At 42.1% G+C, this 64,348-nt stretch overlaps 1 protein-coding gene across 3 annotated transcripts; it reads left to right on the forward strand.

Moving 5' to 3' along the window:
- Window positions 1-24,919: 24,919 nt before the first annotated feature.
- On the forward strand, window positions 24,920-56,010 carry EED (embryonic ectoderm development). Of its 3 annotated transcripts, XM_077808018.1 has the most exons (13): window positions 24,920-25,049; window positions 33,384-33,536; window positions 40,439-40,531; window positions 41,496-41,561; window positions 42,317-42,442; window positions 42,563-42,644; window positions 47,686-47,777; window positions 51,254-51,387; window positions 52,833-52,938; window positions 54,093-54,251; window positions 54,684-54,757; window positions 54,998-55,141; window positions 55,678-56,010. In XM_077808018.1, the coding sequence occupies exons 1-13, from the start codon at window positions 24,930-24,932 to the stop codon at window positions 55,802-55,804; spliced, it is 1,476 nt and encodes a 491-aa protein (XP_077664144.1). In that variant the 5' UTR covers window positions 24,920-24,929; the 3' UTR covers window positions 55,805-56,010. The 3 variants fall into 3 exon arrangements, with proteins under 3 accessions (XP_077664144.1, XP_077664147.1, XP_077664148.1); XM_077808021.1 differs by lacking the exon at window positions 54,998-55,141; XM_077808022.1 differs by lacking the exons at window positions 54,093-54,251; window positions 54,998-55,141 and having other exon boundaries at window positions 52,833-52,965; window positions 54,660-54,757.
- The last annotated feature ends 8,338 nt before the right edge of the window (window positions 56,011-64,348 follow it).

Genomic DNA, 64,348 nt, shown 5'->3' on the forward strand with positions numbered 1-64,348 from the left:
TCCAGGGAGAAGGCCCTGGGGGCCTTGCTCTATCAAGGGGCAGGGAAAGATTGGAAGCTAGCCCAGAAGGGACTGAAAACTGAGCCCAGAGACAAGGCTAAAGACATTACCAAGGGCACTGTGACAAGCCCTGTTGGACCTTTCACCCTGGAAGAGGTTGGTATGTTTGTGCGTTCAGGCATATAGACAATGTGTGACTTAGCCGGAGGCCTGAGCCCCTGAAGACCCGCCTTACAAGATTAACTGCAGACAGGGAGCACTGCAAGCAGAGAGAGAGAGAGTGCGGGTCCGCGCACATCCGACAGAGGCACTCATGAGGTGTGAGTGACATCACACAGACCAACAGGCAAAAAGTGCTATTAATCATGAACAGGGTGACCTAGGTGTCCCCTTAAGCAAAGTGGAATTTAAACAACTACTCAGAAATGAGCTAAAGAGGGAATGGCAAGAACTGTAGGCAAATGAAACGAAGGAGAAAAAATTCAGAGAAATATGCCCTACAGTTGACAATGTTGATATATTCCAAGGATCTGAGTAGAAGAGTGAAGTGTTTCTATTTAGAATTCTAACAGGGCATTTTGTATTAAATAGTAATTTATTTCTAATTAACATGCACAAAGATGGATTATGCATAATATGTAAGGTCCAAGAAACAATAGATCATATTATTTGGGTCTGTAATGGAGTGAAAGGAGGTGTTTATATAGAAAACGAAGAGGTCACAAAATTTTCCTTGCAGCGTCTATCAAGAATACAAGGAAAATGGGGTCCAATTCTTTAAGAATGCAGGAAAGGTGCAAAATTCTAAATCATGGAAGAGATGCAAAGTACAGTGCGTGGCTGTCGGCGAGGTGCGATAATGGTCCCTGAAATGAAAGTGTCATTTTTTGCACAGTTCTAGAAACACTGCAACATGCCTAAGACTACAGTTTTTATTGTTTAAGTTAATTTCAACACCTTAATGTGATGTTTATTGGTCAAATCTACCAAATGAAAGTGTACTAAAATATTTGTATTGGTTTTGCATGGCCGACTATTTTTTCCCAGACATAATTAAGCTGTTTAGGATGTGGCAAAAATGACTAATACTAATATTTTGCAGTATACTAACATGAAATATTTTCATATTGCATATTCTTAATTGTCAAAATATCTCATTAGTGATTATAATCATTTTGTATATTTTGAATTGAAATTTGCTGACCAGATCAGGCTCATGCTGGTTGTGCACCCGCAGCAGTAGATTGCATGCCTCTGGTTTGTATTGCATAGTGGGTAGCTATAAATGTATGTGAATTCCTAACATAATGCTTCTCCATCTGTATGCTTTTGTACATACAATGTAGCATCTAGTCTGCATGTAGAAGAGTTTATTTTGTAATTGTCTTGGTACTCAGCACTAGCCTTTGAAATATTCTAGAAACTAGCTTTTAAATTCAGTGACATTTATGCACGGGTCAGCATTGGTGTTAGAGATTACAATACACAGTTTCATATTGGGCTTCAGTCAAAGTGCTCATTGAACAAAAATGGCAATTTTGATACCAATATACAGATCTAATTTATATCTAATTTAGCACAAGCCTGTATATTTGTACAAAATGAAGAATGGTGGTGATGGTAAAGCTAACAATATACTTGGGGAATTTTAACTTTACAGGGAAGTTATATTATATGAAGACGTGGAGGACACAAGGTCCTTACAGCTTACATCAAAGAGACAAGGACTCTCCACAAACTCTGAAAAATATGTTATTTGTTAAAAAAAATCAAAAGAATGAAAAACTATCAAAAGCAACCAGTCCTGGACAGAATTCTGTGATGCTGGCAGCAGAAGCCAGGAGACATGAATTGTACTGGCGGCTACTGGATGAGTTTTCTTATTTAGACGATGTGCCACCAATACTCTATCACAAAGTTGCTTTCAGAAATACACAAGCAAGTTGAATTTGGCACATGTCCAAATCATACTGAACCCAGGAAAGAAAACAGACTCTGAATCTGATCAGAGAATATCATAGCCACAAGAGAAAGCACAGCAGCACGTCCTCCAGTGATTGATCCTGCTGCACTGTTTGCTTGAGAAAAACGCAAGGAAGACAAGAAACTTCATAAAATAGAAACATCAGAGAGAGAAACCAATCTAAGGGAGGCAGCTTTTCAAAAAGGGGTAGGTGACATGTTGCACAGAATATCTGTGAAAGACTTGATTGCCAAGTCTCACTCACCATGCCTCTCTTCCTACTTGAGTAAAATCAATTTTAAAGCAAAACCATCTAGTTACATTGCAACAATAGAGTCACCTTATGACATTACATTTTGTCAGGGGACTCGAGAGAGTCAATGATACAAGGGTCATTTCCTATCCAAGCTGCTACAAAAATATACAATCCGACTTCCCTTGGATGTAGAAACTGCAAGCTATTCCAGTAGCAAATTACAGGCAAAATTAGAAAAACGCTATCAGTCTGCAATTTAATTCCATGCACGGTATGGACAAGGCAGTTCCACGCATTTGATAAATTGGCTGCTGAGTTCTTGAGACAGGTCTTAGAAGGATTTGACAAAGCTAATTCTGTAGTCAAAGACTCTGACAGATATAACAACAGTAACTCTATGAACCAAACTACAGAAACAGAACTCTGGACAGGATTTAAGGTTGGATGCAAGAAATACCAAATGATTGGTGGATTCCCTGTGTCTCCAGGAGAAAAGTTTCTAAATGTGGCATCTAACAAGTAGTCACTTGTAAAATTCCTCTGTGAATATATGGTTCAAAATGCAGCTGAGAGTGTAGTAACACACCCAACACAAACATTCCTCCTTGCTGGAGGCTCTTCCAGTGGTGAAGTAGCAAGTTAATTACCAGTAGAGGTGTTGAAGAAGCCCAAGACTTAGTACTCTAGAGAACTGGACACAAGGATGCTTCTGCATGCTGTATGTACCCATATGATTTTTGGGTCTCTTGGCGTCAAAGGAACCCTAGAAATAACACCTAGTGCAGATGTTTTGATGTTCACTACTTTCCAAAATAAACACATAGATAACGTGGATTGAAACAGTCAGCATTACCAACACAACTGACAAATGGCATTTTATACCTGTGCATACAATCTGTGATACAGTCACTCCTGACTTCTGCAACATACTCCCTGCTGTGTGCTCACATCATTAACAGGATGTGGCTCTGAGTCATCCCTATATGGTATGGGGGCGGGGGGGGGGGATGCTTAATGTTGTCAAAAGAAAGGGATCTTACTGCTTCAGAGATCTTGCCAAAGTGGGACAGAATGATGACCACGCCACAATTTCTGCAGCAAGAAAGTTGGTAGAAGGGCTGTATTACCCGGGCGAGAAAGAAAAGAAGACCCAGAGAGACCTGAATTGCTGGTGCATCAATCTAGCCATCCAACAGGACAAGTCACTGTGGCATACTCCCATCATCTGAGGACAGTTTTGAAGAGCATGTCAAAAGAACATTTTGGCAAACAAAGATTTGGATGTCTTTGCACATAGGTAAATGAGATATTGGATCAGCAATGCAACATGGACGATGAACTACTTCCTGTATTCTTCAAGGGCCTAATGGCATCTAAGCTTCTACAAGACCTTATTTGTGCCTGTATTGGTAGGGGTCATTGCACAACCAACTGTGTCTGCAGTCAGAGCAATCTTCCTGGCACAGAAGTGTGTATGTGCCAGGCAAGGAAGACTATGGTAAACAATGTACTCTTGACAGAGATCATAATGGTGAACATTGGCAAGATGATGATAATGATGTTGGCTAGAAATGTCACTCATGCTATGACATTTCAATGATGTACAAATTTATTAAGATTTTGTTTTACCCTGTAAACTTTTGTTGTGATGCTTTGAGGTCACAAAACATTAATTTTATGTCTTGAAATAATACACAGTCATTAAATTAACAGAAATGAATGCAAATATTTTAAGGTGGCCATTGTAACATGGTGATGGTGTCATTGTTTATCCCCGTTTCTATGCCAACGGTATCACTTTGACAGTGCCACATCACTTTATCTTAAAGCAGACATAATACGCTTTCAAATGATGTATGAAGTGCCTGTGTGTTGAGAGGGTACATTAAATAGACCATATTGGTGCTGTCTGCTGCTTGCTTAAGGTAGACACATTGGCTTTGAAGCTCACTTCTGAGTGAGGGTGTATGTGAGTAGGGTGTGGGGTGGCAAAGGTAGCGTTAAGCCACCTTTGCAGTCTCCATATTCTGAGGCAGCTGGCAACCTTTGGGCTGCTCTAATTTACACTCTGCTTCTCCTGGTCAGCTCCCTGAAATTTCCTCCTTCTCCCTGTTCAACCCTGACAAGCTGAGGACTAGAAGCAAAGCTAGCGCAGAGCCAATATGATAGTTTTGTGCTACTTCAAAATAGGCTCCCTGCACAGGGGATACACTCAACTTGTTATTTCCACCCCCTTTATGTTGGCAAAGTGGCATAAAGGGACCTTAAGTGTAACCGAGACTCAAGTCCATTATTTTTAAAAGATGAGAAAGATCTTAACGCTAAAGACTTTGGAATGCAAAAAGAGGTAACAGCTTTACAAGGATTTTCTCGATCAGAGGAATGGCTTGAGAACAGAAAAGCTAGATGCCATTCATCATGTTACAAGGTTTCACATTCAATTTAAAGAGACTTCTCCAGTAACTACTTACTAATAAATTGAAATATGCTCTGAGTGAAAAATCCAATTATTTTAAACAGTTGATCAGCCTGGGGTGTGAAACCATTTTTCAGGTATATGATTCCAGCACCACACAGCTAAAGAAATTCAGGGTGTAACAGAATTAACAAGTCTGTACCTATCTTAACATTTTTCTAAATTATCAATTGCTGTGGTATCTAAGCACTGTACACTACATGGTATTTTGGCATTGCAAGTAGTTTCTGAAGATGCTGCCAAAACCCTCATCAGTGGCTGTTTCAATGGAAAATATTTAAGGCTGGGTCTGTATTATCTTTTCCAGGGAGTGCCCTATATGATAGAAATGCCTATTTAAGGAGATTACCTATATTCAGGGAGAGACCAGGGAGTGAGTGGGCTGCCAGGGACACAGAGTGATAGAGGCTTTTGAGTGGATGATCCTGGCCTCCGGCTTATCTCCCAGGGCCCATGCAAGGGCCAGGGGGATCTGCAGAGTTTGTGGATGAGCCCTGTGGCCTCTGTGGGAATGACATGGAGGGAACCCTCGTGCGGTATGTACATGTTTCTATGCCCAGTATACATATACGGAAACTGAGTTACAGAGAGGCATTATCTGAACATTTGTGTTTACCTACCTGTCCTTTAAGAGTCTTTGGCTGCTCACCTGAACTGTCATTGCCTTCTTGAGAAGATACCCTGGCACTCTCTCGGTCACTCCAATGTGGCCAGATTCTGATCGCCATTGCATGACTGTAAGGCCTCATCTATACGAGAAAGTTGTATCAGTTATATTGTCATAGTTATACAGTAGATTAGAACCTCAGAGTTACAAACACCGGAGTTACAAACTGATCAGTCAACCACACGCCTCATTTGGAACCAGAAGTACAGCAGCTGAGACCAAAAAAAAAAAAAAAAAGCAAATGCAATACAGTACTGTGTTAAGTGTAAACTACTCCAAAAATAAAGGGAAAGTTTAGAAAAAAGGTTTGACTGGGTAAGGAAACTGTTTCTGTGTTTGTTTCATTTCAATTAAGATGGTTAAAAGCAGCATTTTTCTTCTGCATAGTAAAGTTTCAAAGCTCTTTAAGACAATGTTCAGTTGTAAAGTTTTGAAAGAATGGCCATAATGTTTTGTTCAGAGTTACGAACAGTTCAGAGTTATGAACAACCTCCATTCCTGAGGTGTTCGTAACTCTGAGGTTCTACTGTACTGATATGGTCATACCAGTATAAACACCTCAGGTAGACACTCTTATGCCGGAATAAGAGCATCTTTTTTTGGTATAGCTTAAACTCCTTCTCAAGCAGCATAAGCTACCCTGGCATAACAAAACCCCAGAGAGCTCTGGTGCAAGAACAGGTAAGGGGCTCCTTCCCAAATCCAAAATCCACCTTCTCTAATTCCCCTGCAGCCCCAATCCAGGCCCTCTGTCCCCCTAGCTCCTGCCTAGGTCCCAGAAGCCACTCAATCTGCTAGGTAGTACTTCTTTGTGCTGTCCCGCAGGCCCCTCAAATTTGACCCAGTGAAGTCCAAGACAGGAGAGCAGTGAAATGGCAAATATTGTGGGCATTGTTGGTGAGTTTGATGAAAACCATGAATCATGGGTAATGTACCTTGAATGGTTGGAACAATTTATAGCTTGCAACTCCATTCCAGACAGACAAAGAGTTTCAACTTGCTGACAGCGATGGGTCTGAAGCTATATAGATTGCTGTGTGACTTTTGTCTCCAACTGTGCCCGGAACTGCAATTACTGCAGCAATGCAGGAAAATTTTTCTCTGATGCCATCGACGTTGGCAGAATGATATTGGTTCCATCAGTGACACCAGGGAAGTGGAGAGTCAGTAGCATGGTTTGTTGCTGCTTTTAGGAAGTTGTGACGTTCCCCTCTGCTGTTATATGGATTGGTGATCTGCTAGGTCACTCCAATCCTTGACTCTGGGAGCCAGCCTTACCTTGCTCCGCTGTGAGAACCCTCACTCCTGGGCTGTTCACACACAGCCTCTGGCATGTAAGCTGCTTGGATTCTGCAGCTGAATGATGCTAGCCAATCTCTCCGGTCCCAGACACAACCCTAGGAACCTCCATCTTGCAGTGTCCAGTTATGCCCGCTGGACACTGCAAGCTTATATGAGTTTGTCAATTTAACAAAGAAATTGATATGTACCAGGCTTGTTATCCCCAGGGGAATCTCTGACATGCTTCAAACCAAATGCACTGCTTCAAGTGGAATAAACAAACAGATTTATTAACTATAAAGATATATTTTAAGTGGTTATAAGTTAAAACATAACAAGTCAGAGTGGTTACTAAAATAAAATAAAAGCACGCAGTCCAAACTCTCCACCCCATAAGACTGGGCAGCAATTAGATTAAGCAGTTTTTCTCACCCCACTGGATATTGCAGTCCTTAATATACAGATTTGTTCCCTAAACCTGGGCCAATCTCCTGTGTTGGAGTCTTGGTTTCTTCTCAAGGTCTTGGTTGCTTGCAGCATGGGTGGGAGCGGGAGAAGGGGCCAGTATGTGTCCACTCCGTCTGTTTTACACCCTCAGTCCATGTGCTTGGGGAGCACAAGTCCAGGCATGTCTGGGGGGCATTGCTGAGTCTCTCCAAGCAAGGTTAAGCAATTCCCCTGGTGTGCACTCAAGCAGGTGAGTCATTGAATTGTAGCGCCCTTGCTGGACAATGGCTGGCTGTTGATGCGTTGTTTGACACCCTGCCCGGGCATTGGTTACTTTCCTTGCTGTTGCCTCTGTGGAGCTAATATCTGGCTGATTCCGCAGTTTACAGCATGCTTTGGTGACCACCATACAACACAATTCTCATAACTTCATATGCATTAATGATACACATATATGGATAGATAAATGTCTTTCAGCAGATCATAACCTTTCCCCTGATATCTTACAAGGCATGCTGTATATGTAAGATCACGATTATATGAAAATGAGGAATATGCGGGTTACAGTATGCTCCCCCAGGGTATAGAATGTCACAGAAGTTGTCACAGCATGTCAGTTTGGACAGACACCAAGTGATGCCCTGCATGACCAGTGCATCTCTGGATTATGCAATGACAAGATTGAGAAAATATTACTGACTGAATCAGCGCTTACTTTCAAGAAGGCTGTTGAAATAGCAGTTATCATGGAAAGATTCTCTGGAATTTAGCGTGAGCCAAGCAGTCCACCTCCTGAATCAATGAGACAGAGGACCACAGGAACAGAAGGAAGTTCTGTGTGGCGTTGTGCACAAACTACGCACGGTGAGAAGGATTGCTGGGCACTCAGGTCATTTGCAGAAAGTACCAGAAGAAAGGACAAATTGCCGTGACCTGTCACACAGTTCAATGACAAGCAACATAGAGTAATCCTCCATCCAAGAAGACACCTATGAAGACTGAACCTAAGAAAGGATGGTGTCAGGGCACAGCTGGCCCCCTTCCTGGCTGGCATGCAACCGAGCAAGCTCAGCTGAGCCCAATGAGCCCCCTTCAAACAGCTGCACGTCCCGATTGGTCAGGGAAGCCCGTGGTCTGCTACTTGAGTCTTGAACAGCAGCAGTACCTCAGCTACTTAATGCGTACCATTCCTGTAGCTGCACTTACCATGCTTCCACTTCCACCTCCTACTTCAGTCTTTGCTTCAAGTCCTGCTCCTGTCCTCTTCCTGCTCCAGCCCAGCCTCCCTGTCTCGGTTTCTGGCTCCTGGCTCTGACTCTTGGCTATGTCCTGACTATGACTCCAGCTTACCCTTTGGCTTAGACTTCGACTTCTGACTCCTGGATCTGACCCCCTGGCTATGTCTCTGTCTATTATTCTGGTTTACCCTTCATCTTAGGCTTAGGCTTCTGACTCAGGTTCTTACCTTCAGCTTGTCCCCTTGATCGTGACATTGGCTTTGGCCTGGGACTGGTGCCTGATCCCTGGACCTTTGCTTGACATTACCCAAACTCCCACTACGGCCACCAGACTGGATCCTGCTCCATCCATGAGATAGGCAGTCTGTGCCTCAGCAGCTTGCTGTTTTAGCAGCCCACAAGACACCAGACATAGGGAGGGCATGGGCTTAAAGACATGGAAATCCCTTTTGGAATAACCACAGCAGGAGCCCTGCTCACCCTTTTGGTAGGGGTGTTACAGGGTCTGCAGGCTCAGGTTGCCATGCTTTGAGAGCAGAATGCAGTCTTGCAGGCCCTCAAAATGCACGCTTAGGCAGCTGCATTACAGCACTGGAATGCTTCCCTCCAGGCCCACGTGCAAACCCAGGGGGTGGCTACATGGACCCTGATGCTCACACCTACTGTCCACAAGACCAAGGTTCCCTTACTGGACAAGTTCACTGGAGACTGTGCCAAATTCTGGATTTTTTTTAAAATCCATGTCACCCGCTGTTTGTACTGCAACTGCTGTTATACCTAATGAACCAGTCAGAGCACTAGTGAGATCCAGTTCAGCCCTGCAAGGAGAAGCAAGAACAGCCAGGGGTAACCCAACTGAATCTGTGGGTTGGGTCTCAATACAGTTTCCTCAAAAAGAACAGGAGTACTTGTGGCACCTTAGAGACTAACAAATTTATTTGAGCATAAGCTTTCGTGAGCTACAGCTCACTTCATCGGCATGCTCACGAAAGCTTATGCTCTAATAAATTTGTTAGTCTTTAAGGTGCCACAAGTACTCCTGTTCTTTTTGTGGATACAGACTAACGTGCTACTCTGAAACCTGTCAATACAGTTTCCTGTAATTTTTACAGGTTAGGTGGACACTATTGGTCTGCAGCCTATATGTTAAGGTATCTGTAAAGTCCTTGGTCCTGAAAAGGGAAATATCTATATTTTATATAGAAGTGGGTTATAATTAAGGGGATAGGGAAGTATGCTACTTGCCTGAAAGGCTGCTGCCTTACTCTTATTATTCTGAGAAGTGAGCTTAGAATTAAATAAGTAGAGCAGTTGTATATATGTGAATATATATATATATATTGTTGAGACACAAGGCATGGCGCTGTGCCCTGACTTGTAGAGCACCTATCAGATCTAGCCTAGCCCTGCAGGGAAAAGATAGAGCTGCCAGGAGTAACCTAGACTGAATGTGTGGGTTGGGTCTTAACACAATTTCCTGTAACTTTACAGAAATCAGTGAGAATGAGACTGGGGGTGGGGGACTTACCATAAGGGAGGAAATGCAGACTGGAGGCCAAATGTCTTCAGGAGGTGTACTATAACACTGAACCAAAGACAGTGTTTGTGCTTAACAGCTACAGTAATTATCAAGTTTTTTTTCTTTCATATTTGAAGTTGTGTATATGCTTAATAGTGTGGATGCTGAAACAACTGGTGATGTAGTAAAACTAAATGTTTTATTTAATTGTCAATATAATACCCAGGGTGAGCCTACACGAAAGCAGAAGATCTCTGATTGTCAGATGTCCCAATCCCTTGTATTTATTTCATAAGGTATTTTAAATAGATAGATTTTTGGATTTAGTCCCTGTATTATATTCTTCATTTTAAAAGAAAATAACAAATCTCTATTTAGTGATAGTCTACCTGGGTGCATTGTAACTGCTGTGCTGTAATGCTTTATCTTTGTAGTGTTAGTCATAAAAAGGAATTTGAAATTATTAAGTGTGTGTGTGTGTGTGTGTGTGTGAACTGTCCTGTGGTAAAAACTAGTAGTGGATTCCTAAGACGAGAAAGAAAGTGAATCCTATTATAATTTCCACTTTTAGTATTTGGAAAGGTTCCTATAGAAACTCCAGCTGTAGTCTCTTGCAAGGATAGGAATTCGTGGTCTGTGCAAATACTTTAAGTAAGAGAGATCAACTCTGTAGCACAGAATTTGTAAGTAAATTGACCCACCTTCCCTACACATAGTTTACACTATGTTTAATTCATCTTAAAATAAACATGAGTAGATGAGAGCCTTTTAAGTGTGTCAACCCAGGGCCCAGATGTAGAAGGGCACACAGGGTGCGGAGATTCATAGATTCAAAGGCTAGAAACTACATTAGATCCTCTAGTTGGACCTCCTGTATATCACAGGTCATTAAATTTCATCCAGTTAACCCTATACTGAGCCTAATAACCTATGTCTGGCTAAAACACATCTTCCAGAAAAGCATCCAGTCTGAATCTGAAGACATCATGAGATGGAGAATCCACCACTTCCCTTGGTAGTTTGTTCCAGTGGTTAAACACCCTTACAGTTAAAAAATTGTGCCTTGTTTCTAATTTGAATTTGTCTGGCTTCAGCTTCCAGCCAGCGGTTCTTGTTGTGTATTTCCCTGTTAGATTAAAGATTTTCTCCCCATGAAGATACTTATACACTGTAATCAAGTCACCTCTTAATCGTCTTTTGAGTAAATTAAACAGATTGAGCTCTTTAATTCTCTCCTTGTTATGCATTTTCTCCAGCATGCCAATGGATTTTGTGGCTCTTTTCTGCTCCCTCTCCCATTTTTTCAACATCCTTTTAAAAATATGGACACCACAGCTGTATGCTAGTATTCCAGTATTGGTCTCACCAATGCCATATGCAGAGGTAAAATCAACTTACTCCTCCTCCTCCCTTGTTTATACATCCAAGAATTGCTGTAGCACTGCTATGGAGACACTTATTACAGGGACAGAGGGGCTCTTCCATCAGTGTAGTAAATCCATCTCATCTCCCTGAGAGGCGGTAGTTGAATTTTCCTGTTGACCTAGCGCGTCTACACTTGGTCTTAGGTTGGCTTACCTACCTGTCTCAGGGGTGTGGACTTTTCACAACCCAGAGTGATGTAGTTGGATTGACTGAAATTTCTAGTGAGACCAGGCATTAATTAGAGCGTTTGTTGAATTGCTTGTCCACTGTGACCTCTAAATCCTTTTCACAGTCCTGCTTTCTATGAAACAGTCTCTCAGTCTGCATTCTTTATTCCTAGATATAACTTTGCATTTGGCTATATCAAAGTGAATTCTGTATGAATGAGTCAAGTTTACCAAGCCAACCAGATCGCTTTGTATGATTGCTCTGTCCTTATCATTATTTACCAGTTCTCCAATCTTTGTCAGATTCCATCAGCAGTGATTTTATATTTACCATGTGTATATTTTTATATACAAGTATATATCTCTATACTGCTATATTTGTATATACTACTTATGATGGCCCATGGCTTTGCCAGTCAGATTTAAGGCTTTATGGAAGTATAAGTGAGGAGGGAGGGCTGTTGTGCTGATAGATATTTGCTGATTTGTGCATGGGGTGAATGAGAGGTGTTTGCTGTGGTGAAGGGCTGTGTGTGTTTGGATTACTGTGTGTGCTGCTTGTGTGGGTGGTTGTGTTGATTTGTGTCCGGGGGTGGGGATATGCTGGGGGAGATTTTGTGTGGGTGCCACATGAGGGGTTTGTGCCATGGTGAGGGGCTATGTGTGCTTGGGGTTGTTGTGTTGTTGGTTGAAGAGATGTGGCTGTTGGGCTAAGTAATTCACCATCTATGCAGTCTTCTTCAGGCAACCAATAAACTGGTTGCATGCAAATTAGTTGTAGAGTAATGGTGCTGCTTGGTTGAGTAGCTCTGATATCACAATGGGCTAGGACTCTTGGCATGGTATAGACACAGGTCAGGTGTGACTGGTGAAGTCAAAATGGCTGAGAACTTAAAAATTGGATGGTAACAGACCATGAAACCCAAAGATGATTAAACCTGATGATATTCTGAACATAAAAGATTTTCTGTCATGCTTGTAGCTATTTCCATCCCTTCACACTGACTCAAGAGACAGTCTAGGCTTCAGAGTGACATACAGACAGAGGGACAATCCTAAAATCTTATACATTTAGATGAGGCAGCTTTGCCACTAGCCTGGTGGCTGGGCTGGCAGATGGAGGATTCTCTGACCCCAAATGAAGTCACTCTGAAAACTGAAGAAGAGTCTACTGGAGCGGGAGAATCAATTTTTTTAAAAAAGGAGGGGGAGAGGGGAAGATAGTAGAAGCAGAAGCAGGTGATAGCAGCAGCAAAGGAAAGCTGAGGAAGGAAATAATCCAACATGTTATAATTGTAAGATTCCTAGCCAATGAAATACGAATAGATGGTGTTAATCCTATGAAAGTAGCTGACTGGATTACAAAAAGAGAGAGGATACGGTAAGAGCTAGGAGGCTGGGAGATGGATTGAATGTAAATTTAATTGAATGTAAAAACAAAGTGCAAGCTGATAAACTGATAAAAACTAAAATGCTAGAGAAAGTTAAAATAAGTTGCCAGCTACCAAACTATTTGACTGAAACAAAAGAGTAATATATGGAGTGCTATTAGAGCTGACAAATGATGAGATAACCAAAAGCACAGGAGAAGGTAAGGGACTAATTAGTAAACAAGAAAGAGAAAGCAGGCCATCTACAGCTGTACTGATTATGTTTAAGGGAGGGACTCTACCTGAGAAAGTAGCACTAGGTTTTCAGATACTCAGGACCAAGTCATATATTCCCCACCCCAACCCACCCCCTTAAGGTTATTACAGTGGTTCCCAATCTTTAACAACCCACGAACCCCTTTCATGAAAATATCAAATCTCACAAACCACCTCCTAAAAATGAATATTTCCAGGGATTTTCTCCCTTACCTGAGCATAAACAATAGAAGCAGTGATCTTGGAAATAATGTGGTTTTTTGTAAGCAGAGTCAGGATGAGCTCTACCCTGACATCTGGTGGCGAGTTGTGGTGGGTTGTGGAAAAGAACTTCAGGGGCTGATCTTATTTGCATAGGCACACCCACCCCGCCTAGATGGTCACTTTGGCTGCTGTAGGAGACCCAGTTTCTCTATTAGTGGGGCAGGAATAAACTGTTATTATCCTGATTATGTGAATCAAGGACAGGGGAACTGTACTTGGCCTTTTGTTATGATGGAGGGACACACCATCACCTAAGCAGCACTCACTAGGCAAGGGTCATGGGTTCCAAAACCCAGTGAAAGAAGAGCAGCTGGGGACAGGTATTAATGCTTGGTGGTATGGGTTTCCCGGTGAGGGTTCTACATGCCAATGGTACTGTCTCCTCTCTCCACTGTGGAATATCAGAGCTAATTTTGATTCTAATCGGAGTCTAGTTAGAGGCTGCTAAGCTGACATCACTTTGGGCCAGTGGTGAACCAGCACTGAGGCGCTCCTACTATAAGCTGAAATCACTGAGCATTGCGTTAAGTAGTGGGGGGGCCCGAAGCTATATTGTGGAGCAGTTTGTGGGACGGCTAGTGGAGCGGAGCAGTTTGTGAGATGGCTGGAGTGGCTCACGGGATGGTTGGTGGAGTGGAGCGGCTGCCAGAGCGGAGCGACTTGTGGGATGGCTGGTGGGGCAATTGGCTTTGGACTACGTAGGGTGCCCCTTAACCCTCCCCCATTTCCACCCAGGTTGGGAGGTAAAACTCTGCAGATAAACTTTTGAACTCTGGGGCTGCACTGACCAGGGACAGAGACTTTTAGGTTGTTGGACTTTTGGGACTTTGCATGACTTTTGGGTTGATGGACTCAAGAACCAAAGGCCCAGTTTGCTTGGGGTGAGTTTTTGCTCATGGGTTGTGTTATGAATCCTGTTGGTGGTGTTGCTCTAACATAATGCCACATTGTTTCTCTCTGTTATTAAAAGGCTTTTATTACAATCAGACTCTGTGCTTGCGAGAGGGGAAGTATTGCCTCTTAGAGGCGCCCAGCAGGGGTGGTATATATCTGTCCCAGGTCACTGAGTGGGGGCTCGAGCCGGTTTTTGCATTGTGTTATTGGAATGGAACCCCTAGATACTGAACCCGGCCCTTGTTGCTGCCAACTCTGATGGGCAGAAGAGTTACACACCTATTTATTATTACATTATTATTTAGCATTACGTTATTAATTTTATTACATTATGAAAACGGCAACATTCTTCTAAGATTTCACTTCTGTAGTTCATATAACTTTGATTAAGCCTCCGACATGTTTCATCAAGGAGTAGCAGACATGAAACAGCATGAAGGTATTTAAGAAGCCAGCTCAAATAAAGAGTTCCTCCCACAAGATCTTGGGTCTTGAGCAGTCCAGGCAAAAAACACACAACTACAACAAAGCTTAAACTTGTTCTGCCAGGAAGTCATGGTCACTGGGGTCGGGCTGCCAGCCCCCATGGGGGTTGGAGTCCCTAGGAGCGGCTGTCCACCATCATAGAATTTTTTTCTGAGAACCCCCTGATACATTTTGAGACTCCCCAAGGGTTCATGAACCCCAGTTTAGGAACCACTGGGTTATTATAAGCGCCAACAGTATGGGCACGTAGCAGCTGTTTGTAAAGGGAAAACAAGGTGTAGTAAATGTAGGGGAGAGCATTCCTATGAAAATTGTATAGAAGGGATAGAGGTCATGTAGTAATCACAGTCCAGCATACAGAGGGTGTATTGCAGCAAGGCAAGCTTGCTAAAGAGCTACAAAAGAGAACAAATTGTTAACAACATGTTTTATGTGAAGGCTGTAAGGAGACTTTCAAAGCACCACATGAAGAAGGAAGAAACAGTCAGCACAAGAAAAGGGGAACTGCAGACACAGCTTCATTCTATAAAGAAGATAATAAACACTGGAAGAATAGGGCAATGATAGACTAGTAAAATGAAAGCTTTAGTGCATTTATGATAGAAGTGATAAATTGTACATCACAAACTGGGAAAAAAAATCAGAAAAATGAAATTATAGCAGTGGAAAATACTTATATATTAGTAACATGTCAATGGACCTTATTCATGCAATTCTGCATGAAGTTGATGGTGAAATATGATCAAGTATAGGGACCTCAAGCTTTTATGGGAATATGCACAGTCTGATAGCACATGGTCAAGAACTATCCTGGAAATGAAAATTAAACCACATGTCATATGTATGCAGGAAACATGGTTGGTTGAAAAGCTTGCATTTAAAATTTCAGGGTATATTGCCTTTAGGCAAGACCAAAAACTTGGAAGAGGAGGAGGCATTTGTACTTTCATAAGGGAAAGATTAAACTACCTTGCAATAGAGAATGAAGAAATAAGCCTAGACAGAATATAATGGAGAAGAGTAATATTTCTTTAAGGATTCATAATATCTATAACCCATGTAGGAAATTAGAGAGTTCAGAGCTACATGAAATAGTGAAGAATGCTAAAAGACCATATATTATATGCAGTGACCTAAAGAGTCATAATAAATTGTGGAGAAGTAAGACAACTGATAAAAATGGTGTATGCTTGGAAAACAATCTAGTGGTTTTAGATGATGGCACCTCTCACTGTGCCTGAGTGGATCACAGCTGAGGTTGCCAAATTTAGGACAGACTGCTGAGAAATAGGACACGCTCACCCCGAATTGGAGAATATTCTATCATTAGATTATACCAAGCCAGTAACAAAACTGTTTTACCACACTGGTTAACAAGAAGTGAAAAATGCAGCCTCCTTAGGCTTTCCAGCCTTTGGCTCACCACTCAGACACTACTAGACTTTATGATGTGTGATTACTGAAAACCAACTTAATCAAATATAGGGTTCTTCTAATTCCAAGGGATCAGCACTTAGGTCACTATATAATTCAGATCTTACCCAATAATCACTCTGATGCTAATCCTTTAGTAACTAAAAACTAAAGGTTTAATAATAAAAGAAAAGAAAGTTATAATGGTTAATACGTCATATATATACATAAGAGATTTTTCAGTGTTCATAGACCAGGATCATGGCAGTGAGGGAATAAACTGGTAGCTTGCAAAAGTCTCTCTGGAGTTAACCAAACATATTAGAGGTCATCAGTCCTTGTCCAAAGCTTCTTTGTTAGAAATTCATTTCAGAGAAATGAAGCAGGAAATGAAGACAAAATGGAGACATCTTGGAGACATTTATATATCCTTCACCATGTGTATGGCATTTTACTGTCCCAAACAAAGCCCACAGCCCAATGAATGGAAAATTACTAGCCCAAGATGGAGCACTTACATACTTTGATGAGTCACAGAGGCGGCCATTGCCCATATTCTTTCTGAGTCCTCCACAGGAAAGGCTTAATGGGTGGAAAGAGTTTCTTCAATGGCCCTTTGTTAGAGTGAAGAGTCCTTGATGAGTCATCAATACATAGCTGCCCGGCACCAATGTAAATTCTATCTGGTGGATAAAAAGAACGAGGAGTACTTGTGGCATCTTAGAGACTAACAAATGTATTTGAGCATAAGCTTTCGTGGGCTAAAGCCCACTTCATCAGATGCATGCAGTGGAAAATACAGTAGGAAAAATAAATTTGTTAGTCCCTAAGGTGCCACAAGGACTCTTCGTTCTTTTTGCTGATACAGACTAAAATGGCTACCACTCTGAAACCTATCTGGTGGGTGTTACCCAGGAATATAATGCATGAATAAGATACAACTCCATAGCCAATATTCATAACTTTAGATACAAAGATGATACATGGAGTTAGCCAGATAATTATATCTGATAGACTATAACTTTTCCATTGACGTGATATACTTTGTACAAGATTTGTTGCAATTGTATTACAGTGGTAATATCAATTATATAAATGGTCATATTCAGTCATACAGCATCACAGCACCTCGACTGGATTTAAGGCAGCAAATGGTAGTTTTTCCTGCTTATACCTGGGAATTAGAACAGCAGATATCACAAGTAAATGCTACTGGGAAAAATATAAGGAAGAAGGAATGGGGAGTGGTCATTTCCCTATACTTATTACTTTTCAAGGGCCAGGTAAGGTTGAAGGTAATGGAAAATTAGCCACTGGCATTTTAAGAAAGCTAATGGAGAACTATTTACAAGTAAATATACTGAATTTGTGAATAATCACTGTGTGAGTCATGACAATGAGAATTTCAATGATAATGTAACAAAGGGATTAATAGCAGCAGCTACTGTAGCCATGCCTAGGATATTGAAATACCCCAAAACTAAAAACTCACTTCCATGATGGAATAAAGAGTGGAAAATGGCTGTTAAAGAACAGAACAAGGTGTATAAAAAAGCAAAAGATACAACAAATAGTAAAGATCTAATGAAGTATAAAAGAATTATTTAAAAAAATCAAAGAAAGAAACTTGGAGGAAGTACTGTGGATGGATAAACAAGACTTCAGAAATATACAGGGTAATTAGAAGAATGAATGGTATTTAGACTAAGGTACATCCCATGTCTTATTGGGACTGACAATATAGTTAGAAGTTCTGATCATGAGAAGCAAAAGTTCTATCAGAAACTTTCTGAGGGGTGAGTAATGAAGAAAACCAAAGTGAAGTTTCCCACCAGATTAAACGGCAATTCACTGAAGAGAATCATGATTGATTATGTAGTTGGGGGTAAATATGAAGATACTATACTGAATGAATAGTTTGTATGCAAGAACTTGAGAAAGCTATTGATATCAGCAAGAATACATCCCCAGGTAAAGATAATATACCTACCATAATATTTAAATATCTCTCTGAAAGCAGTTTGAGGGCTATCTTGGAATTATTTTACACTATATTGGAAAAAGAAGTGATACCAGTAAGGGTGGAAACATGCAGTAGTAATTCCAGTATGAAAACCAGGCAAACTATCCACAAAAGTGGATGCTTCTAGACCAATTGCCCTTATGTCCTGCCTGGGTAAAATTATGGAGAGAATGATGAATGAAAGATTGGTTGCCTATTTGGAAAACAATGGCATTATAGATAGGGTGCATCATTGTTCACATTGCTAAATTACAAACTGAAATACAGGGAGTACTAGTGGCACCTTAGAGACTAACCAATTTATTTGAGAATAAGCTTTCATGAGCTACAGCTCACTTCAGCGGATGCATTCAGTGGAAAATACCACAAGTACTCCTTTTCTTTTTGCGAATACAGACTAACATGGCTGCTACTCTGAAAACTGAAATACAACAATGTATGAGGCACAAGGGCTTTGTGACAGCTGTCTTTCTAGATATTGAAAAGGCATATGACATGCTATGAAGGGAAGGCTTATTGTACAAAGTCAGTGTACTAAGGAGAAGAATGTATGTTGGGAAAGTTATGTCGAATATATATAATACTAAAAATGATACACCACAGGGAAGTGTTATCAGCTTGACCTTATTTAATATTCTGATGAATTGTCTCTCAAAACAAATAAGTGCTGGGATAGGTGTCGCTCTGTTCACAGATGATTGAGAGTTAAGAGCAAGATTATTGAGGTGGCAGAAGAGAGAATCTACAAAGCATTCCGAAAAAAGAAAAGGAGTACTTGTGGCACCTTAGAGACTAACGAATTTATTTGAGCATGAGCTTTCGTGAGCTACAGCTCACTTCATCAGATGCATACCGTGGAAACTGCAGCAGACTCTATATATACACAGAGAATATGAAACAATACCTCCTCCCACCCCACTGTCCTGCTGGTAATAGCTTATCTAAAAGCCATTTCCAGCACAAATCCAGGTTTTCTCACCCTCCACCCCCCCACACAAATTCACTCTCCTGCTGGTGATAGCCCATCCAAAGTGACAACTCTTTACACAATGTGCATGATAATGAAGTTAGGCCATTTCCTGCACAAATCCAGGTTCTCTCACTCCCTCACCCCCCTCCAAAAACCCACCCCCATACACACACAAACTCACTCTCCTGCTGGTAATAGCTCATCCAAACTGGCCACTCTCCAAGTTTAAATCCAAGTTAAACCAGAACATCGGGGGGGGGGGGTAGGAAAAAACAAGAGGAAATAGGCTACCTTGCATAATGACTTAGCCACTCCCAGTCTCTATTTAAGCCTAAATTAATAGTATCCAATTTGCAAATGAATTCCAATTCAGCAGTTTCTCGCTGGAGTCTGGATTTGAAGTTTTTTTGTTTTAAGATAGCGACCTTCATGTCTGTGATTGCGTGACCAGAGAGATTGAAGTGTTCTCCGACTGGTTTATGAATGTTATAATTCTTGACATCTGATTTGTGTCCATTTATTCTTTTACGTAGAGACTGTCCAGTTTGACCAATGTACATGGCAGAGGGGCATTGCTGGCACATGATGGCATAAATCACATTGGTGGATGTGCAGGTGAACGAGCCTCTGATAGTGTGGCTGATGTTATTAGGCCCTGTGATGGTGTCCCCTGAATAGATATGTGGGCACAGTTGGCAACGGGCTTTGTTGCAAGGATAAGTTCCTGGGTTAGTGGTTCTGTTGTGTGGTATGTGGTTGTTGGTGAGTATTTGCTTCAGGTTGCGGGGCTGTCTGTAGGCAAGGACTGGCCTGTCTCCCAAGATTTGTGAGAGTGTTGGGTCATCCTTTAGGATAGGTTGTAGATCCTTAATAATGCGTTGGAGGGGTTTTAGTTGGGGGCTGAAGGTGACGGCTAGTGGCGTTCTGTTATTTTCTTTGTTAGGCCTGTCCTGTAGTAGGTAACCCCTCAGACAGAGACAAACACCTACAAGATCTCTGTCAAGCTTTCTTACAACTACAATACCCACCTGCGGAAGTAAAGAAACAGATTGATAGAGCCAGAAGAGTTCCCAGAAGTTACCTACTACAGGACAGGCCTAACAAAGAAAATAACAGAACGCCACTAGCCGTCACCTTCAGCCCCCAACTAAAACCCCTCCAACGCATTATTAAGGATCTACAACCTATCCTAAAGGATGACCCAACACTCTCACAAATCTTGGGAGACAGGCCAGTCCTTGCCTACAGACAGCCCCGCAACCTGAAGCAAATACTCACCAACAACCACATACCACACAACAGAACCACTAACCCAGGAACTTATCCTTGCAACAAAGCCCGTTGCCAACTGTGCCCACATATCTATTCAGGGGACACCATCACAGGGCCTAATAACATCAGCCACACTATCAGAGGCTCGTTCACCTGCACATCCACCAATGTGATTTATGCCATCATGTGCCAGCAATGCCCCTCTGCCATGTACATTGGTCAAACTGGACAGTCTCTACGTAAAAGAATAAATGGACACAAATCAGATGTCAAGAATTATAACATTCATAAACCAGTCGGAGAACACTTCAATCTCTCTGGTCACGCAATCACAGACATGAAGGTCGCTATCTTAAAACAAAAAAACTTCAAATCCAGACTCCAGCGAGAAACTGCTGAATTGGAATTCATTTGCAAATTGGATACTATTAATTTAGGCTTAAATAGAGACTGGGAGTGGCTAAGTCATTATGCAAGGTAGCCTATTTCCTCTTGTTTTTTCCTACCCCCCCCCCCCCCGATGTTCTGGTTTAACTTGGATTTAAACTTGGAGAGTGGCCAGTTTGGATGAGCTATTACCAGCAGGAGAGTGAGTTTGTGTGTGTATGGGGGTGGGTTTTTGGAGGGGGGTGAGGGAGTGAGAGAACCTGGATTTGTGCAGGAAATGGCCTAACTTCATTATCATGCACATTGTGTAAAGAGTTGTCACTTTGGATGGGCTATCACCAGCAGGAGAGTGAATTTGTGTGGGGGGGTGGAGGGTGAGAAAACCTGGATTTGTGCTGGAAATGGCTTTTAGATAAGCTATTACCAGCAGGACAGTGGGGTGGGAGGAGGTATTGTTTCATATTCTCTGTGTATATATAGAGTCTGCTGCAGTTTCCACGGTATGCATCTGATGAAGTGAGCTGTAGCTCACGAAAGCTCATGCTCAAATAAATTCGTTAGTCTCTAAGGTGCCACAAGTACTCCTTTTCTTTTTGCGAATACAGACTAACACGGCTGTTACTCTGAAAAGCATTCCGAGAACCTCTGACCCAGGAAATGCCTGGGGTTTCAGGTTTTCCATTGCCAAAGGATTGAGCTTTACAAAAGGGAAAGTTACAAAGGAATGTAAACTGTATTTGTCTGGAGAACAAATGGATATAGTTAAAAGATTCACATTCTTAGGGGTAATATTTGATACTAACTTACTTTGGAAGGATCATATATACGATAAAAAGAAAAGGAGTACTTGTGGCACCTTAGAGACTAACGAATTTATTTGAGCATGAGCTTTCGTGAGCTACAGCTCACTTCATCAGATGCATACCGTGGAAACTGCAGCAGACTCTATATATACACAGAGAATATGAAACAATACCTCCTCCCACCCCACTGTCCTGCTGGTAATAGCTTATCTAAAAGCCATTTCCAGCACAAATCCAGGTTTTCTCACCCTCCACCCCCCCACACAAATTCACTCTCCTGCTGGTGATAGCCCATCCAAAGTGACAACTCTTTACACAATGTGCATGATAATGAAGTTAGGCCATTTCCTGCACAAATCCAGGTTCTCTCACTCCCTCACCCCCCTCCAAAAACCCACCCCCATACACACACAAACTCACTCTCCTGCTGGTAATAGCTCATCCAAACTGGCCACTCTCCAAGTTTAAATCCAAGTTAAACCAGAACATCGGGGGGGGGGGTAGGAAAAAACAAGAGGAAATAGGCTACCTTGCATAATGACTTAGCCACTCCCAGTCTCTATTTAAGCCTAAATTAATAGTATCCAATTTGCAAATGAATTCCAATTCAGCAGTTTCTCGCTGGAGTCTGGATTTGAAGTTTTTTTGTTTTAAGATAGCGACCTTCATGTCTGTGATTGCGTGACCAGAGAGATTGAAGTGTTCTCCGACTGGTTTATGAATGTTATAATTCTTGACATCTGATTTGTGTCCATTTATTCTTTTACGTAGAGACTGTCCAGTTTGACCAATGTACATGGCAGAGGGGCATTGCTGGCACATGATGGCATAAATCACATTGGTGGATGTGCAGGTGAACGAGCCTCTGATAGTGTGGCTGATGTTATTAGGCCCTGTGATGGTGTCCCCTGAATAGATATGTGGGCACAATTGGCAACGGGCTTTGTTGCAAGGATAAGTTCCTGGGTTAGTGGTTCTGTTGTGTGGTATGTGGTTGTTGGTGAGTATTTGCTTCAGGTTGCGGGGCTGTCTGTAGGCAAGGACTGGCCTGTCTCCCAAGATTTGTGAGAGTGTTGGGTCATCCTTTAGGATAGGTTGTAGATCCTTAATAATGCGTTGGAGGGGTTTTAGTTGGGGGCTGAAGGTGACGGCTAGTGGCGTTCTGTTATTTTCTTTGTTAGGCCTGTCCTGTAGTAGGTAACTGTTAAAGATAAGAGAAGAGTGAGGGGGGATTTGATAGCAGCCTTCAACTACCTGAAGGGGGGTTCCAAAGAGGATGGAGCTAGGCTGTCCTCAGTGGTGGCAGATGACAGAACAAGGAGCAATGGTCTCAAGTTGCAATGTGGGAGGTCTAGGTTGGCTGGGATGATTTGTGTGTGGTGCATTTATTACAACTCCTATATGTGTGCTCCAGACAGGGCTGGCTCCAGGCACCAGCGAACCAAGCAGGTGCCTGGGGCGGCAAATGTAAAGGGGCGGCAGGATGTTTGGCTCTGGGGCGGCAATCCGCCCTCAATGGCGGCGGGAATTCGGCAGCCCCTCCATCACAGCGCGTTTTGTGCTCGGCGGCAATTCAGTGGTGGGGATGCGACTCTTCTTCGGTCACTGGCGGCAATTCAGCGGCTGCACCATCACTCTGCCTCTGTGTTCGGCAGCAAGTTTTTTTTAATTTAATTTAATTTTATTTTTTTGCTACTTGGGGTAGCAAAAGTGCCAGAGCCAGCCCTGTTTTCTAGTGAAAACCAGTTACACTATGAAACTACAGAACCTAACTTTCTGGGCCAAAGGTAATGGGAACTGCAATGATCAAAGAACCAAACAAGTTTATGAAGATTGTTGGGAACTCAATAGGTGAATTATAGCACACGATGTTAGAACTCCACAGGCCATTTGAGTTAAAGTGTGGATGTAGGAGATGAAAGACAAGGAAAAGCTGAATGAAGCCAAAACTTTCAGTCATGGGAAAATTAGCTATGGCTGGAAAGTTCAAACACAGATTAAGATTTATTTCACAAATTTATGGGTAAAAAAGAAGTAGTAGTTATTAAAAATGAAGTATTCCAGTATATAGATGAAAAGTGTAGTCAGTTTTGTCAAATATATACAGATAGGTCCTAAAATGAAAAAAAAACAGGAAGAGTAGGGATGGCAAAATTGGGAATTAGGACATCTAAAAGAATATCTGACTATGTAGCTACCATGACAGCCAAACTAGTAGCAGCAATGCTAGCATTAAATTGGATCTGGGATGTATGCCCAGCAGCAGTGGTCATTTTTCTGGATTCAATCTCAGGCCTTATGGTGATCAAAAAGAGTGTCTCTGGATGTAGAAGTGATTTATTCAGTGCAGTTATATTTCTAATAGCAGAGTTAGTACAGATGCGGATACACGTAGCATTAGCTTGGGTTCCAGCACATATTGGGAAAACAGAGAACGAAATGGTGGACAAAGCAGCTAAAAATGCTGTAAGAAATGGAAGGATTGATGGTAAACAGGATTTCAAATGCCTAGACCAGACAAATTTAAAAGAGGAATGTCAAAAAAAATTGGATTAATGAAAAAAGAGAGAGAAAATTTTTTGAATTATGCCCTAGAGTTGATGCTTATGACGCACTTCAGGGCCTGCATAGGACTAATGAAGCGCTTTTGTTTAGAGTACTAATTGACCATTTTGGCTTAAACAAAATCCCTTTCTGAATAAAAAGGACACAAAGATGGACTATGTGCACTCTGTCAGGTGGAAGAAACAATTGATCACCTTGTATGGGTATGTAAGGGCGCTGATTTAAAAAAATGGAAAAACTTTTTGAGGAATATAAACATCTTAAGGTAAAAAAATACATGACATGACTTAGTAACAATGTGGGGGAAATGGAGTATTATGCATAAGGTGCAGACACCTTATGTGAAAGGCACAGGGCAGCGTGAGAGCATAGACATCACCAAGGAGTGAGGAATTACAGTTTCTGGCAGCTATAGACCATTCAGTGAAGGCTGCTTTGCCATAAAAATGAGAAAAGGAAGAAAAAAAGCTTTGCCACTAACACCCAAACCCTAAAAGGTGTTTAGGCTCCTGCCGTCCACTGAAATCAATGGAAGATATGAGACTAAAAAAGACCCCTGAGATCATCTGAGCCTGCCTACAGTACTCACCCTCCCAGCCAGCTCTAGCAGCTGCGGGGCGCCTGCGGCCAGACTGGATTTTTCAGCAGTGTGGCATCTCCCGCCACTAGACTGTCAATCTGCTTGGCGGCGCGAGGAGGACTCGTTACGGTGGTGCGGCGCCCTGGCCCGGGCGCGCTTTACGGCTCCGTGGCGGGGGGCGGGGAAGATGTCTGAGCGGGCTGATCCGCCGGCGGCGGCGGGAGCGGGCAGCGAGATGCCGGCCAAGAAGCAGAAGCTGAGCAGCGACGAGAACAGCAACCCCGGGGACCTGTCCGGGGACGAGAACGTGAGTCGGGAGCGGGGCGCGGGGAGCGGGGCCCCCTTGTCCCGGCGGGGCCCCCAGGGGAGCCGGGGTTGGGGGCTGGGGGGGCCCTGTTCTGGGCTCGCCCCGGAGCAGGGGGCGCTGGAGATGGGAGGGGCTGGGGGCAGCCCGTTACTGGGGGGTTCCCCACCCTTAGCACGGGGAAGCCCCTGATCCTGGGTCCTTCCCCTCCCCAAGGGGGATCCCCACACTCCTGCCAGCAGGCATGGTCGGGGTCACCCCGTTACTGGAAATTGCCCCAGTGTCTCCCCCCCCCCCCCCCAATCCTCGGGCCTTCATATCCCAAGGGGGATCCCCCATATCCCTCCCAGCAAGTGGGGCTGCGGTCACCTCATTACTGGGGAATCCCCCCAAATAGCCTGTATCTTGGAGCCTTCCCCTTCCCAAGGGGGATACGCACACACCCCTCACAGCAGGCTGGGCTGAGAGAACCCCCTTAACTGGGAAATCTCCTCCAGTAGCTTGGGATCTTCCCCTTAACTGAAGGGTCCCACCGTAATATGTGGGCGTGGGGAGGTGCGGGACCCTCCAGCAGCGAGGAGGTTCTGGGATTTGTGTTTTAGGCTGTATCCGCTGTGGGGTTGGGGGAAGGAGAAGGTCCTTCACCTCAAAATAGGGATGGGGCAATTTCTGTCTGACGTTCCCTGTACTCTAAAATAGGGAGAGGGTATTTTAAGACTGAGGGGGCTCAGGAGATGCTGCATTCCTAAATAATTTAAGTAGGGTGGGGCTGGGAGATAGGCATGCACCTCTGAGGTAAGGTGTAGGAGGGGTAGAGGTAGAGATTTGTACCAATTTACACTATAAAATGGTAATCAGTTTCTAGTAAGACATCTTAAAGTGAAAAAATAGAACACTATATGTGTGTGTGCTGTCTGTTTTTAAATCTTGTATTGTGGAACAATATGTTTGGCAATATTCCTATGTACACATAGTCTTTTGGTGAAAGAAGACTACTTGAGAATGTTTTTAAATTAAAGTTTTTACAGTGTTAGAAAACTCCCCTTTTGTGGCAAAAAATTATCACCAAATATGTGCCTCTAAAGACCATCCTAATATAAGAGCAAAATAAAAGTAAATGATTGGCTGCAACAGAACTGTTTAAAATGATAGAATTATACAAGCCAATGAGATTCATACCTAACTTGATATAATTTTTTTTCTTTTGCTTTAGTACCATAGGTTACATTCTGGTCATTCATTCACACAATACAGTTTGCAAGGCTTTTCTGTTAGACTGTTAAAATTAAATTCCGAGGTCCCAATTCTGCAATGAGCTGTGGTGTTAGATTTCTGCACCTATGTATAATCCATTGAGGGATGGAGGCTTAGTGATATAATCTCCTATAAAGGTGGAGTCCCTGTTTATTGTAATGCATATACAATATTTATACAATGATTTAAGTACCAACCATTATAATCTGTGGACATATTTATGTAGTTTAAGTTCTGAAATGATAGGATACAATACTAAAAAGTCCTGTGTGTAACCCTAGTCGGTCACTTCTGATTTACCCCTCTTTCTCTCTACACACAGGCTCCTGCTATGTCAAAACAGCAGTTAAAACAATAAGTCAAACTAAGAATATGTGGGCAGATGAGCTTGGAGGAAGTAGCAGCGAAAGACTTAAATGAAAGCGGGATTGGAGCAGAAAGGGAGGGGAATCCATTCCAAGAGGTAGAAGCAAAGTAAGGGAAGACAAAATTTTGTGGGAGGAAAAAAGACAGAGGGAGCAGTTGGGAGAGAGGATTGGGTGGAGCATGGGAGGCAACAAGAATGTGGAAACAAGGAGGAGCAGAGCTATTCAGACCCCTGAAGGTAAAGATAAAGAGACTGAAACCTAAGCAGATGAAGAGAATAACTGCATGAATCCCCCATCCCCCACAAACTTCACTATTTCCTCTTTTCATCTACTCAGATTTCAAGCACCTTGTCTTCACCTTCAGGGGTCTGAATAGCTCTGCTGCTGCTTTTGTCTTCACATTCTTGTTGCCTCCAGTGCTCCACCCAGTCCTCTCTCCCTTTGTCTTTTTTCCTCCCACCTTTGCCTACCTTTCATTCTGCTTCCAAACCAGCTCTTTAAGGGTATGTCTACGCTGTCCACGTTACCGCAGCGCTGCTGCAGCAGCATTGTGAGGTGGGCAGTGTAGACATGCTTTATTGCTGGGGGAGAGCTCTCCCGGTGCTAAAACCCCCCCTTCCCCCCCAACAAGCGGTGATAAAGCACTGTCTGTACTGGCGATTTTCAGCGCTAAAACTTCTGTTGCTCAGGGGGGTGTTTTTTCCCACCCCTGAATGACTAAAGTTTTAGCGCTGAAAGTGGCAGTGTAGATACAGCCTAAATAGGCTTAGGTATGTCTATGCTTGAAACGCAGCAGCTGACTGTAGCACAGTAGTAGTGTAGACACTTACTAAAGTGACAGAAAAGGGTTTTCCATTGCTGTAATAAATCCACTTCCTTGTGAGGCAGGAGCTAGGTGGACAGAAGAATTCTTCCATTGATCCAGTGTTGTAGACACCGCACCTTAGGCTGGCTTAATTGTGTCTCAGGAGAGTTAATTTTTCACACCCCTGAGTGGCGTAGGAAGGTCGACTTATCTGTAGTGTAGGCCAGCTCCAGTTTACACTTAAAACTTAGGCTATGTCTACACTACGGACCTTACAGCAGCACAACTGTACCACTACAGCTGTACCGCTGTAAGGTCTTCTGTGTAGCTGCTCTGTGCCGGCAGGAGAGAGCTCTCCTGACGTCATAATTAACCCACCCCCCATGAGCAGCAGTAGTTATGTCAGTGGGAGAGCCGACGTAGCTCGGTCCACGGTGGCCTTTTTGTTGGTGAAACTTATGTCAGGCAGAGGTGTATTTTTTCACACCCCTGACTGACAAAAGTGCTAATGCAGACAAAGCCTTAGGTTGATAGAGCTGTGGCATTCAAAGGTATGAAAAATCCACACTTCTGGCACTGCCCTTAAGAATGGCCATACTGGATCAGACCAATGGTCCATCTAGCTCAGCATTCCGTCTTCCAGTAGTGGCCAGAGCAAGGTGTTTCAAAGGGAATGAACAGAACAGGAATCAAGTAATCCATCCCCTGTTGTTCACTCCCAACTTCTGGCAAACAGTGGCTTGGGACGCTCCGGACATGGTGTTGCATCCCTGCCCATCCTGGCTAACAGCCATTGATGGACCTATTGTCCAGGAACTTACCGAGTTCTTTTTTTAACCATAGTTTTGGCCTTCACAACATCCCCTGGCGAGGAGTTCCACAGGTCGACTGTGCGCTGTGTGAAGAAAAACTTGCTTTTTTTGTTTTAAACCTACTGACTATTAATTTCATTGGGTGACCCCCTAGTTCTTGTGTTATGTGAAGGAGTATTTCCTTATTCATTTTCTTCACACCACTCAAGATTTTATAGACCTGTATCATATCCCCCCTTAGTCATCTATTTTCCAAGCTGAAAAGTCCCAGTCTTTTTAATCTCTCCTTAAATGGAAGCTGTTCTCTACCCCTAATAATTTTTATTGCCCTTCTCTGTACTGCAGCTGTGCTGTCTATAAGATCAATGGAAGAATCACTTGAGGTGGGGTCCCTACAGCAATGAAAACCCCCCTTTTGTCACTGTAGACTGCGACTTATTTATGGGGTTACAGCAACATAGGCTGTAACTATGTTGTTATAGCATAGATGTGGCCACAGCTTTCTCCCTTTCTGTCCCAAACCCACTTTATTCAGTTAGTGTTGCTTTCTCCAAGCCCATGTGCCCACATGTTCTTAGTATGACTTAATGTTTTAATTAATTTTCTTTTATTTATAGAGTCAAATCTTGCTGTACCTTTTAAGTCAACTCCCACTGATTCCAGATAAAATCTGTATGGTTGCAGAGTGCTTTCTAACAGCAAAAAGCAGACAGACAAAACTGACATGTAAAGGTGTGCTGAGAGCCTGTGTATTACAGCAGGTGAAGATGGTACTGTATCTAACTACTTCGCAGGGAGTCTTGCCTGAGTAAAGATTGTGGGATTTCAGTGACAGAGATTGCAAGCACAGCCAGTATTTTTGGGTACCATATTGAATTTGTTTATGTTCTGTATATCTGCTGGGCCAGGGACTGTATTCAGTTCCATGGGGGAGAAGGGGTGGGGGTGGTTCCATAACTCCTCCAGGAAGTAAAAACTGTGGCGGGTGATTACTGCAGTCCCAGGGATTGTAAACAGTTCCAGATGGGGTATGGGTTGGTTTGTATATACTGGTTCAAATGGGTATCAGAAACCCAAGGAACCAAAGAAGGCTGAGTTTAGCGTAATATGGGTGGGGCGGGGCGGGGCGGGGGAGGGAGACTTCTTACCATCTCAACAAATGGACCTGATCTTTGATTCAAGGCGGGCCCCAACACTAGTACAGTTTGGTAAACTCCCATTCAGAGGTCCCTGTGCAGAGAGAGATGAAGGTCTCGGGCATCTAGTCTAAGTGGGTATTCTTTGAGAAGACCACGGGGTCAGGGAGGTAAAGGTGCAGTTATCCTGAAACTGTGCCCCATTATATGGGGGGAAACACGGAGGGAATGATTCCCTCTGATTGAGGTGATTCACTTATTACCTGACTTTCAGAGGTACTGAGCTGTTGCAGCTCTTCAGTGGGAGCTGTAGTTGGTCAGTACCTTTTGGAAAATCAGGCCATTACTGTCTCTTTTGTTTCCATTTAGCCCCACAACACCTCTGAAGTAGCTTGATCTGTTACTGTTTTGTGTTCACTTTTATTCCTGAATATTTATTGACACCATACAGAAGACAAAAAGAAAAGGAGTACTTGTTGCACCTTAGAGACTAACCAATTTATTTGAGCGTAAGCTTTCGTGAGCTACAGCTCACTTCATCGGATGCATACTGTGGAAAGTGTAGAAGATCTTTTTATACACACAAAGCATGAAAAAATACCTCCCCCCACCCCACTCTCTTGCTGGTAATAGCTTATCTAAAGTGATCACTCTCCTTACAATGTGTATGATAATCAAGTTGGGCCATTTCCAGCACAAATCCAGGGTTTAACAAGAACGTCTGAGGAGGGGGGTGGGGGGTAGGAAAAAACAAGGGGAAATAGGTTACCTTGCATAATGACTTAGCCACTCCCAGTCTCTATTCAAGCCTAAGTTAATTGTATCCAATTTGCAAATGAATTCCAATTCAACAGTTTCTCGCTGGAGTCTGGATTTGAAGTTTTTTTGTTGTAACATCGCAACTTTCATGTCTGTAATCGCGTGACCAGAGAGATTGAAGTGTTCTCCGACTGGTTTATGAATGTTATAATTCTTGACATCTGATTTGTGTCCATTTATTCTTTTACGTAGAGACTGTCCAGTTAGACCAATGTACATGGCAGAGGGGCATTGCTGGCACATGATGGCATATATCACATTGGTGGATGTGCAGGTGAACGAGCCTCTGATAGTGTGGCTGATGTTATTAGGCCCTGTGATGGTGTCCCCTGAATAGATATGTGGACACAGTTGGCAACGGGCTTTGTTGCAAGGATAGGTTCCTGGGTTAGTGGTTCTGTTGTGTGGTATGTGGTTGTTGGTGAGTATTTGCTTCAGGTTGCGGGGCTGTCTGTAAGCAAGGACTGGCCTGTCTCCCAAGATTTGTGAGAGTGTTGGGTCATCCTTCAGGATAGGTTGTAGATCCTTAATAATGCATTGGAGGGGTTTTAGTTGGGGGCTGAAGGTGACGGCTAGTGGCGTTCTGTTATTTTCTTTGTTAGGCCTGTCCTGTAGTAGGAGACTTCTGGGAACTCTTCTGGCTCTCTCAATCTGTTTCTTCACTTCCGCAGGTGGGTATTGTAGTTGTAAGAATGCTTGATAGAGATCTTGTAGGTGTTTGTCTCTGTCTGAGGGGTTGGAGCAAATGTGGTTGTATTGCAGAGCTTGGCTATAGACGATGGATCGTGTGGTTTGGTCAGGGTGAAAGTTGGAGGCATGTAGGTAGGAATAGCGGTCAGTAGGTTTCTGGTATAGGGTGGTGTTTATGTGACCATCGTTTATTAGCACTGTAGTGTCCAGGAAGTGGATCTCTTGTGTGGACTGGACCAGGCTGAGGTTGATGGTGGGATGGAAATTGATGAAATCATGGTGGAATTCCTCAAGGGCTTCTTTTCCATGGGTCCAGATGATGAAGATGTCATCAATATAGCGCAAGTAGAGTAGGGGCTTTAGGGGACGAGAGCTGAGGAAGCGTTGTTCTAAGTCAGCCATAAAAATGTTGGCATACTGTGGGGCCATGCGAGTACCCATAGCAGTGCCGCTGATCTGAAGGTATACATTGTCCCCAAATGTAAAATAGAAAAGGAGTACTTGTGGCACCTTAGAGACTAACCAATTTATTTGAGCATGAGCTTTCGTGAGCTACAGCTCACTTCATCGGATGCATACCGTGGAAACTGCAGAAGACACTATATACACACAGAGACCATGAAACAATACCTCCTCCCACCCCACTGTCCTGCTGGTAATAGCTTATCTAAAGTGATCATCAACTTGATGATCACTTTAGATCACTTTAGATAAGCTATTACCAGCAGGACAGTGGGGTGGGAGGAGGTATTGTTTCATGGTCTCTGTGTGTATATAATGTCTTCTGCAGTTTCCACGGTATGCATCCGATGAAGTGAGCTGTAGCTCACGAAAGCTCATGTTCAAATAAATTGGTTAGTCTCTAAGGTGCCACAAGTACTCCTTTTCTTTTTGCGAATACAGACTGACACGGCTGTTACTCTGAAAAATGTAAAATAGTTATGGGTAAGGACAAAGTCACAAAGTTCAGCCACCAGGTTAGCCGTGACATTATCGGGGATAGTGTTCTTGATAGCTTGTAGTCCATCTTTGTGTGGAACGTTGGTGTAGAGTGCTTCTACATCCATAGTGGCCAGGATGGTTTTATCAGAAAGATCACCGATGGATTGCAGTTTCCTGAGGAAGTCAGTGGTGTCTCGAAGGTAGCTGGGAATGCTGGTAGCGTGTACATTGGTCTAACTGGACAGTCTCTACGTAAAAGAATAAATGGACACAAATCAGATGTCAAGAATTATAACATTCATAAACCAGTCGGAGAACACTTCAATCTCTCTGGTCACGCGATTACAGACATGAAAGTTGCGATATTACAACAAAAAAACTTCAAATCCAGACTCCAGCGAGAAACTGTTGAATTGGAATTCATTTGCAAATTGGATACAATTAACTTAGGCTTGAATAGAGACTGGGAGTGGCTAAGTCATTATGCAAGGTAACCTATTTCCCCTTGTTTTTTCCTACCCCCCACCCCCCTCCTCAGACGTTCTTGTTAAACCCTGGATTTGTGCTGGAAATGGCCCAACTTGATTATCATACACATTGTAAGGAGAGTGATCACTTTAGATAAGCTATTACCAGCAAGAGAGTGGGGTGGGGGGAGGTATTTTTTCATGCTTTGTGTGTATAAAAAGATCTTCTACACTTTCCACAGTATGCATCCGATGAAGTGAGCTGTAGCTCACGAAAGCTTATGCTCAAATAAATTGGTTAGTCTCTAAGTTGCCACAAGTACTCCTTTTCTTTTTGCGAATACAGACTAACACGGCTGTTACTCTGAAACCATACAGAAGACAGCACTCCTAGGAAAGCAACTTCTGTCAGGAATGTAAATTTATACTAATTCTCTGCACTCAAATATTCTTTTCATTATAAATACCTCAGTGGTCTTTACAAGCATTGTTTATTCCTGTAAAATGCCTGTGAGGTAGATTATTACCATCCATTTTTTTAAGACCATTTCCCTGCCTTGAAAAGGTTTAATTTCTATTTCTTATCTAACCAAATTTCATGTGATGAAATGAGAAAGTGAGTGTCATTTAGTGTCATTACAGATAGCAAATTTGTTGTTAACAGTAGGAGGCTAAGCAGTGAAAATGTCCCCCTGCTTCTGGAGTCGTTCTAGAGTCTTGCAGCTGTCTGCTCTCTTTTTGACGTACCCGAATCAAAAAAAATTAAAGGGCTAAAGTTTCTGTCTTTAGAAAAATGACAAGTAACCTAGTATTTCCTGAAAAAAATGACTTTACTACCGCACTGGACACAGCTGTCTGACCTTTCAATAAATCAACCTTTTAGAAAATCTATAACATTTTTTTCTTGAACATTTCTTTTTTTAAAGTCCGTGTGCAGACAGTATTCCTATGGGCGGAGGGAAGGGGATGTAAAAACAGCTAGTTTCCCATTATTTGGGTTTCTTAAGTTAGGTACTGATGTCTACCCATTTTGTATATTTTCAGGATGATGCTGTTAGTATAGAAAGTGGTACTAACACTGAACGCCCTGACACCCCAACAAACACACCTAATGCACCAGGAAGAAAAAGCTGGGGAAAAGGAAAATGGAAATCCAAGAAGTGCAAATACTCCTTTAAATGTGTAAATAGTCTGAAGGTAAGGCTCAAATAGATGAGAATGGACATTAGATGCTAGTTGTGGTGACCACTTTGATTTAGAAACACTATCCAGTCTGATATCTCACCTTTGCTCATGCTTCAGAAGAAGGTGATCCTCTTTCCCTTTCTCTGTCCTTCCAAGCTAATTATGCAATATTGGGCAGATACTATAGTGATGAACACCACAGAAATAACCATAATTAAATGGTGTATATGGAGTGGAGATGTCATTCATGATTCCTTGGGAAACAGCTTATGCCATGTGGTATGAAATGTATTTTACCCATCTTTGACCTATACAAAAGTGTAACAAGACTACACTTAAAAGTGAAAAATCACTAAAACAACTTAAAAGAATGGAATTTCACGTTATCCTGTAGAGATGTGTGGAGCAGGATATTTCTACCTTCCTAGATTTGCTTTCCATTACTTTTACTGTTTTTACACATTTGCCCTCAAGGAAACCATGAAGTGTGTCTATTACTCACTGCTGTAAATTTTAAACACTGTTATGACTGAGTCTGAAAAACCACTCTAAAAATATTTTTTAAACACTTGTGTAGGAGCTCCCTTAGGTGTAGTTTAAATGCCAAGAAAACAAAAGTATAACTTTCCAAATAAAGCAAACCTTTATTTCCTGTTTTTGTGTACATTTATGTAATATTTTTTACAAATTAGTTGTCAAAGTCCCTTAAAAATTAAGTAAAATGTTTTTTTTGGGGGTAACTATTTTGAGAGCTCAAATCAGTAACTGAATATTGTAGATGTAAAGGTTAAGCAGTAAATAAGTGTGTATGCTGGGATGATAGCCTCTGGGGCAGTAGGTTTTTCTGAGAAAACAGTTTTTTGATAGAAGTTGTTTGAGCTGTTTTGACACATTGCCTTTTAAAACAAAACACGGTCTTTATTTACCTTCCAAGACCTCAGCTGAGCATTGTATGATTTTACTTGTAAGAATTAATATAATTGCAGATATATTTCTGCTTTTCCTGAACTCAAACTCAGATTTGGACAGATAGAGGTGTAATTTTTTTAAAAACTTTTTGTTTAAATATATTGTCATGATTACAGGGCTAGCTGCACCCTCTGTCCTCTTCCTGGTGTCTGAATGACCAGAGTCCTCCGGTCCTGTGCCTTTAGCTCTTACCTGCTTCAGAATGGTATTTCACAATTCTGCCACTCTTTCAGTAGGACCAAGGCCAAACTGCCCTGTGTGTACCATCCATTTCTCACCATGTTGAGATTTGGACACCTATTTTCTCTCCATGGTAATCTGTGACTGGTGATATTGACCAATAGCCTTCTTAAAAAGAAAATATTTTCTATAGCAGCAAAGATTTAGAGAGAAAAATCTGATGTTAAAACAACCAATTTTTATGCTGTATCCCATAATGGTGACCTAGGCCAGATTAACAACTTCAGAGGTGAGCTCCTGTGGAGGTCTTGGGCTGTTTCTCCGTTTCCCTGTCTTCCCCCTCTCCCCCCTCCCCCCAAAAAAAGTGTGTCCAGTAGCTCTTTTATTGAACCATCTTCTGTTGGTGAAAGGGACAAGCTTTTGAACTACAAAACCGCTTCAGGACCTGAGGAAGAGCTCTGTGTAGCATGAAAGCTTGTCTCTTTCACCGACAGAAGTTGGTTCAATAAAAGATGTTGCCTCACCCAGGGACCAACACTGCTACAGCAAAGCTGCAAACAACTAAACAGTGTCAGCTTTCTTTGTTCTCCAGGAAGCTATTTCAAGTGTTGGTGGTCCTTGGCCTCCCCGCTTCCTCTATGCTGGTCAAACCAGTTCAGGGGCTGGACTAGAGTTGTCAGCGCTAATTGTTCTGGTGCATCCGATGAAGTGAGCTGTAGCTTACGAAAGCTTATGCTCTAATAAATTTGTTAGTCTCTAAGGTGCCACAAGTACTCCTTTTCTTTTTGTTCTGGTATTGTCTCTTAATACCTTCCATTTGACGGTCATTAGACAACCATCATGACACGTTTCTTGCCGGCCTGGGCTGTTCCAGATGGTCTCTTAACACCGTGGCAGTAGCAGGCCAAAATGCAGTCTTAATCATTAAAGAGCACCCTTATGTTTGTCACAAGAAAGAAGATACATGTGTAATTACAGGCCTATCTTAGTAATATTAAAATTTGTTTTTCTCACTTCTATAGTACCTTTCATTTGAAGATTTTAATCCACTTTGTAAGTGCTAACTTCAGAGGCATATTGTGATCTAGGTTAGTATTGAAGTCATTTGTGGCATGGTTTAACTAAGGGTATGTCTACACTTGCAGAGTTTTTTCGCTGTAAGTTTCACTGGTCATAGAGAACTGGTGAAAGTAAAAGTGCTGGTTTGTGTACTCACTTAATTCCTCCGGCATCAGAGAGTATTTACATTAGCAGCACTTCCATCTGGGATGAGAGCAGCGCTCTAGGGCAGCTATCCCACAGTGTATCTCTCTCCATTTTGACTATCAGTCTTGTGGGATGGGGGGGGCGAGCAGAAGGCATTCTGGGTCCTTGCTCAGTGCCCCGTGATGCACTGCTTCATGTCCCAGCAGCCCTATTACTTTGTTTCTTTCGCGGCATTTTCTAACACTCCTGGCTGTCTGGCTGCTTTTCCCGCCACATCTACAAGCACGGCTGTCCACTACTCTGATAGCTGTCACATGCACGCCGTGATTGGCAGTGTAGCTGCTCTTAAACTTGCAAAGAGAACTGCAGTCAGAGATGCCTGATGAGCTGCCTGAAATGGAAATATGTAAATTGGATTGCTTTTGGCATTAACTGAGGAGCTGAGCACTGTGGAACAGCGTTTTTTGGGGGTAGAGAAAAGTAGCTCACAGTAGTATCATCATGCTTGTCTGGGATGATGACCAGTGGCTTTAAAACTTTTGGATATGGAAAGCCACCTTCATAGAACTGTCTGCTGAGCTTTCCCCAGACCTGCATCGCAAGGGTACTAGACTAAGAGCTGCACTCACTGTAGAGAAGTGTGTGAGACAGCTACTGGTCGGCTGTGAACCAGTTTGGAGTGGGGAGATCGACCACTGGTGCTGTGGTAACTCAAATGTGCAAGGCCATTCATTGCATCATACTGCGCAAGACCGTGGCTCTTGGTAATGTGCGTGACATTTTGGATGGCTTTGCAAAAATGGGCTTCCCTAACTGGTGGGGCGATAGATGGAATGTACATCCCTATTGTTGCCGCAGCCCACCTTGGCACCAAGTACATATATCGTAAGGGGTACTTCTCCATGGTTTTGCAGATGCTAGTGGATCACCATGGGCATTTCACTGATACTAACGCTGGATGGTCTGGAAGGAGTATCTTTAAAAACACTGACCTGTAGAGAAAGCTGCAAGCAGGGACTTTCTTTCCAGACCAGCTGATCACTGTCGGGGAAGTGGAAATGCCCATTGTGATCCTGGGAGACCCAGCTTACCCATTGATGCCATGGCTCATGAAGCCATACACTGGAAACCTAGATGTCAGTAAGGAATGTTTCAACAACAGACTGAGTAGGTGCAGAATGGCTGTTGACTGTGCATTTGGCCGTTTGAAAGCACGCTGGAGATGTTTGTACAGTAGGCTGGAAATGAGCAGGGAAAATATTCCCATGGTTATTGCGGCGTGCTGTACTTTACATAACATTTGTGAGGGGAAGGGGGAAAGATTTACTTGTATGTGGCGCGTGGAGGCTGAACGCCTGGCTGCTGAGTTTTAGCCAGATACCAGTGCTATTAGAAGGGCACAGCATGTGGCAGTTAGGATCCGGGATGCCCTGAGGGAAAAGTTTGAAAATGAAAATCATTAACTTTGCTGCTGTGCTTGGGAAAGGAAGTGTTAACAGCATGTGCTGTGCTACATGGTAGTTCTGTCTGTAATTTCAGTGAAGATGAAGTGCTCGTTGACTTGTAGCTGTGATGACATGTACAGAAATGTGAACACAAATAAAGCTTGCTGCTTTTTGAAAATTTTGTGCTTTTATTTTAAAAAGAGAGAGAACACCACATGCACATATATCCATCCTCAATATTGGTGGTGAACAGGGTGGGGGGGCTCATATACCTCACAGCTGTGTACAACTCCAACTGTCATTTGATAAGCTGTCAGGGGGTATGGATTGTTGAGGAATGGAAAAATTTGCAGCGAGCCTATAAGACTGTGCAGAGGGAGTTTGGGGAGTGCATGAGAGAATTCTGCACTAGCTGCATTGGGGGGCGAGCACGACTCAGGTCACTCTGCAGTATAATGAGAGAATGCAACAGATCTGGCTGATGCTCCAGAACGTTGATTAGGTTCTCCGTGGCTTCCCTATGGAAAGCATTATTGTCTTTTCAGTCTCAGTTCTCTTCCTCTTTCCACTTTGTCATGGTTTCTCTCCATTTATTTTTATCATGTGTCTCCGCTTGGGAGTACAGAATCCCCTCACGAAACATGTCTGCCTCAGTGCATCTTGGCCGCCTTCTTATGCGTCGTAGATGGTCTGCTACAGCGCGGGGTGGGTCTTCCACCGTCATTTCCGGGAGACAAAAGCAACACATTACTGTGAAACATACATATAGGAATCACTGTGTATGTTGCAATACACCACTGGTAAGAAATCACTGTCGTGGTGAGAAAAGTCAGGCACCCATGGTGCATAAGAGCCCAGCAATGGTGAGGGAACGCAGGGTTAGAGGATTTATTGCATACACCCATTCTGAAAAGGGCAAGCATGAAGGGAGGGCACCCAGCACACAAACACAGCCACCTTAGTACTTTTCTATGCCCTCAACCTGCTTTATGCATTGTCAAAGCAAAGCAACTTACCAGAGCTCTGCTCTCCTGCCTCTCCCTCAGCAGCCAGTGGCCGCTCACACTGTCTAGACACTTCCAGAGCAGAGAAGGGGTCCTGAGTGCAGGCAACAACAGGCTCCACAGCTTCCTCAGCCGCTGCCTCCTCATCTACGACCACCTTCTCCTGGCTAGGGCCACTTTCCACTGCCTCCAGACATAAAGAAGTATCCACTGGGCTCTTTGCAACGGACGTGGGGTCAGAGGATTGCATCCAAGTCACTGTAAAAACGGTAGCTTCGGGGCGCAGCAAAGACTGATGGTTTGTCTCCCTCACCTTGTGGTAGGCGTTCCTCAGCTCCTTCACTTTCACTCTGCACTGCAGTGTGTCCCTGTTATGCCCCTTCTCCTGCAAGCTGCCTGCAATCTTCTTGTAGGTACTGAAATTCCTTTATGGCTGGAACGCATCTGGCACTGCACAGCCTCCTCTCCCCAAATTCTGATCAGGTCCAGTAGCTCGGCATTGCTCCAAGCAGGGGATCATTTGCATTGTGGAGCAGCCACGGTCACCAGGTCAAATGAGCACTCGGAAATGGAGTTCCAAACTTCCCGGGGCTTTACAGAGGGAGGGGCTGACGTCTGTTTACCTGCCATCAGAGCAGCGGAGGTGTTGGCCAGAGTGGTCACTTTTGGCACTGTGGGATATCCTTCAGAGGCCAAAAGATGTTTATGCAGGAAGAATGTGTCTTCACTTTCACATCACTGCGAAAAGAACAGCCGTAAGAACTGTGTGCCTTTCTTTTTGCGGTGAAACTTCTGAGTTTCACGGCAAAAAGTAATTAACAAGTGTAGACGCTCCCGTGGATTTTGTGCAAAAAAGGGGACATTTTGCACTTTAAATGGCAAGTGTAGACATGCCCTAAGCTGTTACTCTAGAGCAGTGGTTCCCAAACTTTTAACAACCCACGAACCCCTTTCACGAAAATATCAAATCTTGTGAACCCCCTCCTAAAAATGAATATTTCCAGGGATTTTCTCCCTTACCTGAGCATAAATGATAGAAACAGTGATCTTGGAAATAATTTGTTTTCTTTATGACACGCTTATTTCACACTATTTATTATTACATTATGATTTATCATTACATTATTAATTTTATTACATTATGAAAATGACGACACTCTTCCAAGATTTCACTTCTAAGGCTTATATCACTTCCATTAAGCCTCTCTACATGTTTCATCAAGGAGTACCAGACGTGAAACAGCATGAAGGTATTTAAGAAGCCAACTCAAATAGTTTCTCCCACAAGCATTCAGGTCTTGAGCAGTCCAGGCAAAAAACACATGACTGCAACAAAGCTTAAACTTGTTCTGCCAGGAAGTCTTGGTCACTAGGCTTGGGCTGCTGGCCTCCACGGGGGTTGGGGTCCCTAGGGACGGCTTCCCGCCATTACAGAATTTTTTTGTGAACCCCCTGATACATTTCACGAACCCCAGTTTGGGAACCACTGCTCTAGAGATTTGTACCACCTTACCACTTTAACAAGACAAGTATAGTTAACACCCCCCCCCGTTCCCCCGCCAGCCAGTATGGACACAGTTATTCCAGTATTGCTTTTTTCTGTCTCCGTAAGGAATAAGGTATGCTGATAAGGCCCTTTATACTGATATAACTGCATCCCAATTAGGGGTTGTATTAGGATAACTAAATGGGTTTACAAAAATCACACTCCTAACTGAAATAGTTATACTGGCATAAAATGTATGTGGACCAGGCTTTAGACCCAGAGGTTGCCTTGCCCAGGATCACCAAACAAGCAAGTAGTCCAAGCTGCAAATAGAACCAGTACATAAGAGGTGGTGTTTTTTTCACCTTGCCTTTAAAGCTTGGAGCAGAGGAACATGTTTTTACCTCCCCTGAAGACTAACAAGTTAATGTGCTGTGCTACTCTTTTTTTAAGAGCGAGTATATCGGGTCAGAACATGTAAACGGCTATAAATGTAGTGACCTTTTATATGGGAAGAGGTTGTACAAAAATAGGCTCCTTTTGCCACAAATCATGAGTTTCTGAGAAATAATGTCTGGTCTTCATTCTCTCACATGTTTCCTTGATCTTATTTTTCCTTTACAGGAGGACCACAGTCAGCCATTGTTTGGAGTCCAGTTTAACTGGCACAGTAAGGAAGGAGATCCATTAGTGTTTGCCACTGTAGGCAGCAACAGAGTGAGTAATATGCTCAGTTTCTGTCTAATCATGTTGCCCCTACACGTGCTTCTTTATCTGTATGCCATTTTCTTCTCCCTCCAGTTACCAGTGTTCAGTATTTAAAATACTGTGGTGATGTTTTGTATTCCATTTTTCAAGGCTGTAAATGCTTGCAATTTTAAGACGGGTGAATCCAGTAGTTTGAAATGTGGTGGCATGCTTCAGCGGCTTGAGAATAAGGCTCCTATTTTACTAAAATTCCTTCAGTTTTGTAGAGGTTGGAAGATTTCTGAAAGGGAGACACTAAAATTCTTTTCAGGTAAAGTGTTGGTTCTCAGCTGTAACCTGTTTAAAGGGCTAAGTGATGTACAAAAGAATGAAAGAAGCATCTTTATTGGTGTCAATGTGCCAAGTACTGATACTAAGTAAAGATTAGTGGCCTATGTGAGATGAGTTGATGGATTCTTGGTGAACAGGCGTTCACTTAACAGCAGCCTTAAGAAATAGTTAACAGAGCATTCAGAGAATGCAGTATCTGTTTTATGAGTAAATAAGAGAATTTCATTTTTCCAGGGTTGTCAGTGCGGCAGTTATTACAAGCACTAAGTAATGTAGAGAAATAAGTAACAAGGGCCATAGTTCTGTGCAAAGAAATTAAACCAGACAATAGAATGGTTTGTCAATATCAAATAGAAGTAACAAGTTAGGTTAGAACTAATTGTATTAATTTCAGGGTATGGTATAGCCTGTCAGCAGCTTTCATCCCTAGGAAGTTTCACCATGAGGAATGTTTAAATAAGTCATTAGTCTGATAAGACACGTGAATGCTTTTGCATCGAACCACTTCCACATTCAGCTAAGGAACAGATAGTAGATGGGACTTGTGTAGAACAAGACACCTTTCAGTTTGCACAGATGAATGTGAAAATCACACGCCATATTGCATGAAATTAATAATCCATTAAACCTTTTTTTCCCCCAGGTTACATTATATGAGTGTCATTCCCAAGGAGAAATACGTTTATTGCAGTCTTACGTGGATGCTGATGTATCCTTCTAAAGCAGCTTGTCATAAAATGGTATTTTAGTAGGACTAACATGAGAAACGTTTGTTTACTCCCTCTTGATGTGTAACAATTGAATTGTCTGTGATAAAATACTGTAAACACCTGTTGATAAGGAACATTCTTCACTTCAGATCCAAACTCCTGCCTGTATCCCACAAATTTTAGCTTTACTTTTCTAATATTACAAATGCAGAATCATGAAACATGTTATATAAAATATTGTTAAAATGATTCAACATAATCTTATGCCTCCCAGTGCTAATACTTGTATAACATGTTTCATGTTCGTAGCTTCTACAGTTTTCTAGCACTGCTATGTAGTACGTAGCATTCCTATTTTACTGATTGGGCCAGGATTGGAAATGGGAATTCCTGGCTCCAGTCCTGAGGTTAGACCAATTACATGGCTAATAAATTATTTTCTCACCTTCATTTTAGTCATTTAGTCCCACCACTTGAGTCCTTTTGAAGAAGAAGAAAGAGCTGATAGATCAGAGAGCATTTCAGGTGTATGGTGCAGTATGAGGAAGCAAAAAGAGCAGCAAGGAGAGAAACAAGCACAGGGGAAGGAGTGGAGTTGTAGAGAGCTTAGAAATCAGAATACATATTAATCTTCTTATCTCTGGTCATACGCTATTGAGCTCTTTTACAAAACAGCAACTGTGCTTCTAAACAAATGTATGAATACCTTACTCTCTACAGCTGCTTCTGTAGTCCTTAACATGGCACCTATTAGGCAGATGAGAACTTTTATACTTGTGCATGGACCTATGATAGCAATACAAGTCACCCGCTTCTGGCTGTGGCTGGGTCAAGGGGTATTATTAGGATAATTAATCCCATTACAATGCAGTGCATAAAGGTGAGTGGTCACGGCTTCAAACTGCAGATTGCAGCTTTCTAAAATAATTTACAATGTATCTAGTCTAACTATCTCAATTTGAGGGGTGGGAAATAATTTTATCTTTGAAATCTGTTCTAGCACTACGTGGGCCATGGAAATGCAATCAATGAACTGAAATTTCATCCAAGGGATCCAAATCTCCTTTTGTCTGTAAGCAAAGGTACGGCAGTTTAGCTGCTTATTTTTTGTTTAGGAACCATCTACTTAGATTTTTTTTTAAATACCATGTAAGAGGTCTTGGCTGTGAACGAGACGAGCTAAACCCCATCAGAACACAAAGATCAATGTATGACACTTTAAGAATTGAGGTGGACAAGGTGGGTGAGGTAATATCTTTTTATTGGATCAACTTCTGTTGATGGAAGCAACAAGCTTTCGAGCTTCACAGAGCTCTTCTTCAGGTCTGGAAAAGAGCTGGCACACTCTGGTTATCTCTTCCAGACCTGAAGAAGAGCTCTGTGAAGCTCGAAAGCTTGTTGCTTCCATCAACAGAAGTTGATCCAATAAAAAGATATTTCCAGACCCACCTTCTCTCTCTCATATCCTGAAACCAACTTGAAGCATTGAAACTCTAGAACAAATTAACTCTGTTAATTTGGATTTATGTGTGTTAGATGAAACCCACGGCCTGTATTAGATGTAACTGCATCCATTGGTACCTAGGGACTGAAAACAATGTCTCTGTAGGTAGAAAGAAAACATCCATGTTTAGCTGTGACAGTTGTGCAAACCATTGGGCATTGATGGAGCTTTGTGATTATCATTTAAATTGGTTTTTATATGCTGAGTTGTCCTGCCACCTAGTGGTGTGGGTTATATGGTGCACACTACTTTCAGAATGGAAAAAAATTCTTAGCCTGATTCTCCTGTCACTTACATGAGTATAAATTAGGAGGAAGTGAAAGGAGAACTGGTTCGTATTGTCTTGATTAGACTATCCAACCAATCATAACCTCTTAAACTTGACTAACTTAAAGCTTAAATGGAGTGGAAATCTATCAACTGCATGAAAAAACTTGCACAGATACAGACAGACATCATCTTCCTTTCCAAATGCAAACAGATGGACATCGTACCAAAAGGACTGAAGGTAAAAAATCCATTACAATCTACATACCACACAGACTATGCTGACAGCTTGTGCCACACGCTCTCAAAGAAACTGCGGAATCACCTGATCAACATCCTCTACAGCAAACAGGGAAAGATTAAGAATGAGCTCTCAAAAATGGATACTCTCATAAAAAACCAACCTTCCACACAAACTTCCTCGTGGCTGGATTTTACTAAAACTAGACAAGCCATTTACAACGCACACTTTGCTTCTCTACAAAAGAAAAAGGACACTAAACTTTCTAAACTACTACATGCTACAAGGGGCCACAGCAATGGTTCCCTCAACCCACCTAGCAATATTGTTAACCTATCCAACTATACTCTCAGCCCAGCAGATGCAGCTGTTCTATCCCGGGGCCTCTCCTTCTGCCCCTCCACCCCCACGAACATGATACAGTTCTGTGGTGACCTAGAATCCTATTTTCGACGTCTCCGACTCAAGGAATATTTCCAAAATACCTCTGAACAACATACTAATCCACAGAGGTCTCCCTACCAACACTACAGAAAGAAGGATTCTAGGTGGACTCCTCCTGAAGGTCGAAACAGCAGACTGGACTTCTACATAGAGTGCTTCCGCCGACGTGCATGGGCTGAAATTGTGGAAAAGCAGCATCACTTGCCCCATAACCTCAGCCATGCGGAACGCAATGCCATCCACAGCCTCAGAAACAACTCTGACATCATAATCAAAAAGGCTGACAAAGGAGGTGCTGTTGTCATCATGAATAGGTCGGAATATGAACAAGAGGCTGCTCGGCAGCTCTCCAACATGAGTTTCTACAAGCCATTACCCTATGATCCCACTGAGAGTTACCAAAAGCAACTACAGCATTTGCTCAAGAAACTTCCTGAAAAAGCACAAGATCAAATCCGCACAGACACACCCCTGGAACCCCGACCTGGGATATTCTATCTACTACCCAAGATCCATAAACCTGGAAATCCTGGGCGCCCCATCATCTCAGGCATTGGCACCCTGACAGCAGGATTGTCTGGCTATGTAGACTCCCTCCTCAGGCCCTATGCTACCAGCACTCCCAGCTACCTTCGAGACACCACTGACTTCCTGAGGAAACTTCAATCCATCGGTGATCTTCCTGATAACACCATCCTGGCCACTATGGATGTAGAAGCCCTCTACACCAACATTCCACACAAAGATGGACTACAAGCCGTCAGGAACACTATCCCCGATAATGTCACGGCTAACCTGGTGGCTGAACTTTGTGACTTTGTCCTTACCCATAACTATTTCACATTTGGGGACAATGTATACCTTCAGATCAGCGGCACTGCTATGGGTACCCGCATGGCCCCACAGTATGCCAACATTTTTATGGCTGATTTAGAACAACGCTTCCTCAGCTCTCGTCCCCTAAAGCCCCTACTCTACTTGCGCTATATTGATGACATCTTCATCATCTGGACCCATGGAAAAGAAGCCCTTGAAGAATTCCACCATGATTTCAACAATTTCCATCCCACCACCAACCTCAGCCTGGTCCAGTCCACACAAGAGATCCACTTCCTGGACACTACAGTGCTAATAAACAATGGTCACATAAACACCACCCTATACCGGAAACCTACTGACTGCTATTCCTACCTACATGCCTCCAGCTTTCACCCTGACCACACCACACGATCCATCGTCTACAGCCAAGCTCTGCGATACAACCGCATTTGCTCCAACCCCTCAGACAGAGACAAACACCTACAAGATCTCTGTCAAGCTTTCTTACAACTACAATACCCACCTGCGGAAGTAAAGAAACAGATTGATAGAGCCAGAAGAGTTCCCAGAAGTTACCTACTACAGGACAGGCCTAACAAAGAAAATAACAGAACTCCACTAGCCGTCACCTTCAGCCCCCAACTAAAACCCCTCCAACGCATTATTAAGGATCTACAACCTATCCTAAAGGATGACCCAACACTCTCACAAATCTTGGGAGACAGGCCAGTCCTTGCCTACAGACAGCCCCGCAACCTGAAGCAAATACTCACCAACAACCACATACCACACAACAGAACCACTAACCCAGGAACTTATCCTTGCAACAAAGCCCGTTGCCAATTGTGCCCACATATCTATTCAGGGGACACCATCACAGGGCCTAATAACATCAGCCACACTATCAGAGGCTCGTTCACCTGCACATCCACCAATGTGATTTATGCCATCATGTGCCAGCAGTGCCCCTCTGCCATGTACATTGGTCAAACTGGACAGTCTCTACGTAAAAGAATAAATGGACACAAATCAGATGTCAAGAATTATAACATTCATAAACCAGTCGGAGAACACTTCAGTCTCTCTGGTCACGCAATCACAGACATGAAGGTCGCTATCTTAAAACAAAGAAACTTCAAATCCAGACTCCAGCGAGAAACTGCTGAATTGGAATTCATTTGCAAATTGGATACTATTAATTTAGGCTTAAATAGAGACTGGGAGTGGCTAAGTCATTATGCAAGGTAGCCTATTTCCTCTTGTTTTTTCCTACCCCCCCCCCCCCCAGATGTTCTGGTTTAACTTGGTTTTAAACTTGGAGAGTGGTCAGTTTGGATGAGCTATTACCAGCAGGAGAGTGAGTCTGTGTGTGTATGGGGGTGGGTTTTTGGAGGGGGGTGAGGGAGTGAGAGAACCTGGATTTGTGCAGGAAATGGCCTAACTTCATTATCATGCACATTGTGTAAAGAGTTGTCACTTTGGATGGGCTATCACCAGCAGGAGAGTGAATTTGTGTGGGGGGGTGGAGGGTGAGAAAACCTGGATTTGTGCTGGAAATGGCCTAACCTGATGCTCACTTTAGATAAGCTATTACCAGCAGGACAGTGGGGTGGGAGGAGGTATTGTTTCATATTCTCTGTGTATATATAAAGTCTGCTGCAGTTTCCACGGTATGCATCTGATGAAGTGAGCTGTAGCTCACGAAAGCTCATGCTCAAATAAATTGGTTAGTCTCTAAGGTGCCACAAGGACTCCTTTTCTTTTTGCGAATACAGACTAACACGGCTGTTACTCTGAAACCTGTCATTAAAGCAAGACTGTGTGCTCACAAGAGTGAAGTTTTGCAAATGCTAGAGTTAAAAACTTATTCTGTTCCAAAGGTGGAACATCCTACAATAGTGCAGTGTTGTGGATGAGACTTCACAAGAACAAGAGTTGAGAAACTGAAAGTGATTCCTGCAGCTTTGTGTATAGTGTGGTGTAGCTGTATGAACCATAATTTTTTGAGTTTATTTTATTTGTAATTAAATAGTTTGGAACTTTAAAGAAGTGAAAATCATGCAGTCGCACTATTGTATGATCACTGGATCAAATTTTGTCTCTTGGATGGCCAAGAACTGCTTGCCCACTTCCAATATAGATGAGGAGAGAGTCGGGGGAGGAAGGGGAAGCAAAATGCAACTAGTCTGACACATCCATCTTATAGTGTACTGTACTTTAGTGGAACCATAAAATCTTCTTTCAGTTCTTTCTAAACTTGATGTTTTTAAATGTCAGTGGCTCTTCATTGAAAATTGGCACGAAATTCTGTCTTATGAAACAGCTAGACGAGTCCCACTGACTTCAGTGGAAGTTGCGTGTATGTAATTTATGGCCCATTCCTGCCCTCAGTCCACACTGTATTAAAAACCTTTTTTGGCTTATCAGAGCACAAAATAATAGCTGAATACTTTAAAGAGTGAAAAGCACCCTTTTTTTCATGCATACTTGGTAACTCAAATGACTAAAGGGATTTTTAGAGCTGAGAATGAATGGGACATTAACTTTTGGCTGAAATATATTTTTCCTTCCCCTCTCCCCAGGAAATGACTTAAGGCCTGAAAATAGGCTAGGTAGGAGTTCATCATTAGACTGAAAAATTTCTCAACCATACCTAGAGTGGTGTTAAAATGATACTAACATTCAACTGAAAACATTTTTTTCTTGTAGTAATGGAAGAACATACTTTTCATACATTATAAATGCTACCGTGGGATTCCTGTTCATGAAAGTGGTGGCTACGTTAACTTTATTGAGGTACAAATGGATGATTAAGGTTAACCTGTCAGCTTCTGTGTTTGTATTCTAGATCATGCACTGAGACTGTGGAACATCCAAACAGACACGCTGGTTGCAATATTTGGAGGAGTAGAAGGGCACAGGGATGAAGTCTTAAGTGCAGTAAGTGGAAAACTATAGGGCAATGCCTTCAGTCTTATGTATGGGAATCCCAATATCTCTCTTTGAATCATATTTAGGCTTAAATATTGTGCCCAGCAAACCCAAAGTACATGAACTGAACACTTTTAAAAACACATTTAGGCTAATATAATTCTAAGATTACACATCAGCACTAAAATACTTGCCAGCCCATAAAAACTGACACCTGCGTCACTCAAACTCTCTAGCAAAATTGGATATTTTGCAACATGTCATGAAGGTAAATAAACTAGGACTCTGTGGGATTAAAGAGTCGTGTTGGATGGAAATGGGAAGGAACTGTTCAAAGCCCTTCACTAGGAACACCTTGTTCTAATGAATGCCTCTAGGAACTGTAAGCATCCCAGTTGACCTCAGCTGAGAGAACTCATCATAGGGTAAGAGAAACTGGTCAGTAGCTACACTAATATTTAAAAGGTTTAGTTTTAGTAGGTAGTTGGATGAAGCAACCAAAGTTTAAAATAGCTTTATCCTTCAGTTTTTGCATTTGTAACATATAGCTTAAAGTGCGAAAGATTGCATAGCTTTTCATGGAATAGAGACACACTCCCTACCCTGAAGAACTTGCAGTCTAAGGCCATTATCCTACCTGTGCTTAATTTTACACATGTGAGTGATTCCTTTTGACTTCTGGTGGTAGGCACAATACAAATATCTTAAGTAGGCCGAAGTTGAAAGAAAAACAAAAGTTATATTTTAAATCTCTAAAATATTTATAATTTTTCTGTAAATATATAGAATAGACTTCCAACCATCTTATATTTTAAGTGGATAAAATTGATTTAAAAAAGTCATTACATTTTTATATAAACAGGTTTATTTTTAAAAGTAAGCCTATTTAAAATTTGAAATTATTACAATGTGTTTTTATGCCTAAATTTACTATAACCTATTAAGAAAGGATTAATATTAAGCAATACATGTTTGCGGCTGCAGTTTTAAAGAAAGTCATAGCGCTGAACTAGTGGAAGTCACTGGCTAAGCACCTAGAACCAGAATTTGTTGAAGTGCTACACCAGCTTTTGACAACAGTAGCTTCTTCGGGTGTAGAGAGAATGTTTTCTTCATGTCAGTTTGTTCAGCTAGTCCAGTTCAATGACCATCAGTTCAATTCACTAACTACAGATAGTACTTCTTTTGCTTTAATAAAACAGTTAGCTTTAAATACAAAACATGTTTTGTTCTGAAAAACTTTTTTTCTTGTGTAACCAGCACATTTAAGGTAGTTTTATTTAACTAATAGAAATCGTTTTGAAATGTTCTTTTGTGCATTTAATTTGAATTTTAACATCTATCCAAATAGAGCTTGACACAATTCACAAGTAAAACTTAATCATCTTCTACTAAATAAGAAATGAATTGTTCATCATTTCTTAATATTTATTTAGTTAAGAAATATAATACCTTAAATAAATGTGTGTAGATACACCATATCTTTCTGGTCAGCAAAAGCACCAAGTTTAGTATAAAGGCTACATTTAATTGTGAATCAACATGTTTTAATAGTTACAAAGCAGTGAAAATCAAACTTTCTTTATGATCAACCTTGATCTTTAAATATTTATGGTAAATAGGCCCAATAACCTGTGATGGGATGTTAGATGGGGTGGGATCTGAGTTACTACAGAAAATTCTTTCCTGGGTATCTGGCTGGTGAATCTTGCCCATCTGCTCAGGGTTTAGCTGATCGCCATATTTGGGGTCGGGAAGGAATTTTCCTCCAGGGCAGATTGGAAGAGGCCCTGGAGGTTTTTCGCCTTCCTCTGTAGCATGGGGCACGGGTCATTTGCTGGAGGATTCTCTGCTCCTTGAAGTCTTTAAACCATGATTTGAGGACGTCAGTAGCTCAGACATAGGTGAGAGGTTTTTCGCAGGAGTGGGTGGGTGAGATTCTGTGGCCTGTGTTGTGCAGGAGGTCGGACTAGATGATCATAATGGTCCCTTATGACCTTAGTATCTATGAATCTATCAAAATCACTAAAAAGTACAAATGCAAAATGAGATTAAAATCCATTACTTTAAATCAAAGCAATTTAAATAATCCCTCCGGGGAGCGGGGAGGTGTCTCTTTTTTTGACACTTGTTTAGGATGGTTTACAGTATGCACTCTCCTGTAGATTCACCTCTCAAGAGATGCAGTTATTTTTTCATGCCACCAAAACCTTTATACCTATTTCTGTCTTCTACTTTTGATGTATACAAATAATCTTTGATTACAGAAATGTTTCTTGGACACCTGTACAAACTTTTATTTGGGAGACCCAACAAACCTTGCATAATCCAAGCATCACATAACTGTGGAGTTTACTGGTCTGTCTATAAAACACCTTTCAAAGGTGACTTGGTGTTGAAAGATTTTGCATAAGTGAGCTTTAAGGATGAGTAGAACAAAAAACCTGGTGCTTTCATCCACAAGAGAATACAATCAAACGTCCCACAATTCCTGTTTTGGCCTACAGTAGTATACAATTAATTCAGTACTATTTCTTTAGTAATTAAGGACTTGACACAAATTTCACATTCAGCATGGTTTACATCTAAGATGAGCTTTCAATACTGTCCCGGCCTCATATATCTTAATCAAATTGTGTGCATAACACAAAGGAAAGCAACAAAAAATATGAAGAGAGAGGAATGGATAAGGAAGGAAAAGGGTTACATTAATAAGGGAAACAGTGACTTGTGCTTGTTATGCTTGCTTACTTATGGCTCTGTTTATGTAGAAATACTCAAATTTTATTGGTATGTAACAAATACCTAGATAGAATATTTGTGCTAGAAACAATTAATCATTTGGCTTTGGTCTTTCTTCCCATAGAAACATCGGTATTGCCATACCAAATCAGATCAGTGGTTCTTCTAGCCCAGTAATGTTTCTGATATTGGCCAGTACCAGATACTTCAGAAGAAGATGCAAGAAACCATATAGTGGACAATTAAGGAATAACCTTCCCATAGAAAAACATTTTCTTATCCCCAGCCACTTGCTGGCTTACACTCTGAAGTATAAGGGTTTATATCCTCTTAAAATTGTTTTTGTTCTGTATATTGTAATGGTGGATGGCCCTCATTTGTGTCCAATCCTTTTCTAAGTTCTACTATAGTCTTTGCTTCGATTAAATCCTGTGGCACAGGTTCTATGTTGGGGAAAATACTAGTCTTCAATTTGTTGTCTTTCAGCTTCATTGAATGTGCTCTTGTTTTTTGCATTCAAGAGAGTAAAATAGGTGTGCCAAGATATGATACCTTTTACAGGAAGCAGGCTTAAGTTATATTTAATAGTTTTCTATCTTGAAATATGCTTATTTAGCTTGCTCTCTAGACTGAAAATATGACTTGAACATATATGCATCTAATGTAAATGAAGAAAATAGAATCAGTGAGTTAGTATGCTGAAACTTAATATTGAGGGCTTAAAGCTGACTCTTTTTGTGTAGGATTATGACCTTCTTGGTGAGAAAATAATGTCCTGTGGTATGGATCACTCTCTGAAACTCTGGAGAATCAATTCAAAGAGAATGATGAATGCCATTAAGGAGTCTTATGAGTACAATCCAAATAAAACCAACAGGTGAACACAATCTTGATCTTTATTCGTTGATATATCTACTAAATATGAATCTTCTCACCAAGGGCCCATATCAGCTCCCACTGTAATGAGGGAGGTTTTCCATTGATTTAGGAGGTGCTGATCCCTAAATTGCTCTGGAAGAAGGCTTCTCTTACTGATATGTGGTGGCAACAGTGTTCTGTTTAATTATAGGTCCAAACACTTATTGAAATAGTCTGACTTCTTCCATTTATGCGCAATTGGATGGTTTTGCGAATTGGTGTTTTAATCCAGTTCTAATTTCTGAAGCATATATATAAATACATATCAGCAGCCTTTCCTGTCCCCTCAAAGGTTTATAGTAGAGTAACAAATACACATCAGAATAATTGACTAGACTGTAGTAAATAGTTCCTTAAATTCTAAGTATGAAAATAATACAAGTTATTGTAATCAGTAATTTATTTGGGGGATATAGGGAAAAAATACTTACACAGTTGGAATTACACTTGAAATTTTCAATCCTCCTGAGATCCAATTTCTAAGAAATAAGTTGATTTGAAAAGACCGTTACCTTTCAGTTATGCTACTAGCAAAATTTGTCCTTAATATTAAGGGAAACCAACTCATGTAATTATCTGTTTGTACCAACCCTAGTGTTGAGTAGCCTCCAATTTGTGAAATAAAATGTGAAGGATCTAAAACATACTAAACACATTTTACAATAAGAAAAGGAGTACTTGTGGCACCTTAGAGACTAACCAATTTATTTGAGCATAAGCTTTCGTGAGCTACAGCTCACTTCATCGGATGCATACTGTGGAAACTGCAGAAGACATGCATCCGATGAAGTGAGCTGTAGCTCACGAAAGCTTATGCTCAAATAAATTGGTTAGTCTCTAAGGTGCCACAAGTACTCCTTTTCTTTTTGCGAATACAGACTAACACGGCTGTTACTCTGAAACCTGACATTTTACAATGGGACTAATACTAGAAGTGTGCCTACTTCTTAATGTTACCAAATCTTAAATGGCACTTCAGACAAAACAAGATCCTTAGTGTGTTCTTACACATACCTTGTCAAAACATTTTAGATTTTGCTTGAAGAGTGTTGGGGGCTGAAGGAATCCCAGAAGTTGTTTCTGTTTTAACACGACTTGAAGTGTTTGACACAGGGATTGCTGAATTTCTTCAGAGGCTAACATGTTGTCTTTCCAGTGCCTCCAGTCTTTCCTCTCCTCTACCCCCTCCCCACAGATATGTTGGGACCTCAGCTAATTCACTGAAGATAGTCTTGTAGTATTTACCTTACAGATAAGTTTCTGAAATGTACGCCGCAAATTATTAGACACAGTAGAAAAAGGTTCTACTGACAGTTATAAATTATCATTTTAGTGTTTTAAATAGTTTTTTTTAAGTGCCTCTCTTTGCCCTTCTTGCTATGACTCATTGGTTTTTCCCCACAGGCCTTTTATTTCTCAGAAAATTCACTTTCCTGACTTTTCCACCAGAGATATACATAGGAACTATGTTGACTGTGTACGATGGTTAGGAGATCTAATACTTTCCAAGGTAAAGTGTCTACTGTTTAGCCATATTGTTCAAGATTATTTGCTTACATTCAGGCCCTCAAACAATAGTTTTTGGGTGAGAGTGGAGTAGAATGGGGTGTCTTTCTGCTGCTTTGATTTATTGGCTGGAAAGTTAACTTATTGTGCCATGCAAGGTGATTTTTTTCTAGGTAGATTGAGAGTTTAACTAATTAGGTTTGGGTATATAAGCATCTTATATTAAAAATCTATGTAAATTCTTCTAGCAATCAAAGCTCTAGTAAAAGTATATGAGAACTGAAAAGCCAGGATTCGGGTGGAATGTACATTAGGGAAAAAAGCAAGACTGTTCATTTCTGGGAGTTCATATAGCTCTTGCAACAAAAAGGAGAAATGAAATAGGTGTACTTAAGTTGGAAAGTCTACATCATGGAATGACTTTGATTTGTGTTGCAACGTTGGCAATGTTTGCTCTGCAAATGTTGGCTAAGACCTGTTTACTCTGAGACTTGAAAACAACTTAGCTCGTTTCTAGCAAGAAACATGTTTGGAACATTACTAAAATTCTTCAAATTTGCATAGAGACAGAACTAAACCCCTCTTCGGTGTTTGAATTGTCCAAGTGCACTTCACTCGCACTCCTTTGGCAATTAAAGGTCATTGGCAAGTAGCTTGGGGTGAGCTGGCTGTGTTTGGACTGCATGGTGTAAGATCTGTGGATAGACACCTAAGGGCATGTCTTCACTGGCAATGGGAAAGAACTGCCACGGCAGCACGTTAAAGTGGCTTGTGTAGTCACAGCACAGCGCTGGCAGAGAGCTGTCCCAGCGCTCTAAAAACCCACCTCCACGAGGGGCGTAGCTCCCAGCGTTGGGGGGCCTGGCTCCCAGTGCTGGTGCACTGTCTACACTGGCATGTTACAGCGCTGAAACTTGCAGCGTTCGGGGGTGTTTTTTTACGCCCCTGAGCAAGAAAGTTGCAGTGCTGTAAAGTGGCAGTGTAGACAAGCCCTAAGAGTCCAAGTGACATCCTTGATTTTTTTCTTTATGTATTCGAGGGTAGTTGTACAAGGAGAAGTTTGGATAAAATTATAGTTTGAAAAAAGCATGGGTATTGTTTATGGGTTTTGTTTTTTTTTCCCCCTCAAGTAAGTGATTCTTCTTATTCTTCCCATAGTCCTGTGAAAATGCTATTGTGTGCTGGAAACCTGGCAAAATGGAGGATGATATAGATAAAATCAAGCCCAGTGAGTCAAATGTGACTATACTAGGACGATTTGATTATAGTCAGTGCGATATCTGGTATATGAGGTTTTCAATGGACTTCTGGCAAAAGGTAAGAGTGAGCTTTGAACTTTTTGCTGTATTTGAAGAAGATCCCAGTTTCAGAAACTAACTCTTCCCCGGTTACATATTTAGATGCCTTAACGGTATATGAGGAAAAGTTTTCCGCTCACATGTGCTGATGTGATGGGAGGTAACATGGTCTGGAGCAAGGAGCTTACTATTGGTAGTCATGAACACTAGATTTTAATCCTGACTCTCCATTAGTGGTATTGGAGGGAAGATTACTCCATCCTTTATCTCCATTTTACTGATGAGGAAACTGAGGCAAATACATAAGACACATGGGTGTAATGCGGATCATTGGTTTTCTAGTGATTTGAGTGCGTGTGTGTGTATGTTGTCAGTCTTAGAGACTTTATGAAGTCTGGCTTCTGTTCTTTGATACCATATTTTAAAGTGTCTATATTCTCTCATTTCAAAGATGCTTGCATTGGGCAATCAAGTTGGCAAACTTTATGTTTGGGATTTGGAAATAGAAGATCCTCATAAGGCTAAGTGAGTATATAGAAATTTCTAAACTCCCCTAGATTCCTTTGTGATACTGAGACATGGAGTTGGGGCACTTTCCTTCTTTACACAGCTCATACTCTTGAATGGTGGTAGGGCACTTTCCTTCTTACTTTACCCATAACACAAACTCTTGAGTGGTGGTAGCCACACCTTCAATTCTAACTTGTACGGTGAATAAGCATTTTGACCCTGTAAAGTTAACATCATTATTTGTATTTATTACAGTAGCGCCCAGAGGCCCCAGTCGGGTTGGGGCCGCATTGTGCTGGGCACTGTACGTAGATACAGTAAAAGAAAGTCCGTGCTTCGAAGAGCTTACAGAGTAATTAGGAGAAAAGTTTACAAAGTAATTGAGAGGAGACTTTCCAGGTGGGTGTGGCGCACAATGGAAGGGGGAGGGGAAAGGACTAGGGTAATAGTAGAAATACAGTTACATAGGCTAGCTACGTGCATAATTTGGAGGGGCTTGTAATGTGACTTTCCAGTTGACCACCTGTTCCTGGCCAGGTGACTATTGAAGAGTCGTATATGAGGCCTTCCTGGAAATCTTGCTATCTTTCATCACCCAAATACAATACTGTATTCCTAAGTAAAAATTAATACTTACGTTTATTACCATAACCTACCTAAGATGATCCACTTTCAGAAGAGCTTTATGAAAATTGATCTTGGGTGGAGGAAGAAATTGCAGTGAGAGAGAATTAATTTCCTCTGGGTTCCAACAGCTAACTAAGGAGTACAGAATACAATAAGGGCCCAGCCTTGCCAACCTTTCCTTTGTGAGTGAGCTTCCACTGGCGTCAGTCAGATAACATGTTAAGGTTCTGATCCAGCAAGCCCTTACTCACAAGTGTAATAGCAAATGCAGACTTAACATTGCAACTAAATCATTTCTTTCTTTGTAGATGTACGACACTTACCCATCCTAAATGTGCTGCTGCCATTCGACAAACCAGTTTTAGCAGGGATAGCAGTATCCTTATAGCTGTTTGTGATGATGCCAGTATCTGGCGCTGGGACCGACAACGATAAGTTCCTTTTTTAATTAAGAGTAGAAAATACATTGTTGGTTTACAGTTTAACCAGTTAACTAGCTTCTACTGTAGTTGCATTTAGAATAGTTTTTTCCACTGTTCAGTTGGCTGGAGCTGAACTTAGTAATGTTTACATTCTTTGTACTGTTGTCTTGCTCAGACTCTGCTGCTTTCATTAATAAAAAATATTTTTGTAAAGCTTTATGCATTGTCCACTTCAATTATTTACCCGAAATGAATTTCACAATTTAACTGTGACCTGTGATGTTGTTTTACATTGTGTATAGCTGGTACATATCATATGCATGTTAGCATTGTGGTAGGAATTGAGTATACATGAGATTGCAGTCTTGCATGTGTTTTTTTTTCTTTTTCTTTTTTTAAGTGTGTTTAATAATAAAAAAAGGAGTGTAATGTTGCTACAGAAATATTTCTTAGGGTTTACAATAATTTAAATTACATTCATCTGTATAACAAGTTCCTTAAAGTATAATATAAGAGAGATGTGGCTGTGCTAAAAATATTTTGCACCTGTTCCTTTCCCTGTGTTGCTTTCACTGTAGATTATTATTAAAACTGAAGGAATTTTAAAACCCAAATGTGCTTTTCATCCATTAACATAAATGGCAAAATACTGTTTGTTTACTTTTTGCATTTTAATGTTGAATAGTGGAAAAACAAAGATAAGCCACCCCGGCTTCCTGATTCTTATTTACTACCTCAGTGCTGTAATGTTCAGATTTTGACTGGTGTAGGGGAATACTTTAATCGTAGCCATTGTTACTGACTCTCTTAAAAAAAGGGTATTTAGGTTTTATAAAACATTCCTTTTCCCAAATACAACCTAAATTTTGGGTCTTCTGTGGTGTCTCGTCAAAGGTTTAGTTGTAAGAGCAAATAAACTATACAATGACTCTTGTTACTGTTTTTAATATTTTTATTTGAACTTAAAATGTATACAGTTAACCAAGAATGAGGAGAGAAACTTGAACAAGATATTCCTGCTAACGACATTTGTGTGGTGTTTTTGTCACTGTATAGTTCCAAATCCAGTAGTACGCAAGTGACCTAAGACAATGCAAAATAGTCATCTGACTATTTTAAATAAATATATATATATATATATATATATATATCAGAATTTGCTGTCCAGAACCAATTTATCTCCATTCTTTTCTCTTGTCCTCTTTTGATTCTAAACATGCACAACCCAGGAAGAAAGTACTACGGTAATATAGAAACAAATACACCAACCCTAATAGTGCATCTTGTGCACGCTTTTTTTTTTTTTTTTTGGTTTGTAGCGGTAGCTCAAAGTTTGTCCTCCATAGCACCAATTTGAGGCATGTCTGGCTCTTTCTGTCAGAAAAAGCCACTTCAGCTATTTCTTAACCAATTCTGGGAGATTGTAAATGTTTCACTTTCACAGGATCACCTGTCCAGTTAGTGAGTAATATGACCAGCACTCATGTTAGAATTTGCTTAGCGATGTCTTCTAATATCTGCAGGCTCCCAAGAAGAATAGATCTAAAGCTGAAAGGCAGCTCATAAGTGTTCAGTATGTGAGATGCCGAGTTTTAAAAAAATACTGCTTGTTTGGACATAAAACATCACTGGAATTGGAGAAACTGTACTTCCCATGTAAGTGTGCCTGAGCATCTCTCCTGAAGTTGCCTGGATTCTAGACCAGCGGTTCTCAAAATGTGGGTTGGGACCCCATTTTAATTAGATTGCCAGGGCTGGTGTTAGGCTTGCTGGGGTCCGGGGCCAAAGTCCAAGCCTCACCACCCAGTGCTGAAGCCCAAGATCTTCAGTCCTGGGTGGCTGGGCTCAGGTTACAGGGACCCAGCCAGGGCTGAACCCCTTGGGCTTCAGCTTTGGCTGGCTCACCCACCTGGGGTGGTGGAGCTCAGGCTTTGGCCCCCCTGTTTTGATGGGCTCAGGCTTCCATCTCCCCTCCTGGGCTCACGTAATTTTTGTTGTCAGAAGGGGGTCACAGCGCAATGAAGTTTGAGAACCCCTGTTCTAGACCATCTCACTGTTTAGTACTGTATTTTGCTGCTTTTTATTTTTGACATGCCCAGCAAACTAGTCGGTTTATCCCTCTTGCACCACGCGTTTCAGCTCAAAGTGAGCTCAAAGGGATTAGCCAGATCTGAGGAAATAATTCATCTTCTCTGCTTTATACGTGTTACTGTCACGGTGAGATTTGTTATGGTTAATGCTGTGAAAAGTCACAGAACGATGGCACAAGCCAGGAAACTCTTGGCAAAAACCCTGAAACAGCAAGGGTGGCCCTATCCCCAACCTTACTAGCCACTGCAGTGCAAACCTTGGCTGCACACTCAGGTAAATCCCCAGTTATAAAGGCATTCACATTTGGAGCTTAATCATTGAACTTTTGCAGATGCTTTACAGCTTAATGCCTTTGAACCCCCCAAGTCTCCTCTTTCCTTCTAGGTTCTTCAGGCATTTAGGAAACTCTCAAAGCTAAGACGGAAATGGGACATGATAGAACTGGCCACTTTAGCTATTTCTGTTTTCTTTCTGCTGGCAGCCCTAGCTGCTTCTGTAGAAGAACTGGTTGCGTGCCATAAGAGCTCAGATGGGAGGAATGTAGTGCCCATCTTTAAAAAAGGGAAGAAGGAGGATCCTGGAAACTACAGCCAGTCAGCCTCACCTCAGTCCCTGGAAAAATCATGGAGCAGGTCCTCAAGGAATTAATTCTGAAGCACTTAGAGGAGAGGAAAGTGATCAGGAACAGTCAGCATGGATTCACCAAGGGCAAGTCATGTCTGACTAATCTAATTGCCTTCTATGACGAGATAACTGGCTCTGTGGATGAGGGGAAAGCAGTGGACGTTGTGTTCCTTGACTTTAGCAAAGCTTTTGACATGGTCTCCCACAGTATTCTTGCCAGCACGTTAAAGAAATATGGGCTGGATGAATGGACTATAAGGTGGATAGAAAGCTGGTTAGATTGTCGGGCTCAACGGGTAGTGATCAATGGCTCCATGTCTAGTTGGCAGCCGATATCAAGCGGAGTGCCCCAAGGGTCGGTCCTCGGGCTGATTTTGTTCAATATCTTCATTAATGATCTGGAGGATGGCGTGGATTGCAGCCTCAGCAAGTTTGCAGATGACACTAAACTGGGAGGGGAATTAGATACGCTGGAGGGTAGGGATAGGATACAGAGGGCCCTAGACAAATTAGAGGATTGGGCAAAAAGAAATCTGATGAGGTTCAACAAGGACAAGTGCAGAGTCCTGCACTTAGGACGGAAGAATCCCATGCACTGCTACAGACTAGGGACCAAGTGGCTAGGCAGCAGTTCTGCAGAAAAGGACCTAGGGGTTACAGTAGACGAGAAGCTGGATATGAGTCACCAGTGTGCTGTTGTTGCCAAGAAGGCCAGTGGCATTTTGGGCTGTATAAGTAGGGGCATTGCCAGCAGTTCGAGGGACGTGATCGTTCCCCTCTATTCGACATTCGTGTGGCCTCATCTGGAGTACTGGGTCCAGTTTTGGGCCCCACACTACAAGAAGGATGTGGAAAAATTGGAAAGAGTCCAGCGGAGGGCAGCAAAAATGATTAGGGGACTGGAACACATGAGTTATGAGGAGAGGCTGAGGGAACTGGGATTGTTTAGTTTGCGAAAGAGAAGAATGAGGGGGGATTTGATAGCTGCTTTCAACTACCTGAAAGGGGGTTCCAAACAGGATGGATCTAGACTGTTTTCAGTGGTAGCAGATGACAGAACGAGGAGTAATGGTCTCAAGTTGCAGTGGGGGAGGTTTAGGTTGGATATTAGGAAAAAATTTTTCACTAGGAGGGTGGTGAAACACTAGAATGCGTTACCTAGGGAGGTGGTGGAATCTCCTTAGAAGTTTTTAAGGTCGGGCTTGACAAAGCCCTGGCTGGAATGATTTAGTTGGGGATTGGTCCTGCTTTGAGCAGGGGGTTGGACTAGATGACCTCCTGAGGTCCCTTCAAACCCTGATATTCTATGAGTCTATGAAATGGATGCGCAATTCAAAGAGGAAGGAGTGGGTGTTGTAAAATGTCTGAAGACTTGACAAGATTTGTGGCTGGGATTTGTGTTGTAAATATCCCACAATGTACTGGGAGCGCTCCTAAAATTTAGGAAGACACCCGTTCCTACCCCAAAGAGCATGCAGATTGTGAATAGTAGATGGATACCAAATTCAGAGGAGAGAAATTTGCTACAAAGGTGGTGGGAGCCCTAGAATGTTGGCTAGTAAAAGCAGCCCTGGAATAAGAGGGGAAGAGAGATTCATTTGCATGCCCTCGGTCTTCCTACTTCCAGGACATAAGACTGAGAAACCCATGCCTTAAAAGAAGTTTAAATGAGATTGTCAAAGGAGCATGTGTTTTTTTGTTTTGTTTTTCCTTTTGTGCTCCTTTAATCTATAAAGGCTTGAATGTTGAAGGTTTGTGGGTATTTTTTTTTTTTTAAATTGTGCTTTTTCCCCTTTTGTATTTTCTGGGGGACTCTGGAGGATTAGAGAACTGGTGGAATTGTAGGACCCATCAAAGAGGATTAAACAATAGGGGAAGAGATTTTTAGTCAAACTTCCTAAGACCTATACCAAACTTAACAAGTACTTGAAGAAGAGCTCTCTATGAAAGGTTAAACCACCACTGTATACTGAGAGCTCCTCCTCCCAATGAGTTTGCCAGCAATAAACAACCTCTCCCCCCCCCCCCCCCCACGCACCTTCCTCTTGTACCTAAGGTTATAAAGCACAGAGCTTTCAAAATTCTCCTCTCCGGCTGCTTTTATATACATTATAAAGAATCAAAAAGGGCATAAACGTGTGTCGTCCTCGGCCTTTCCCTACCCTTTGCAAGCCACCTTTAATTCTGTGTTCATCTCTTTGCCAAAGTGCATAATTCACTCTTTTCTTGTCTCTGGGTTTGCTGGAAGCGGGATAGGTAGGGTCATGGCACCTCTTCCTCCTTACCTTTCTCTGCCCCTCATAGCATGCTTTGTGGGCCAAGGAGGAAGTTGTTTCAGGAGGCTGCAAGTTTTACAAATGTGCCCCATTCAAAGTGGCTGTAAGTTGTGGAAGTTCTTGTAGCCTTTGCTCCACTGCACCCACACTTGTGCACGCACTTATAGGTTGGTCACACTCTGTCTCCTTGTTTACTCAGCATAAAATACTATTCCATTGGCTTCCTGTGGAATATTTGAAAGTGCCTATCGTGTTTCTCCTTATTACAGGAACAAGCTCATAGTACGTCATCCACTTTTATGGAGAGCTCCTCCTTGAAATGAGAGTTCTATGTAAAAAAGGGAGGGTGGAATGTAATCTCTACTTTATCAATTCCAGTTTATTTTAATGGATGTAGAACATTGATTAGCTTCAGTGTTATAAATTTGCAAACGTCCCATCATTTACATGCTTTGTGTTGGCATTCATTATGCCCCTTGCCCTAAGTTTCTCTGTCAGAAAATCATTGTGCCTGTCATTGAGTTTTGAATGGTGTAGATTAATCAACACCAAAGCAATGCAAGAACAGAAACTTAGTACTAGTTTACAATATATTACAAGTAAGGCTAAGATTTTGTCATGGTAATTTTTAGTAAAAGACAGGCCATGGGCTTCTGTGAATTTTTGTTTATTGCCTGTGACCTGTCTGACTTTTACTAAAACTAACCCTGACAAAATGGGGAGTGGAGGAGGGGGGGTCCAGCATCCGCTGCTGCTGCTCACAGCAGCTGGGAGCTGCCCACGCAGGCTCAGAACTCTAGGATGTGTGGCTGCGAGCTTGGAGCTCTGGCATCCCCCCGCCATTGCTTGGTGCTGCTGCCATTGCAGCTGGGAGCTCCGGTGGCAACCTGCCGCCCGCAAAGACAGGGAGCTCTAGGGACCACCCATGGCATCTTGGACCTACATAGGCCCCTGCTGTGGTTCAGCTCTGGCAGCTTGGAGCTCCGCACAGACGCCTGGCAGGCTCCCCACTGCCTGCGGGGGCTGGGAGCTCTGTGTGTGTGTGTGCGGGGGGGCACTACAGCTCAGAGCTCCAGGGCAGGCAGCTCTGAAGTATGGTTAGTAGAAGCACCTACAATTAAGGTAGCCCATTATAAGACTTTTCAGTTGCTTGAATTTACAATGTTTGGGATGAAATTTTCCAAGCTTCCCCAGGCTAATTTTTTTTCAATTTCAGCCAAACTGTTCAGCCACTTCCAGGAATGTACATTTTGTACATGTGAAATTCTAGTGACCTTTACTCTGAACAGCTCTAGCCCCCCGTGCTTTGGAGCAGGAACTTGAAATGCGTGTCAGGGAAATGCCGCCTCTTGCCCCTTCTCCCCCCAATCTGCCCCAATTTGCAAGCCTTTGAAAAATCTCAATTCATACTTGCTCGCTAGAAGCTGCTTAGATTTCACTAGCTATAATTAGGGCCCTACCAAATTCATAGTCCATTTTTGTAAATTTCATGGTCATAGCATTTTAAAAATCTTGAATTTCATTGTTTCAGACATTTAAATCTAAAATTTCAGAGTTGTAACAAACCATGAATATTGAAAAATGGCAAAATAGAAACATTAAAGCCCTTAAGTCAGCATTTCTCAAACAGGGGGTCCCAACCCAAAGGGGGGTTGTTTATTTGTATGTGTGTGTGTGTGAGGGGCGTCATAGTATTGCCACCATTAGTTCTGTGCTGCCTTCAGAGCGAGGTAGCTGGAGCACGGTGGCTGCTTGATGGGTGCTGAGCTCTGAAGGCAGCGCTGCCACCAGGAGCACTACAGCCTTCAGAGCTGAATTCCCAGCCAGCAGCTGCTGCTCTCCAGCCACCCAGCTCTGAAGGCAGTATTACCCGAGCAGCAACACCATACTATGCGACACTTTTTTTTTTTTTTTGTGCCGCTGCTGGCAGCGGCACTGCATTCAGATCTGGGCATCTGGCCACTAGCTGCTGCTCTCTGGCCACGCAGCTCTGAAGGCAGCACAGAAGTAAGGGCGGCAAGACCATGACCCCTTTACAATAGGCTAGAGACCCCCTTTTGGGTTGGGACTCCTAGTTTGAGAAATGCTGTGTACTTGTATATACTTTTACCTTACAGTATAAAAGAGTACAGTATAAGGTAAAAGTATACAAAAGACCAGATTTCAGGGTTGGTCCGTGACATGTTTTTCATGGTTGTGAACATATTCCAGCCAAGAGTTACAGGGGTGAAGATGAACTTTCCCTATAATTAGTGGTCCAGGCTGGGGTGGGGCTGGGCACCAACTAAGAGCAGGGAACCTGTCTTCTGTGCTGTCAATGACACTCCTCCCCCTGCCTCCCTTTTTGGCATCCAAGCACTAGAGAGGAAGAAGCTGCCTAGTTCATGCAGAAGGAACAAGAGCTGGACCGTGGGGAGGGAAAGGAGTAGAACTGATGGGATAAAGCCTGGTAAGATGGTACTCTGAAAAATCAGGTCCCAGGCATCTCATAATGGGCACCCTAAATTAGTGGACAATTTTGATCTTAATATCTCTGCTTCTGCTCCTCTCTTAGGATAACAAAGTGAAGGTTATGGGATGATTTGACTTGTCTATAATTACCATAGTGAGCAAAAAAATAATTGATAATGGGCTGTTCAATCCAGCAGACAAATGTAGAACACAATTAAATGGTTGGAAGTTGAAGCTAGAGAAATTCTGGAATTGCAAGTTTTTAACCGTGAGAGTAATTAACCATTGGAACAATTTATGAAGAGTCATGGTGGATTCTCCATCTCTGGCAATTTTTAAATCAAGAGAGGATGTTTTTCTAAAAGATAAAAAGAAAAGGAGTATTTGTGGCACCTTAGAGACTAACAAAATTTGTTAGTCTCAAAGGTGTCACAAGTCCTCCTTTTCTTTTTGCAGATACAGACTAACACAGCTGCTACTCTGAAACCTTTTAAAAGATGTTTTAGTTCAAACGGGAATTAATTCAGGGAAGTCCTGTGGCCTGTGTTATACAGGAGGTCAGTTTAGAGCATTACTGTGAACCCTTCTAGTCTTATTTATAATTCTGTAAAATGGGGATACTACCCCTCTTATAAGGTCATTGGCTCTTTAAAGGATGATGGGTCCAGCCCCACTTGACACTTAGCCCACATCCTCAAGTGGAGAAAATAAGCAAAGTCACATGACAGGCAAGTCATGTTATGGCTTATTCATAGCTGCTCCTTGCGCCTTCACAAATACTAGTTTTAGGTGCCAGGAGAGAGCATGTTGAAGGAATCGCTAGATGAAGATAAACTGCTGGAGAACTGTGCTTCACGTGCTCTAGTTTGCACGTGTATTTGAACAAAACTGTAAACCATGTTCCTCTTATTTTCTATGGTTGTTCTTGTTATGCCATGTGGCTCCTGCCACCAAAGCCTGTGCAAATTGAATGGCTTCTGAAACACGTTAAGGGCCGTACAAGGCCCCCAGCACCTGTTGTTTCACCCTGATGAACAGATGCAATGCGAACTTGTGTCCTTGCAACCTATCAACATGATCACAGTCCAGCACAGGCAATGCGGTATCTTGTATGT

This window comes from Eretmochelys imbricata, chromosome 1 (assembly GCF_965152235.1).
Source record: "Eretmochelys imbricata isolate rEreImb1 chromosome 1, rEreImb1.hap1, whole genome shotgun sequence".
Classification (NCBI taxonomy): Eukaryota; Metazoa; Chordata; order Testudines; family Cheloniidae; genus Eretmochelys; species Eretmochelys imbricata.

Bases quoted from the DNA above. Each gene is read 5' to 3' on its own strand.
- EED (XM_077808018.1), top strand. From the start codon at position 24,930: ATGTCTGAGCGGGCTGATCCGCCGGCGGCGGCGGGAGCGGGCAGCGAG. The intron at 41,562-42,316 runs GTATCCTTCTAA...GGCACCTATTAG, and splicing joins AGTCTTACGTGGATGCTGAT to GCAGATGAGAACTTTTATAC. The intron at 42,443-42,562 runs GTGAGTGGTCAC...AATCTGTTCTAG, and splicing joins TTACAATGCAGTGCATAAAG to CACTACGTGGGCCATGGAAA.